At 43.5% G+C, this 72089-nt stretch overlaps 1 protein-coding gene and 1 long non-coding RNA gene across 2 annotated transcripts; one reads left to right on the top strand and one right to left on the bottom strand.

Moving 5' to 3' along the window:
• The first annotated feature begins 2159 nt into the window (after positions 1-2159).
• Positions 2160-3510, top strand: LOC143785741 (uncharacterized). The gene is made up of 2 exons (XM_077274833.1): positions 2160-2393; positions 2469-3510. Exons 1-2 carry the CDS (start codon positions 2212-2214, stop codon positions 3451-3453), a joined length of 1167 nt encoding a protein of 388 aa, XP_077130948.1. The 5' UTR covers positions 2160-2211; the 3' UTR covers positions 3454-3510.
• Positions 3511-11387: 7877 nt separating this feature from the next.
• On the bottom strand, positions 11388-46360 carry LOC143785740 (uncharacterized). Its single transcript, XR_013218070.1, has 3 exons — positions 46222-46360; positions 44811-44961; positions 11388-11926 (listed from the first exon to the last, which is right to left on the bottom strand). It is a non-coding gene; the product is annotated as an uncharacterized LOC143785740 (long non-coding RNA).
• Positions 46361-72089: the final 25729 nt, after the last annotated feature.

The following is a 72089-nucleotide window of genomic DNA, read 5'->3' as shown; positions in this document are numbered from 1 at the left end:
GCTCTGATGCAGTGTTGTGACGCTGGAGACCAATCATTGTTGCCGTCACTGTCTCCGCCTTCAGACAAACTGAACATGAAGAGGAAGTCAAGGCTGCAGTTCATCCCGGACTTCATCTTCACTTTCAGTTTATCTGAAAGTGGAGACAGTGATATCAACGCTGATTGGGCACTGGGCATCACATGTCATTCCACCGCATCACAGCCCCAGGACCGGGAGTGCCGACACTGCTGGAACGGAGCTGGCACAGGAGGTGAGTATAGGCTTTATTATTCTATCGGGCCGAACATATAGATTAAGAAGGGGTTGTTCTATTAGTGGACACCCCCTTTATCTTCCAGTGGAGGGAAATGTTAAACATTAAATAACGCCCCACCTGGACTATAATCATTTAATCATTAACCCATTTCAGAAAATTTTCAATTTTTGCACTGTTTTATTTTCCTACTCTTCTTCCAAGAGCCATTTTTACAAGATGAGTTGTAGTTTTGAAGGGCAAAATCAATTTTATCATGTGCATGATGTACTGAAAAGTTTAAAAAAATTCCAAGTGTGTCGAAAATTCAAAAAAAGTGCAATTACGCAGTTGTTTTCTTGGTTTTGATGTTACACCATTCATTATATGGTAAAACTTACAATATGATTCTCCACATCAGTACGAGTACGCAGATATCAAACATGCAGAGTTTTTTCTTTAAGTAGTGAAAAAAATCTCGGTGCCATGAGTTGATATTTTTATTCATACCATTTTCTTTGTAGTAGATTTGATGTTTTGATCTCTTCTTGTTGCATTTTTTTCCAGTGTTTGGGTGGCTGAAAAAACGTAATTTTGGTATATTTTTTACTTATTATGTCATTGACAGATTGGGTCAATTAATTTTATATTTTGATAAATCCGACTTTTATAAACAGCGATACCACACGTATATTTTTTTGTTATCTTAATTTTTTTTTTTTTTTAACCCCTTCCGGACAAGAAAGCGTTATTGCTCTTCCAATATGTATGGGAAGCTTAAAGTGGTTTTCTGTTTTCAGAAAAACTGTGTTGAAATTTGTTAAAAAAAAAAAAAAAAAGTTCATCCTCCCCAGATCCAATGACAAGTCTCTGCTGAGCCAGTTTCTGTAAAGGTAATCATGCCATCAACACGGGCAGGGCTGCTGAGCTCACTGTTTAGGTGCTTATGATATCGATGTGATGATTGAGCTGCGACAACAGCAGCCACCAGAGTATGGGTGAAGACTCAGGCTGGGGTCACACATGCGTGTTTTACGTACGTAAGAGCGCAAAAACTACGTACGTAAAACTCGCATTACATACGGCACAATGCTTCTCAATGGGTCTAGTCCTATACGGCGTATATTACGGATCCGTAATTTACGGAGTTGTACGGGCGCAGAAAATCGCAGCATGCTGCGTTTGTCAGCGTATCGCGCAAAAAATACGCCAATGCAAGTCTATGGGAGAGCGTATAATACGGAATGCTTACGGACCATGCGTGTGCCTTGCGCGAAATACGGATTTACTGGCAGATGTCCTGAAAGGTCCAAAGGCCTCAATCAGGCAGGTGAGACATGCTAATTAGCTGAAAAAGCCAGACAGTGAACCCGGAAGTCTGCTGCACGCCTCCACGGAGTGATATTCAGCATGGCAAACATTGTCAACGCGGACATGCTGATCATTTTGGTCCAAGAGAGGCCTGTCCTCTGGGACCAAAGAGACCCTAATTATGCAAACAGGGCACAAAAAGAGGCAGCATGGAGGAGTGTGTGTGTGGCCCTCTTCCCACATTATGACCAGCAGCCACGTCAGGCACAGCGACAGATAAGTAAGTACACCCATGTTTTAAATGTAATGTTCTTGAGAATTATCAGGCCCTTACTACTTTGAATTTCTCTTCCCGAATTTAGTAAATAGTCATGAAGGAACTAGAAAGCCCACCAGTAGATACATGGTGTTGTACAAGAGAAACGGATTTCATTAATGTTTAGAATACGTGTCCCTTTTACTTACTAAACTAACAGTGTTTCCCATTATTTGGCCTTTCTGTGATAGAGGTTAGTGGACTATGTCCTTGTGGCTTTGCTTGCTAATTTTGTTTTTGGGGTAAATTTAAGATTAAATCTTCTCCACAAAGGCCTATTTGGATGCTACACTTAAATCTCTGTAGTCAGTTCCACCTTTTGTGAGCTCACTGATTAATGGCCTAAAGAATGTGTGTATTTTTTGTTGTTTCAGTGGGTGATGTTACAACAAGGTGGCGGAGTATCCGCGACCAGTACAGGAGGGAGAGGCAGCAGCGGGAGAGAAGTGGAGCCGGGGCACCTCCAAAAAAAAAAAAATACATATATTTTGACCGACTCAACTTTCTGAATCCCAGCATGGACCTCAGGCCGTAAGTAACATTGTTTTCTGTGTATTTTTGGGTTTTTGTCTTATTTGTGGCCCTAAAACATTTTTTCTTTTTCAGAACTCAGTCTAACCTCACTGACAGGGAGACAGGGTCTGACTCGGAACTTGTCATTGACCCAGTTGGTGAAGTTGAAGAGGTGGCTGGTCCATCTGATGCTCCCTCTGGCTCCATCCCTCCTGGATCCTCATCTGGTCAGGCTGCTCCATCTGCCTCCGTCCCACACCCTGAGGACCCACATTTTGCCTCTTCTGCAGCACCACCACCTAGCCAGGATGACCCTGGAAATAGCAGCAGCCCAACTGTTGCCCTGGCTCCATCCCCACAGGCTGCAGGCAGACCACAGCGTGCACGCCGCAGAAGAGAATTGCTCCAAAGGCGCCAAAACGTGGATGCTGGGGTCCTGAGCTACTTGGCCCGTGTTCGAGACGATGATGGGGAGGAGGGATTTACCAGGAGCATGGCCCATTACTTAAGGTCCCTAGAGCGTGAGTTAAGGCTTCGTGTGAGAGGGTGTTTTCAGATCCTTGTTGACGCATGCACCCCCCCAAATAACCCATACAATCTCATGCATATGATTGAACAGTGGCAGATGTCACCAGAAAATCTTCTGCGGCCTCAGAGATTACAAGGCCTGCCAGCTCAACAAGGATCTGAAGCACCCCCTCCACGACAGCCAACACCTCAGCCCCAACCCCCATCAAACACACAATGGCCACCTCAGCAACATATGGCGGGATATCTTCAACCATCCCAATATGGCCACTTGTCCACACCCAGTGCTGGAGGCTGGTCCCAACCTGGGTTTGGACAATATGGTCATTTTGGGTTGGGTTATGATTCCCGGCAATATGGTTATCACCAGCAGGGGTATCTACCAAATCCTCGCCCCACTCTTCCAAGTTCCCAGCATCATAGCTTGGCAAATGTCCCTCAGGCCACTACAACATCTGCACAGGGTGCTGGACAGTTGGCCGTACAAATGCCACCTGATGCAGATAATGAGCAAGCTACTTCTCCTGCCCCAACCTACCAGGACTTATAATTTGGTTTTTTTGTGTTTTAATGTTATTTTAACCTTTTTTTTTTGTTTTTTAAATATGATTTGGATACAATATTTAGGCTTGGATTGTCACTACAGAGCATGTTTTACTGTGGTTGTTTACGCTATTTTTGTTAAAAAAGAAAAATAGGCCTTTAGAAGGCCAAAAAAAGGTTTGGAAAAAAAACAAACAAAGAAAGTAAAAAAAGTTATTGAGTAAAACGTTTTCTTACTACCAGTCACCGTCTGTATGCGCTGGATTCATTCTTCCATCACACACACATGATATGCTGATAACCATATGTGAAATAAGAAAATAAAACACACACAGCTGGAAACTTGATTAACACATACTTTATAGAGCTAATTAATTACACATGCAAAAATGCATAGTCTTGCCAGGGAGTAGCACCTTGAGGAGACATAAAATAATTTGTAAAGATATCACGAACTCTCAGTCCAGAAAGTGGCCGACGCGGAGGAGGGACATATGGGGTAGGCCTAGGAACATTGGTCATGAGGTTATCTTCAAAATTTGTAGAGGAACAATCATGTATTCTTGTGAAATTATGGAGAATGACACAGGCTTTGATCACCTCATTGATTGTAGCCTCACTCAGCTGGATGGCAGACTGAAGAACACGCCATTTGGCCACAAGAATCCCAAAGGCGCACTCAACCAGTCTCCGTGCCCTGGCAAGTCTCAAATTAAACACCCTCCGCCGGTGGTCAAGGTTGCGCCTGGGGTAAGGCCTCATGACGTGGCTCGACAGTTGGAAGGCCTCATCTCCCACAAAAACAAAAGGCACTGCTTCCGCATTGGAGCCTGGGAGTTGTTGTGGTGGTGGGAGGTTCAACTGGTTGTCACGTAGCCGCCGACCCATTATGGACGAATTGAAGACCCTAGAGTCTCCAGTTCGCCCATAGGCCCCAATGTCTACAATTACAAACCTGTAGTTACTGTCAGCAACTGCTAACAGAACTACAGAGAAAAACTGCTTGTAATTGTAGAATTGGGAACCAGAGTTCGGCGGCTTACGCACCCTGATATGTTTCCCATCCACAGCTCCAATGCAATTAGGGAAGTCACAATTATTTCTGAAACCTGTGGCGATTTTAAGCCAATCGTCCTGTTTTGGCTCCGGCAACACAGCTTCATGTAGTTTCTGCCAGATTTGGGAACAGGTTGTCCTAACAATGCCTGAAATGGTCGACCGCCCAATCAGAAACTCCATGTGTAGACCCGCATAGGACAATCCTGTCGCCAGGAAGCTGCAATACAACAAAAAGGGAAAAAAAAACAAACATGAGGACGATGAACAAAGGAATAAGCCAAAGTGTATATTTCATTTACTATTAAATTATTTACAGTATACAAATTTACAATTGACAAAATAAGTAGACTAGAAAATTGGCAAAAATCTTTGATATGTGCTTGTGGCTTCATGTCAAAGTGAAGTTAATTAAACCTAGTAGGACAACACACATTTGGAAAGAACCCCCCAAAAAAACCAGTATTGGAAAATGTGGAATACATACCGTAAGGTTAGGAGCAGACGCTCCTCAGCAGAGATGGCTTTTCTCATCCAGGTGTCCTGAAAGGTGAGCCCAGGACGTAAGATCTCCAACAACATGTCAAAAGTCCGGATGGACATTCGAGTATACTGGTAAAACTTCTCTGGATGTGCCCTCAAAGCTGAATATAGTCTCTGGAAATGGCCTTTACTCTGGCGTTGGGTCAATAGAGGATGTACCCACAATCTTCGTCTCCTCCTTCGCGGATCCACATTGACCGGATATGGCTGGCCAAAGCGCCGAGACAACACCCAGTGAAGCAACACCCGCTGAGTTGTGCTTAAATACACAGGGCCAGACATGTTTGTAATCTCAAAGCAACACAGCCAAAATATGCTAGAGAACATATAGGGCAGATGGGAGGGCTCCACCTGTTGTAGAGGTCTTAAATAGTGTTGTTAATGATGGTTTAAATGATTTGCAGGCCTGAAAACCGTTAAATGTCCATTTTGTGATGGTGCGTGCTAAATACGCCATACGGATCACATACGGATTACACACGCACAAGCACATGCGCAAAATACGCGACCACACCTAAGCAACGCAGGAACTACGGAAGTCGCTTACGGAGACATTTTGGCGTATTGAACGCGTAGTACGGACGTATAATACGTGGCGTATTGTCTTACGCCATGTGTGACCCCAGCCTCAGCATTAGACCTGAGGAGATTGAAAAAGGCCTCATTCAGATGATTGGTTTTTCTGATGTTTGACAAAAACATACCGAGTTTCTTCAGTGATCTTCATCAGAATACCATCAAAGTTTAGGCAGAGTTTCTTCTGTTTTTTATACTCTAAAAAACCTTTTTCCACCTTCTTCTATCTGTTAGTCAACGGATGGCATCTGAGTGCAGTCCGTTTTTTGTTTTTATTTATTTTATTTTTTCAATTATTTTCACGGACCCATAGATTTTCACTGTTGAATTCGTTCCGACACTCTGATCAATATCTGATATGTCTCCCTGATTTTGCATGGATCACTCTGTCCACAAAAAATCACTAACGTGAACAGCCCTGTAGACTGTCATGTCACTGTAGACTGTGAGTGCTATTCATGAAAAATACAGCACTTTTACGTGAAAAAACTGATGTGTGAATGAGCCCTAAAGCACATTTGCTTGATTGTCTGCTATTGGATACATTTAGAATTCCTGATGAGGAGCAGGTGAACATATTTTTGAGTTATTACGTCATCAGGATTTAAACTAACCCCCTCTTTTTTTTTTCACCACGGCATTACTTGTCTGATGAATCAGATTAGTTATTAATTTATTGCACCCCACATCTATTTAGGGATTTATCAGGGTGCATCTAGGGTTCAGCCGTCGGTGAGCGGGGGCGCCATTTTGCGTACAAGCTAGGGTGCCAACCTCCGCTGTTAGGAAGGGTGTAAGAGGGTGTAGCTAGGGTTTTATAGGGGTTAGAGCATTAGGGCTTTTTTCAATGGCAACAAATCCATGCTTTTTGCAGGCCTAAAGCCTTTGTGTTGTTTTTTGTCTAAATATATAATAAAAAAATTTTTAGGTATTAGTTTATGTTAGTCTCGCCGTTTTCTTATCAGTTGTGACATTCTTTTCTCTTATAAGCAACAAAAAATATATACGTTTCTAAGCTTATCCAACCCATTAGTCAATTCAAATCCATACTGCAGTAGGATGACGCATGGATGGTTTCCATGTGCTATTCACTTTTGACTGACCTATTAATTTGAATGGGCAAGTTTGCACCACAAATCTAATGGAAAAATGGACATGTCAATGAACAGCCCCAAAGAGTACGATGGGTAAGTGCTCTATCTGTGTAAAGACGAGTGAATTGGGCCTAATAAAGGGGGTCTAAAATTATTTCACATTCATGGTTTGTAGATTGTTGGGTGGTACCAATGGGTCACTGCACAGCAATACACTTCAGTTGAATGTGCGTCCTCGGACGTACATTCAGATCAAGTATGCACTGGCAGTGGCAGGCCCCGCACACACACGGGCCCAGTCACGACCTCTGCGACCGCGATCGTTATAACATTGCCAGATTGCCAGTATATTAATGGCGTTTCCTTATTCTTTGGGTAGGTCACCAATATGAGACTATTTTTGGGTCTGTCACTCTGCATGCTCAGCTGTGCTGGGTCTTGGGGCACCCAACAGTGCCACAGACCTTGTACAGATCACAAACAAACATGGCTGCTCATGTGTTCAACTTCTCACTAAACAAAGTGGGGGCACCAAAGGGCAAATTTGCACAGGGAACCATAAGGCCGCCCCTGTATGTACACACACATAACACAGTGGTGGCAGATTCAAGCACACACAAGAGTTTATATGATCACACAGCAGGTTTGAAGGCATAGCACATTGGTTTTTTTGTTTCTTTTTTAAATATATAGAGAATATGCACTCCTTTTCAGGTAACAGATTTATTCCTTGAATAGTAAGGATTTTACCTGTGATGCCTTCTTTTATCTGAATACATGCACCCCACTGTGTTTGTTATGCAAATTTTGGCCTTCTTCATGTGAAGATTTCCATGCCAGTAGTCTAAAGGTACCTTCACACTAAAGGCCCCGGCACACATAGCGATTTACCAACGATCACGACCAGCGATACGACCTGGCCGTGATCGTTGGTAAGTCGCTGTGTGGTCGCTGGGGAGCTGTCACACAGACCGCTCTCCAGCGACCAACGATCAGGGGAACGACTTCGGCATTGTTGAAACTGTCTTCAACGATGCCGAAGTCCCCCTGCAGCACCCGGGTAACCAGGGTAAACATCGGGTTACTAAGCGCAGGGCCGCACTTAGTAACCCGATGTTTACCCTGGTTACCAAAAAAAACAAACAGTACATACTCACCATCTGATGTCCGTCAGGTCCCTTGCCGTCTGCTTCCTGCTCTGACTGAGTGCCGCCTTACAGTGAGAGCAGAGCGCAGCGGTGATGTCACCACTGTGCTGTACTTTCACTTTCACTTTGCGGCGCTCAGTCAGTGTGGGAAGCAGACAGCAAGGGACCTGACGGACATCAGATGGTGAGTATGTAGTGTTTTTTTTTTTTTGGTAACCAGGGTAAACATCAGGTTACTAAGCGCGGCCCTGCGCTTAGTAACCCGATGTTTACCCTGGTTACCAGTGAAGACATCGCTGAATCCGTGTCACACACACCGATTCAGCGATGTCAGCGGGACCTCAACGACCAAAAAAAGGTCCAGGCCATTCCGACACGACCAGCGATCTCACAGCAGGGGCCTGATCGCTGGTACGTGTCACACATAGCGAGATCGCTACTGAGGTCGCTGTTGCGTCACAAAACTTGTGACTCAGCAGCGATCTCGCTAGCGATCTCGCTATGTGAGACGGGGCCTTAAGCGACTTTACAATGATAACGATAGCGATCCGTGACATTGCAGCGTCTTGGATAGCGATATCATTGTGTTTGACACGCAGCAGCGATCAGGATCCCGCTGTGAGATCGCTGGTCGTTGCTGAAAGTCCAGAACTTTATTTCGTCGCTGGATCTCCCGCTGACATCGCTGAATCGGTGTGTGTGACACCGATCCAGTGATGTCTTCACTGGTAACCAGGGTAAACATTGGGTTACTAAGCGCAGGGCCGTGCTTAGTAACTCGATGTTTACCCTGGTTACCATTGTAAAAGTAAAAAAAAAAACACATACTCACATTCCGGTGCCCGGCGTCCGCTTCCCTGCACTCCTCCTGCATCCTGTGTAAGTGCCGGCCGTAAAGCAGAGCGGTGACGTCACCGCTCTGCTCTGTGGGAGATGCCGGAGATGTTCGGCGCTGACACAGGATGCAGTAGGAGTGCAGGGAAGCGGACGCCGGGCACCGGAATGTGAGTATGTTTTTTTTTTTTTACTTCTACAATGGTAACCAGGGTAAACATCGGGTTACTAAGCGCGGCCCTGCGCTTAGTAACCCGATGTTTACCCTGGTTACCCGGGGACTTCGGCATCGTTGGTCGCTGGAGAGCTGTCTGTGTGACAGCTCTCCAGCGACCACACAACGACTAAACAGCGACGCTGCAGCGATCGGCATCGTTGTCTGTATCGCTGCAGCATCGCTTAGTGTGAAGGTACCTTAAGTTTACACAGAGAAGATTACATAACCCAACTGCTTTTGAAATGCAGATCACAGCACCTCATTAGCAAAGGTACCTGGCCTGTTGGCCACTGCTCTACTGCTGAACAGGGAATAAGGTGTTATCTGAGCATGCTCCTGTGCTAACTGAGTGTCTTTGGCGTGCTCGAAAAATATGTTCATGTCCCCACGCCTGCATCTCTCGTAGCTGTTAGTAAATTAGTAAAGCATAGCACAATTAGTACATATACAAAAAAACATATATCAATAAAAAATATGCAGCGGTACACAAAGAAAGGAATCTCAATCGACAACCTGAGAATGGAAAACTGGGTATGAAATAGATCCACAAAAGTGGCTATGTAGATGGAAAAAAAGGCTCTTGGGGGGAAAAAAGGGAAGGAAAAAATGAAAATGCAAAATCGAAAACTGTCCGCAGCAGGAAGGCGGCTAAATGAAAGGTGGCACCATTCTACATATGTAAATGAAGCCAGTAACTTAAGCGCATTTTTTTGTAACAGTGTTTAAATGACAAACCTTTTGTGATGTCATTAACAATTGTTTTCTAATATGAAATACGGTACCTCTTTAAAGGGAACCTGTCACCCCCAAAATGGAAGGTGAGCTAAGCCCACCAGCATCAGCATTCTGGAATGCTGTAGATAAGCCCCCGGTGTATCCTAAAAGATGAGAAAAAGAGGTTAGATTATACTCAACCAGGGGCGGTCCCGGTACGATGGGCGTCGCGGTCTGGTCCGGGGCCTCCCATCTTCTTACGATGACGTCCTCTTCTTGTCTTGATGCTGCGGCTCCGGCGCAGGCGTACTTTGTCTGTCCTGTTGAGGGCAGAGTAAAGTACTGCAATGCGCAGGCGCCGGGAAAGGTCAGAGAGGCCCAGCGCCTGCGCACTGCAGTACATAGCTCTGCCCTCAACAGGGCAGACAAAGTACGCCTGCCCCGGAGCCACAGCGTGAAGACAAGCAGAGGACGTCATCTGATGAAGATGGGAGGCGCCGGACCCGGACTGCAGCGGGACCGCCCCTGGGTGAGTATAATATAACCTCTTTTTCTCATCTTTTAGGATACATCGGGGGCTTATCTACAGCATTCCAGAATGCTGTAGATAAGCTCCTGATGCCAGTGGGCTTAGCTCACCTTCCATTTTGGGGGTGACAGGTTGCCTTTAACACCTTCACGACACTTGACGAACAGTTACATCATATGCCTTGTCTGTGACATTGATACAGGCTCACAAGCCGAGCCCACATCTTTCCAGGCTGATGATGGCTGAATTATTCAGCCATCAATTCCCTCTAACAGCTGCAAGTGGAGCAGAGCTCAGAGCTACAAATCACCCTTCAATACCGTTTGGCCCTTTAACAATAAATCAATTAAAAAATAAAAAATACATATATTTGGTATCCTTGCTTTCGTAAAAGTCCAATCTATTAAAATATAAAGTAAATTAATTTGATCGTTAAACTATGTAATGAGATAAATAGTAACACTGGATTTACGTTTTTTTGGCTGCCGCAACATTGCAATAGAAAGCATTGAGAATCAATCAAAACATTGTATCTACTCCAAAATGGTATCAGTAAAAAGGTTAGCGCAGGGTGGGGTGGGGGAATAAACCCTCACAACTCCAGACGCTGAAAATTGTAAGGGCTTGTTCACACGATCCTTTTTTTGCTGCGGTTTTTTTCAGGTCCTGATTTGGAAAACCCGCAGTGCAAAACTGCACTGCTGATTTTCCTGCTTTTTCTTCTGCGGATTCCTCTGCGAGTTTTCAACAGCACTTTCCTATTGGTGCATGTTGAAAACAGGAGCGGAATCCGCAGAAAGAATAGACATGGTACTTCTTTTTTTCTGCAGGCAAATCCGCGCGGATTTGCCTGTGAAAAAAAGGATAGTGGGCACAGCGGATTTTGTTTTCCATAGGGTAACATTGTACTGTACCCTGCATGGAAAACGGCTGCGGATCCGCAGCCTCAAAACCGCTGCGGATCCGCAGCAAAAAAAGGATCGTGTGAACATAGCCTGAATGTTACGGGATCTCGTAAAATGGCAACAAAAGCAAGAATTCTTTTTTTCTCTTCTACAAATCTATTCAAAATTACAACTCACATCACAAAAAAACAAGGCCTCATACGGTTATGTGGATGGAAATTCATAAACTTATAGCCCTTGGAAGAAGAGGAGGAAAAAAATAATGGAAAACTGCTTGGTCATGACTGGGTTAAGGAATAAGAATGCTGGGCCATTCAGGAAAATGTAAATTTACAACACAATATTTTTCCCACTTTTTTTAATGTGTTTATCACCAATAATCACAGCATTATGTAGCTGCAGATTGTACAACAAAACGAACGATATTTGACATTTGTTCAGCCACTCCTGGGTATAGGGCAGGCACTAACACATCAGTATCTGATACAATGACAGTAAATGATGGCGGTACATATAATCCTGTATTTGTTCCATCAATAAACAGAGGCCCAATGAAATATAAAACCGGGCCGAATGGTGTTTTCACTTTCCAGAATGAGCGAGAAGTGTCCCAGACCACAGAATATTTTTCATTAAACGAGTTTAAAGCCCATATTTGGAATCCATAGTCCCCTTTTTGAAATCCAAGGGACTGTGGGGAAGAATCTGAGGTATATGCATGATTAATTCTCTCCCATATCAACATTATTGGCCAACATGCCTCTTCAAAAGACGCCATCTCCATATTGATAAATGACATCTTCTTTCTGGAATGTCTTGAGAAGTACAGAATCAAAATGCTAAACTGGTATAGATAAAATGTTTCTGGAATAGAAAACAAAATTCATAATTAATGAATAGATTACACAATTAGCAGTAATTTAATACTTAATAGGAACCTGTCATCAGGATTGTGCTGAGTAACCTACAGACAGTATCATTTTATACTGATTAAAATGATACCTGGGGTGATGAAATCCATCTCGTGGTTGTTGTGTAATTTTTATTTTCAGATTTCAGTTAATGATATGCTCGTGTTCCAGGGCGGCATGTGGGGGTCTTCATGTGGTGCTCTGTTTAGGTATTTATGCTGATGGCTTATGATAGGTCAATGATCCCATAGTCACCTGCCCCCTATTTTACATACTGAATATTATATATATATATTGGAAAAAAAAACCTCACCTTCAGCAGGCAGGCGCCAGCGGAAGCACCTGCAATGCAGCATTATCGCATGTATAATATGCATTTAATTATTTTATTTGCTGGTATGAATTTATTCAGAAAAAAAAAATTGTGTTTCAAAATGGTGCCAGTTGCGCCTGCCCAGTAGCATCTATTGGCGATCGGCTAGATGCTACTGCGCAAGCGCCGGCAGCGCCATATTTTTTTTTCTTCTAGCAAATTGGCATCGCCTGTGTAGTATCATATATCGGATCGCCAATAGATGCTACTGCGCAGGTGCGACGGCACCATTGTGAGACATTTATTTTTTTTTACTGAATAAATTTGTACCATCAAATAAAATCATTAAATGCATATTATACATGCGATAATGCTGCACCTGCCTGCTGAAAGTGAGGTGTTTTTTTTCAATACCTATAATATTCAGTATGTAAAATAGGGACAGGTCAGGGAGGGATCAGTAGTATATAGCAAAAACTCGGCACTCAACTTAACGTACGACAGGTGATTTAATGGTGTCCACAAAATAACAGAAACGTTTCGGTCCTACATCCGGACCTTCATCAGTCACTGTTGATAAATGTGAGGGAACGAGTGGACCCACAGAATTGCTGATTGTGGAATGAAATCACACTTGTGTGTGAGCGCTGCCTGTATGTGGGCAGTATAGCCCCAAATTAAGCGATATACCTTAAAATATCAGGACATAAGTGCCGTGCCTGTGTGGGACGCGGAATCCACCGCTAGTCCATGTGGGTTTTCATAGTGAGGGATCAGTGACCTATCATCAGTATAAATACCTAAGCAGAGCACCACATGTAGACCCCCCACAGGCCGCCCTGAAGCACGAGAATCTCATTAACTCAAAACTGAAAATAAAGATTACACAACAACCACAAAACGGGTTTCATCACCAGGTATCATTTTAACCGGTATAACGGCACCGACCTGATGCTGTCTGTAGGTTTCTGTGCACAATCCTGCTGACAGGTTTAAAGGGGTTGTCCGGTCACCTATCTGCAGATTGGTGATAGCTTGTTGATCAGTGTGTGTCTTATCATTGGCATCCACATCAATTAAGAAACTTATATCCCCGTTACAAGATGTCAGAGACACCCATCCACCCTCCATTCGTTTCCTACAGGATTGCCAGAAAAAGCCAAGGTCAGTGATCAGCAGACCCATAGGGAATAAATGGATCCCAGATTGCACTGTCGATCCATTCTTAAAGGCATAAAGTTCCTCCTTCTGCTGGATAATGCGGATCCCAGCAGTTGGACCCCACCAATCAACAAGTTATCACCTATATTGTGAATAGTCTATATCTTATTTTTACTGGACAGCTCCATTTAACTCAACACATCGTAAACATCTTTATGTTGTAGCATGTACTTAAAATAAATTTACCACTAGGTCCAATATGTCACTAAGAAGCAGCATTCCACAAGGTCAAATGATGTGTATTTTTTATATTGAAAGGATTTATTTTGCATGTTTTTAAAAATACAAGAAAAAAACCAAAAAATACAGCCATCAAACTTCTTTGTGAAATAAAAGAAAACATAGATACACGTATGAACAGAAAAAAAAATAATTTAACCTCAAAGTCTTGTTATAGTGTTGCTATGGATCTGGAATGGTTTAACAGCATACCAAGATTGTAATAATTTGGATGGACAAAAATAAGTTATCTGGATATATAACAAAGGCCGGTTTCACACTTGCATGTGGCTGGTCTGCGAATGGCTATGTAGTTCCTCCCTTAAGCTCTGCCTACGCTCCACCTACATCTGCATGCGTCCTGCGTCATCCTGCGTACCTATCTTTAACATTGGGTACGCAGGGACATGCGTTGTATGCGGATGCATCCGCATGCGGAGTTTTGATATGCCCGCCGACCGCACGGGAACGAAAAAAGCGAAATGCGCATTGGGCACGGCAAAAAGTGCGGGTAAGCTGCATACAGCAATGGAATCTTATTCCTGCCATTTTTCTTAGCACATGTCACTTTACCTCCGATATACTATGCATCTCTTGCCATTTTATAACTCTAACCATTAATTCAGGGCAACTAGTGTCCTTTTCCTTTCTGTTCACACTTGTGCATTGTGTATTCCCACTCTGTAACTCTGACATTTAAGTGGATTTTTTTCTCATGGTGCTAGTGGGTATGTCACCGAGGTCACAGCAGTTCAGCCAGGCTGGGAACGGAGCCTCAGTGACCGGAGGTAACCTTGATGTGACTGCCAGTCACTGAGGCTGCGCTAGCAGTTCAGTCACTAGTGGATCTCAGCCTAGACGGTCGCATCTTGGCACCGTCCCAGGTTGAAAACTGTTTTTCCTCGTGCCATGGATTACAGCGTGGGACAGAACAACGGAAAGGTGAGGGATACTGTTGTTTTTTTATTTTAGTTTTATTACAGGAGAACGAGGGCTTCAGTGGAATAGGCATTTGGTGAGTATAACTGTGTTTGTTATTTTTAAATAAAAAGGAAAAGTGTGTTTTGTTTTATTTCTAATAAAGGACTTTATTCTGGCTGTGTCTTTAGTAGTAGAGAATTCCTATTACTCGTCAAACTCAATTTGACAGGTGCTCCACCCCCTATCAAAGTGTGTAACCACGCCCCTCCCTATCAGTGGATCTGTTGTATCTTGTTCATCATTTTATATGAATTTTATATGAGTTTGATGTTGTTATCAGAGAATTTACTTTCATTTTAGAGTGTGATTCTCATTTTATGAGTTTTATACACAGTGTATTTACTCTTATTTGATATCATGATTCTCATTTTATATGAGTTTTATATTCCCAGCAGAGTATTTACTCTTATTCGATAGCATGGATCGTGAGTCTCATTGAATAGGCATATTATTTATATGGCCATGTTACAACTCCATCAAGTATAAAGCGGCTGTTTTATACGCTTATAAAACAGCAAAGACATGATATTGTAAAAGTTTTTAAAGATTTTATTGTTCTAAGAATAAATACAGCTCAAAACATTCCAATAATAAAACATTTTTTTTTTAAATAATATAAAAAGTATCATTAAATACATCTCAAAGACATTTCATGACATAAAAATTCTTACAGAATAATATAACAAGTATCACAAGTAAAATTAATATACATCAGGAGCTAAATTAATTTTATATGAGTTTGATGTTATCAGAGTGTTTATTTTTATTTGATAGTGTGATTCTCATTTTATGAGTTTGAAGTTGTTATCAGATTATTTCATCGTATATGATAGCACGATTATCACATAGGACAAAATGTGTTTCACAGTTCCTCTCTTCCCACAGGCTGGATATCTTTTGTATCTTGTTCAGATTATTATATGAAAGACAAAATGTGTTTCACAGATCCTCTCTCCACACAGCTAATACATGTGAGATGTCCAAATTTGAGTTCATTAGCTAATTCCAGACTTAATCACTAACACATGTTAAATGGCCCAAGCACAAATTATTGTTATTATTTATTATTATAGTGCCATTTATTCTTTGGCACTTTACATGTGAGGAGGGGTATACATAATAAAAACAAGTACAGTACAATACAGCCTTGTTTATAAAGACAAATGTTGCTAGAGTCCTGGGCTAGATGATAGGGCCTTGTGTAAAGGTACCTTCACACGAAGCGACGCTGCAGCGATAGCGACAACGATGCCGATCGCTGCAGCGTCGCTGTTTGATCGCTGGGGAGCTGTCACACAGTCAGCTCTCCAGCGACCAACGATGCCGAGGTCCCCGGGTAACCAGGGTAAACATCGGGTTGCTAAGTGCAGGGCCGCGCTTAGTAACCCGATGTTTACCCTGGTTACCAGCGTAAAAGTAAAAAAAAACAAACAGTACATACTCACCTGCGCGTCCCCCAGCGTCTGCTTCCTGACACTGACTGAGCTCCGGCCCTAACAGCAGAGCGGTGACGTCACCGCTGTGCTTTCACTTTCACTTTAGGGCCGGCGCTCAGTAAGTGTCAGGAAGCAGACGCTGGGGGACGCGCAGGTGAGTATGTACTGTTTGTTTTTTTTACTTTTACGCTGGTAACCAGGGTAAACATCGGGTTACTATGCGCGGCCCTGCGCTTGGTAACCCGATGTTTAGCCTGGTTACCAGTGTAAAACATCGCTGGTATCGTTGCTTTTGCTTTCAAACACAACGATACACGGCGATCGGACGACCAAATAAAGTTCTGGACTTTATTCAGCGACATCACAGCAGGATCCTGATCGCTGCTGCGTGTCAAACTAAACGATATCGCTATCCAGGACGCTGCAACGTCACGGATCGCTAGCGATATCGTTACAAAGTCGTTTCGTGTGAAGGTACCTTAAAAGTTTAAGAGATTTTATTGTTTGTCAAGTCCACCTTGCCAGGCTGGGATAAATCAGATGAGCAGACACATGAATCAACAGAGAGGCGTGAAACAAATCATTAGCCATTTACCACTGAACGCAGCTTATTTTTCCCTATATTTCAGTTTGATATCTCGCACTGTGTTTTGTACACGTTTGTGTTTGTAAAAAAGGAAAGAGACAATATTGTAAAAGTTTTAAAAGACTTTATTGTTCATAAATACACCCCAGATACACCCTCAATGTATTTGCATTAGTAAGCATGTGTAAGAATAGATTTAAAGGTTAGCCAGAAATCTAAAAAAATCTAGTGGCTTTTTTTATCATCATTAGAATTCATATTAATATTTACTTTTAACTATCTTATAGAGTGTCTAGTACTTTTATATTCTTTGTACTTTGGCTGATTTATTTTTGCACAAAACTTCAAAACTATTTTGGGATTTATAATATATTACATATGAAGTTACTTCTTAAGATCTGTTCAGACTATTTTCATATATTTAGCTTATACTGTATAAGGCAAACAGCTACTTTCCAATCTGGACATACACCATTGATTTTAATTGGGACTAATGGTGTTCTAGCAAGGTTTCCTGCATAATGGTTATGGAAAAATAGTAGTACATAATTGGTTGTTCCAGTTGGAAAACAAAAATGCTGAAAATTATCTTGATGCTAATGTGAAAAAACGTATGCAATGGTTTTATGGTTCTCTACAATAATCACTGTATGTATAAATTTGGTTCCAGAACTTGTTGGATTAGTTAACATAATAACATTTGGTTTATCCTATAACATACAGCTAATAATTTTTGTTTGAAACTTGTATGTAACTGATTAATGTTAATGATAGTGTGTTAGTGATTAAGTGTGGAATTAGCTAATGAACTCAAAATTGGAGAGCTCACATGTGTTAGCTGTTGTGAATTCTGCTTTTGGGCTCCCTCCGGTGGTTGTAGGTGGTAATGCAGTTGCCCTTGAGTTGCAGTCCTGGTCAGGTGTATCTGCTGATTGCAGTTCTGACTGGGGTATTTAGGCGTGCAGGATTCATTAGTCCTTGCCAGTTGTCAATTGTTGTTGGGAGGTGTTGGACCTCTACTTGGTTCCTCCTGCCTTTCTGCCAAATCAGCAAAGATAAGTGTCTGGTTTTTTTTTCCTGTGGCACACATGCTATGTGCTTCACAATTCAGTGCTATTCTTTGTGTTTTCTTGTCCAGCTTAGATTGTGTCAGTATTTTCTCAGACTTGTTGGATTCTCTGGAGTGGCAGATATACATTCCATGTCTTTAGTTAGATTGTGGAACTTTTTGTATTATCTGCTGTGGATATTTTTGGAAGGGTTTTAATACTGACCGCCTAGTAATCTGTCCTATCCTTTCCTATTTAGCTAGAGTGGCCTCTTTTGCTAAATCCTGTTTTCTACCTGCGTGTGTCTATTCTTCTCCTACTCACAGTCATTATTCGTGGGGGGCTGCCTATCCTTTGGGGGTCTGCTCTGAGGCAAGGTAGCATTCCTATTTCCATCTATAGGGGTATTTAGTCCTCCAGCTGTGTCGAGGTGTCTAGGGTCCGTTAGGCACACCCCACGGCTACTTCTAGTTGCGGTGTTAGTTCAGGATTTGCGGTCAGTACAGGTTCCACCGACTCCAGAGAAAGTTTCATGCGGCTCCAAGGTCACCAGATCATAACAGTACAACTGGCCATTAATGAGTTAAATGCATCTCAGAAGAAGGGAAGAAAGGTGTTGAGCCATTTTTTTTTCTGTAGTCTGTTTTGTCTTTTCTTCCCTCTTTATTTATGGGTGGCTGAGGAGTCTTGTGCCAGCATGGATGTTCAGGAATAAGCTTCTCGTGTAGACCAGCTTGCTGCTAGGGTACAGGGTATTTCTGATTATATTGTTCAGACTCCTGCTTTAAGGTACCTTCACACGAAACGACTTTGTAACGATATCGCTAGCGATCCGTGACGTTGCAGCGTCCTCGCTAGCGATATCGTTTCGTTTGACACGCAGCAGCGATCAGGATCCTGCTGTGATGTCGCTGGTCGCTGAATAAAGTCCAGAACTTTATTTGGTCGTCCGATCGCCGTGTATCGTTGTGTTTGAAAGCAAAAGCAACGATACCAGCGATATTTTACACTGGTAACCAGGGTAAACATCGGGTTACCAAGCGCAGGGCCGCGCTTAGTAACCCGATGTTTACCCTGGTTACCAGCGTAAAAGTAAAAAAAACAAACAGTACATGCTCACCTGCGCGTCCCCCAGCGTCTGCTTCCTGACACTGACTGAGCCCGGCCCTAAAGTGAAAGTCAAAGCACAGCGGTGACGTCACCGCTGTGCTGTTAGGGCCGGAGCTCAGTCAGTGTCAGGAAGCAGACGCTGGGGGACGCGCAGGCGAGCATGTACTGTTTGTTTTTTTTACTTTTACGCTGGTAACCAGGGTAAACATCGGGTTACTAAGCGCGGCCCTGCGCTTAGCAACCCGATGTTTACCCTGGTTACCCGGGGACCTCGGCATCGTTGGTCGCTGGAGAGCGGTCTGTGTGACAGCTCCCCAGCGATCAAACAGCGACGCTGCAGCGATCGGCATCGTTGTCGCTATCGCTGCAGCGTCGCTTCGTGTGAAGGTACCTTTAGAGCCGAAGATTCCTACTCCTGATTTGTTTTTTGGTGATAGGTCCAAATTTTTGGGTTTTAAAAACAATTGTAAACTGTTTTTTGCTCTGAGACCGCGATCCTCCGGTGATTCCATTCAGCAGGTTAAAATTGTCATCTCCCTGCTGCGTGGCGATCCACAGGATTGGGCATTTTCCCTGGAATCTGGGAATCCGGCCTTGCTTAATGTAGATTCCTTTTTTCAGGCTTTAGGATTATTATATGATGAACCGAATTCTGTGGATCAAGCGGAGAAAACCTTGTTGGCCCTGTCTCAGGGTCAAGAGGCGGCAGAATTGTATTGTCAGAAATTTAGAAAATGGTCTGTGTTGACCAAATGGAATGATGATGCTTTGGCGGCAATTTTCAGAAAGGGTCTTTCTGAATCCGTTAAAGATGTTATGGTGGGGTTTCCCAAGCCTTCCGGTCTGAGTGATTCTATGTCTCTGGCCATTCAGATTGATCGGCGCTTGCGGGAGCGTCAAACTGTGCGCGCTGTGGAGTCGTCCTTAGAGCAAAGTCATTGTGGCAACGCTTCTCATGTCATTTCAGTCTGCCCTAAGCGGACAAAAAGGATTGCTAGTTCATTTACTATCAGTACTGTACAACCTAAATTTCTGTTATCGGTGTCCTTGATTTGCTCATTGTCATCATTTTCTGTCATGGTGTTTGTGGATTCAGGCGCCGCCTTGAACTTAATGGATTTTGAGTTTGCCAGGCGTTGTGGTTTTCCCTTGCAGCCTTTGCAGAACCCTATTCCTTTAAGGGGGATTGATGCTACACCTTTGGCTAAAAATAAGCCCCAGTTTTGGACACAGGTGACCATGCACATGGCGCCAGCCCATCAGGAAGATTGTCGATTTCTGGTGTTGCATAATTTGCATGATGTTATCGTGCTGGGTTTCCCGTAGTTGCAGGTACATAATCCTGTGTTGGATTGGAAATCTATGTCTGTGACTAGTTGGGGTTGTCAGGGGGTTCATAATGATGTTCCTTTGATGTCAATCTCCTCTTCTTCCTCTTCTGAAATTCCAGAGTTTTTGTCTGATTTTCAGGATATATTCGATGAGCCCAAGTCCAGTTCCCTTCCACCGCACAGGGACTGTGATTGTGCGATTGACTTGATTCCAGGCAGTAAGTTTCCTAAGGGCCGACTTTTCAACCTGTCTGTGCCTGAACATACCGCCATGCGGAGTTATGTTAAGGAGTCTTTGGAGAAAGGGCATATTCGGCCATCTTCTTCACCGTTGGGAGCAGGTTTTTTTTTTGTTGCTAAGAAGGATGGCTCCTTGAGACCTTGTATTGATTATCGCCTCTTGAATAAGATCACGGTCAAGTTTCAATACCCTTTACCTTTGCTTTCCGATTTGTTTGCTAGGATTAAGGGGGCTAGTTGGTTTACGAAGATTGACCTTCGGGGGGCATATAATCTTGTTCGTATTAAGCAGGGTGATGAATGGAAAACTGCGTTTAATACGCCCGAAGGCCATTTTGAATACCTTGTGATGCCATTCGGGCTCACTAACGCTCCATCTGTTTTTCAATCCTTCATGCATGATATCTTCTGGACTTATATTGATAAATTCTTGATTGTATATTTGGACGATATTTTGATTTTTTCGGATGATTGGAAGTCTCATGTGGAACAGGTCAGGATGGTATTTCAGATCCTTCGTGACAATGCTTTGTTTGTGAAGGGGTCTAAGTGTCTCTTTGGGGTGCAGAAGGTTTCTTTTTTGGGCTTTATTTTTTCTCCCTCATCTATGGAGATGGATCAGGTTAAGGTTCAGGCCATCCATGATTGGATTCAACCCACATCCGTGAAGAGCCTTCAGAAATTTTTGGGTTTTGCAAATTTTTATCGCCGTTTCATTGCTAACTTCTCCAGCGTAGTTAAACCCTTGACTGATTTGACGAAAAAAGGCGCTGATGTGGCGAATTGGTCCTCTGCGGCTGTCTTAAACGCCGATTTACTTCTGCTCCGGTGTTGCGCCAACCAGATGTTTCTCTTCCGTTTCAGGTTGAGATTGATGCTTCTGAGATTGGGGCAGGGGCCGTTTTGTCTCAGAGGGATTCTGTTGGTTCTTTGATGAAACCGTGTGCCTTCTTCTCCCGCAAGTTTTCGCCTGCTAAACGCAATTATGATGTCGGCAATCGGGAGTTGTTGGCTATGAAGTGGGCGTTTGAGGAGTGGCGACATTGGCTTGAGGGAGCTAAGCACCGTATTGTGGTCCTGACCGATCATAAGAATTTGATTTACCTCGAGTCTGCCAAACGGCTGAGTCCTAGACAGGCTCGATGGTCCTTGTTTTTTTCCCGTTTTGATTTCGTGGTTTCGCATCTTCCGGGTTCTAAGAATATTAAGGCTGATGCCCTTTCTAGGAGTTTTTTACCTGATTCTCCTGAGATCCTTGAACCGGTCGGCATTCTGAAAGAAGGGGTGGTCCTTTCTGCCTTTTCCCCTGATTTACGGAGGGTTCTTCAGGAATTTCAGGCTGATAGACCTGACCGCTGTCCTGTGGGGAAATTGTTTGTTCCTGACAGATGGACTAGTAGAGTGATTTCTGAGGTTCACTGTTCTGTGTTGGCTGGTCATCCTGGTATTTTTGGTACCAGATTTGGTTGGTAGGTCCTTTTGGTGGCCTTCGTTGTCACGTGATGTGCGTTCTTTTGTGCAGTCCTGTGGGACTTGTGCGCGGGCCAAGCCTTGTTGTTCCCGTGCTAGTGGGTTACTTTTGCCATTGCCGGTCCCTGAGAGGCCCTGGACGCATATTTCTATGGATTTTATTTCTGATCTTCCGGTTTCCCAGAGGATGTCGGTTATCTGGGTTGTTTGTGACCGGTTTTCTAAGATGGTTCATTTGGTGCCTTTGCCTAAATTGCCTTCCTCTTCAGAGTTGGTTCCGTTTGTTTTTTCAGCATGTGGTTCGTTTGCATGGTATTCCGGAGAATATTGTGTCCGACAGAGGTTCCCAGTTTGTTTCTAGATTTTGGCGGGCCTTTTGTGCTAGGCTGGGCATTGATTTGTCTTTTTCTTCTGCATTTGATCCTCAGACAAATGGCCAGACCAAGCGAACTAATCAGACTTTGGAGACTTATTTGAGATGCTTTGTGTCTGCCAATCAGGATGATTGGGTGGCCTTTTTGCCATTGGCCAAGTTTGTCCTTATTAATCGGGCTAGTTCGGCTACTTTGGTTTCGCCTTTTTTTTGTAATTTTGGTTTTCATCCTCGTTTTTCTTCTGGGCAGGTTGAGCCTTCTGACTGTCCTGGTGTGGATTCTGTGGTTGACAGGTTGCAGCAGATTTGGGCTCATGTGGTGGACAATTTGGTGTTGTCTCAGGAGGAGGCTCAATGTTTTGCTAACCGTCGTCGGTGTGTTGGTTCCCGGCTTCGGGTTGGGGATTTGGTTTGGTTGTCTTCCCGTCATGTTCCTATGAAGGTCTCTTCCCCTAAGTTTAAGCCTCAGTTTATTGGTCCTTATAGGATTTCTCAGATTATTAATCCGGTGTCTTTTCGATTGGCGCTTCCGGCCTCTTTTGCTATCCATAATGTCTTCCATAGATCTTTATTGCGGAAATATGTGGTGCCCGTTGTTCCCTCTGTTGATCCTCCGGCCCCTGTTTTGGTTGATGGGGAGTTGGAGTATGTGGTTGAGAAGATTTTGGATTCTCGTTTTTTGAGGCGGAGGCTTCAGTACCTTGTCAAATGGAAGGGTTATGGCCAGGAGGATAATTCTTGGGTTTTTGCTTCTGATGTCCATGCTGCTGATTTGGTTCATGCTTTTCATCTGGCTCGTCCTGATCGGCCTGGGGGCCCTGGTGAGGGTTCGGTGACCCCTCCTCAAGGGGGGGTACCTTTGTGAATTCTGCTTTTGGGCTCCCTCCGGTGGTTGTAGGTGGTAATGCAGTTGCCCCTGAGTTGCAGTCCTGGTCAGGTGTATCTGCTGATTGCAGTTCTGACTGGGGTATTTAGGCGTGCAGGATTCATTAGTCCTTGCCAGTTGTCAATTGTTGATGGGAGGTGTTGGACCTCTGCTTGGTTCCTCCTGCCTTTCTGCCAAATCAGCAATGATAAGTGTCTGGGTTTTTTTTCCTGTGGCACACATGCTATGTGCTTCACAATTCAGTGCTATTCTTTGTATTTTCTTGTCCAGCTTAGATTGTGTCAGTATTTTCTCAGTCTTGTTGGATTCTCTGGAGTGGCAGATATACATTCCATGTCTTTAGTTAGATTGTGGAACTTTTTGTATTATCTGCTGTGGATATTTTTGGAAGGGTTTTAATACTGACCGCCTAGTAATCTGTCCTATCCTTTCCTATTTAGCTAGAGTGGCCTCTTTTGCTAAATCCTGTTTTCTACCTGCGTTTGTCTATTCTTCTCCTACTCACAGCCATTATTCGTGGGGGCTGCCTATCCTTTGGGGGTCTGCTCTGAGGCAAGGTAGCATTCCTATTTCCATCTATAGGGGTATTTAATCCTCCGGCTGTGTCGAGGTGTCTAGGGTCCATTAGGCACACCCCACGGCTACTTCCAGTTGCGGTGTTAGTTCAGGATTTGCGGTCAGTACAGGTTCCACCGACTCCAGAGAAAGTTTCATGCGGCTCCAAGGTCACCAGATCATAACAGTTAGCTATGTGTTGAGAGGATCTGTGAAACACACCTCTTCCGACAAGCCTACAACCTGCACTGCTCGACCATGCCACTGCACGACCAGCTCTACCCTCACCTATTCTATCCTCACCCAACCCTTGCAGATTGTGAGCCCTCGTGGGCAGGATTCTCTCTCCTTCTGTACCAGTGTGACTTGTATTGTACTGTACTTGTTTTTATTATGTATACCCCTCCTCACATGTAAAGTGCCTAAGAATAAATGGCGCTATAATAATAATAATAATTTGTGCTTGGGCCATCTTACATGTGTTAGTGATTAAGTCTGGAATTAGCTAATGAACTCAAATTTGGACATCTCACATGTGTTAGCTGTGTGGAGAGAGGATCTGTGAAAAACATTTTGTCTTTCATATAGAATAATGAACAAGATACAACAGATATCCAGCCTATGTGAGGAGAGGAAGTGTGAAACACATTTTGTCATATGTGATAATCGTGCTATGAAATAAGAGAAAATAATCTGATAACAACTTCAAACTCATATAAAATAAGAATCACACTATCAAATAAAAATAAACACTCTGATAACAACATCAAACTCATATAAAATTAACTTTGCTCCCGATGTATATTAATTGTACTTGTGATACTTTTTATATTATTCTGTAATAATTTTTATATTATTGAAATGACTTTGAGATGTATTTAATGATAATTTTTATATTATGTGAGAATTTTTATATTATTGAAATGTTTTGAGCTGTATTTATTTTTAGAACTAGAAAATCTTTTGAAACATTTACAATATTGTGTCTTTGCGTTTTTTACAAGCATATAAAACAGCCGCTTTATACCTGATGGAGTTGTAACATGGTAACAATGAGAATCACGATCCAAGCTATCGAATAAGAGTAAATACTCTGCTGTGAATATAAAACTCATATAAAATGAGAATCACACTATCAAATAAAAGTAAATACTCTGCTGGGAATATAAAACTCATATAAAATGAGAATAACACTATCAAATAAAAGTAAATACACTGCTGGGAATATAAAACTCACATAAAATGAGAATCATGCTATCAAATAGGATTAAATACATTGTGTATAAAACTCATAAAGTTAGAATCACACTATCAAATAAAAGTAAATACTCTGATAACATCAAACTCATAAAATTCATATAAAATGATGAACAAGATACAACAGAGCCACTGATGGGGAGGGGCATGGCTACACACTTTGATAGAGGGTGGAGTACCTGTCAAATTGAGTTTGACAAGTAATAGGAGCTCTCCACTACTGTCTTTATTTACCATACAACTGCAGGATTAGTAATGGATAGGTGTCTTACAGATGCCTCTCTGCTAGGTATGTCACCTGACAATACAAAGGTGACAACCAACCCCACAAATATTAACTCCACTTGCCACAGCTACAGGGCAAGTGGGAAGAGCGCAGTAAAGCACCAGAATTGGAGCATCTAATAGATGTGCCTTTTCTGGGCAGCTGCGCGCTGCTTTTTTAGGCTGGGAGGGCAATTTCCATGGCACCTTACCAGCCTGAGAATACCAGCCCACAGCTGTGTGCTTTAGCAAGGCTGGTTGTCAAAAACGGGGGGACGCCACACTGTTTTTTAAAATAATTAATTTAAATAATTTAAAAATATGGTGTGGGGACCCTTCTATTCTTAACCCCTTAAGCCCCGAGGGTGGTTTGCACGTTAATGACCGGGCCAATTTTTACAATTCTGACCACTGTCCCTTTATGAAGCTATAACTCTGGAACGCTTCAACGGATCTTGGCGATTCTGACAATGTTTTCTCAAGAGATATTGTACTTCATGTTAGTGGTAAAATTTATTCGATATAACTTGCGTTTATTTGTGAAAAAAAAGGAAATTTGGTGAACATTTTGAAAATTTCACAATTCTCCAACTTTGAATTTTTATGCCCTTAAATCACAGAGATATGTCATGCAAAATACTTAATAAGTAACATTTCCCACATGTCTACTTTACATCAGCACAATTTTGGAAACAAATTTTGTTTTTGTTAGGGAGTTATAAGGGTTAAAAGTTGACCAGAAATGTCTCATTTTTACAACACCATTTATTTTTTAGGGACCACATCTCATTTGAAGTCATTTTGAGGGGTCTATATGATAGAAAATACCCAAGTGTGACACCATTCTAAAAACTGCACCCCTCAAGGTGCTCAAAACCACTTTCAAGAAGTTTATTAACCCTTCAGGTGTTTCACAGGAATTTTTGGAATGTTTAAATAAAAATGAACATTTAACTTTTTTTCACACAAAATTTATTTCAGCTCCAATTTGTTTTATTTTACCAAGGGTAACAGGAGAAAATGGACCCCAAAAGTTGTTGTACAATTTATCCTGAGTACGCCGATACCCCATATGTGGGGGTAAACCACTGTTTGGGCGCATGGCAGCGCTCGGAAGGAAAGGAGCGCCATTTGACTTTTCAATGCAAAATTGACTGGAATTTATATGGGACACCATGTTGCGTTTGGAGAGCCCCTGATGTGCCTAAACATTGAAACCCCCACAAGTGACACCATTTTGGAAAGTAGACCCCCTAAGGAACTTATCTAGATGTGTGGTGAGCACTTTGACCCACCAAGTGCTTCACAGAAGTTTATAATGCAGAGCCGTAAAAATAAAAAATCATATTTTTTCACAAAAATGATCTTTTCGCCCCCAATTTTTTATTTTCCCAAGGGTAAGAGAAGAAATTGGACACCAAAAATTGTTGTGCAATTTGTCCTGAGTACAACGATATCCCATATGTGGGTGTAAACCATTGTTTGGGTGCATGGCAGAGCTCGGAAGGGAAGGAGCGCCATTTGACTTTTCAATGCAAAATTGACTGGAATTGAGATGGGACGCCATGTTGCGTTTGGAGAGCCCCTGATGTGCCTAAACATTGAAACACCCCACAAGTGATACCATTTTGGAAAGTAGACCCCTTAAGGAACTTATCTAGATGTGTGGTGAGCACTTTGACCCAACAAGTGCTTCACAGAAGTTTATAATGCAGAGCCGTAAAAATACAAAATCATATTTTTTCACAAAAATGATCTTTTCGCCCCCGATTTTTTATTTTCCCAAGGGTAAGAGAAGAAATTAGACCACAAACGTTGTTGTGCAATTTGTCCTGAGTACAACGATATCCCATATGTGGGGGTAAACCACTGTTTGGGCGCATAGCAGAGCTCGGAAGGGAAGGAGCGCCATTTTACTTTTCAATGCAAAATTGACTGGAATTTATATGGGACACCATGTTGCGTTTGGAGAGCCCTTGATGTGCCTAAACATTGAAACCCCCCACAAGTGACACCATTTTGGAAAGTAGACCCCCTAAGGAACTTATCTAGATGTGTGGGGAGCACTTTGACCCACCAAGTGCTTCACAGAAGTTTATAATGCAGAGCCGTAAAAATAAAAAATCATATTTTTTCACAAAAATGATCTTTTCGCCCCCAATTTTTTATTTTCCCAAGGGTAAGAGAAGAAATTGGACACCAAAAATTGTTGTGCAATTTGTCCTGAGTACAACGATATCCCATATGTGGGTGTAAACCATTGTTTGGGTGCATGGCAGAGCTCGGAAGGGAAGGAGCGCCATTTGACTTTTCAATGCAAAATTGACTGGAATTGAGATGGGACGCCATGTTGCGTTTGGAGAGCCCCTGATGTGCCTAAACATTGAAACACCCCACAAGTGACACCATTTTGGAAAGTAGACCCCTTAAGGAACTTATCTAGATGTGTGGTGAGCACTTTGCATTATAAACTTCTGTGAAGCACTTTTCAATGCAAAATTGACTGGAATTGAGATGGGACACCATGTCGCGTTTAGAGAGCCCCTGATGTGCCTAAACATTAAAACCCCCACAAGTGACACCATTTTGGAAAGTAGACCCCCTAAGGAACTTATGTAGATGTGTTTTGAGAGCTTTGAACCCCCAAGTGTTTCACTACAGTTTATAACGCAGAGCCGTGAAAATAAGAATTCTTTTTCTTTCCACAAAAATAATTTTTTAGCCCCCATTTTTTTATTTTTCCAAGGGTAACAGGATAAATTGGACACCAAAAGTTGTTGTACAATTTGTCCTGAGTACGCTGATACCCCATATGTGGGGGGGAACCACTGTTTGGGCGCATGGCAGAGCTCGGAAGGGAAGGAGCGCCATTTGGAATGCAGACTTAGATGGATTGGTCTGCAGGCGTCACGTTGCATTTGCAGAGCCCCTGATGTACCCAAACAGTACAACCCCCCCACAAGTGACCCCATATTGGAAACTAGACGACCCCCAAGGAACTTATCTAGATGTGTTGTGAGAACTTTAACCCCCAAGTGTTTCACTACAGTTTATAACGCAGAGCCGTGAAAATAAAAAAAAAAATTTTTTCACAAAAATGATTTTTAGCCCCCCAAATTTTTATTTTCCCAAGGATAACAAGAGAACTTGGACCCCAAAAGTTGTTGTCCAATTTGTCCCGAGTACGCTGATGCCCCATATGTTGGGGTAAACCCCTGTTTGGGTGCACGGGAGAGCTCGGAAGGGAAGGAGCACTGTTTTACTTTTTCAACGCAGAATTGTCTGGAATTGAGATCGGACGCCATGTCGCGTTTGGAGAGCCCCTGATGTGCCTGAACAGTGGAAACTCCCCAATTCTACCTGAAACTCTAATCCAAACACACCCCTAATGCTAATCCCAACTGTAACCCTAACCACACCCCTAACCCTGACACACCCCTTATTCTAATCCCAACCCTAATCCCAACCGTAAATGTAATCCAAACCCTAACCCTAACTTTAGCCCCAACCCTAACCCTAACTTTAGCCCCAACCCTAACCCTAACTTTAGCCCCAACCCTATCCCTGACTTTAGCCCCAACCCTAACTTTAGCTCCTGCCCTAGCCCCAACCCTAGCCCTAACCCTACCCCTAACCCTAACCCTAACATTAGCCCTAATGGGAAAATGGAAATAAATACATTTTTTTTTAGTTTTATTATTTTTCCCTAAGGGGGTGATGAAGGGGGGTTTCATTTACTTTTATAGCATTTTTTATATCGGATTTTTATGATTGGCAGCTGTCACACACTAAAAGACGCTTTTTATAGCAAAAAAGTTTTTGCATCTCCACATTTTGAGACCTATAATTTTTCCGTATTTTGGTCCACAGAGTCATGTGAGGTCTTGTTTTTTGCGGGACAAGTTGACGTTTTTATTGGTAACATTTTTGGACATGTGACAGTTTTTGATCACTTTTTATTCTGATTTTTGTAAGGCAGAATGACTAAAAACCAGCTATTCATGAATTTCTTTTGGGGGAGGCGTTTATACCGTTCCACGTTTGGTAAAATTGATAAAGCAGTTTTATTAGTCGGGTCAGTACGATTACAGCGATATCTCATTTATATCATTTTTTTATGTTTTGGCGCTTTTATATGATAAAAGCTATTTTATAGAAAAAAATAATTATTTTGGCATCGCTTTATTCTGAGGACTATAACTTTTTTACTTTTTTGCTTATGATGCTATATGGTGGCTCGTTTTTTGCGGGACAAGATGATGTTTGCAGCGGTACCATGGTTATTTATATCCGTATTTTTGTTCGCGTGTTATTCCACTTTTTGTTTGGCAGTATGATAATAAAGCGTTGTTTTTTGGCTCGTTTTTTTTTTTTTTCTTACGGTGTTCACTGAAGGGGTTAACTAGTGGGACAGTTTTATAGGTTGGGTCGTTACGGACGCGGCGATACTAAATATGTGTACTTTTATTGGTTTTTTTTTTTTAGATAAAGAAATGTATTTATGGGAATAATATTTTTTTTTTCTTCTTTATTTAGGAATTTTTATTTTTTTTTATTTTTTTTTACACATGTGGACATTTTTTTTTTTTACTTTTTTACTTTGTCCCGGGGGGGGGGACATCACAGATCGCCGATCTGACAGTTTGCATAGCACTCTATCAGATCGGCAATCTCACTCACATCGCTGCAGGCTTACCAGCGCCTGCACAGCACCCGGAAGTACTCCCTGCAGGAACCGGATGCAGCCCCGCGGCCATTTTGGATCCGGGGACTGCAGGGAGGAGATGCTCGGTACAAGGTGAGTACATCGCCTTGTACCGATCATCTCAGGGAAGCACGCAGGGAGCCCCCTCCCTGCGCGATGCTTCCCTGTACCACCGGTACACTGCGATCATGTTTGATCGCGGTGTGCCGGGGGTTAATGTGCCGGGGGCGGTCCGTGACATAGTGCCAGATGTCAGCTGCGATAGTCAGCTGACACCCGGCCGCGATCCCCCCGTGAGCGCGGCCGATCGCTATGACGTACTATCCCGTCGGTGGGAATTAAGGCCCACCCCACCTCGACGGGATAGTACGTTATATGGGATTAAGGGGTTAATAACTAGCCTTGCTGAAGCTGACAGCTGAGTGTTGCAGCCCCCAGCTGTGAGTTTTGCCTGGATGGTTATCAAAAATACAGGGGAACCCACAAAGGTTTTTTTTTATTATTTATTTACAGCACAGGAGCGGCTGATGAATATTACCATCAGCCGCTCCTGCTCTCGCTGTTATTAGCTGCAGCAGATGTCGGATGATGGGAGCAGTTGTCCCATCAGCTAACAAAAGTGAGTGGAGGTAAACTTTATACCTCCGATCATAGCTGAGCGCTCACGCTGTCTTTTGACAGTGTGGGAACCGCAGCTCTCTGACCGGCGGGGATGATTTCACGCTGTCATGCACATGATAGCATGGCAAATACTGGTTGTTCGGGCCTCTCATTCAAGTGAATGGGGTCAGTGTTTGGGTTCGGGTCCGGGTACTGTTCTGATACTCAAACTTTTTGTAACTGTTCGTCCGAACCCGCCGGATCCGAACATCCAGGTGTCCACCTATCTCTAGTTGAGAGGTGTTGGAAGTTTGTTAATGGTTATAGGAAGCGATTGATTGCAGTTATTTATTCCAAAAGATGTGCAGCCTAATTTTAAGTCGTGGCTGCCAATAATTTTTTCCCTGACTATTTTTGGGGTTTGTGTGAAATTATGTCCAATTAGCTTTTTTTTCTCTCACTTGGGGGCTTACACCCTTGCTATTAGGCAAAAATGATAAGTGTTAAAGAGTCATTTAGAATTGTTGGCTAGTGAGGTGATGAGGGTGTTGAAGTAGGTTTGTTTGGAGAGGTGAAAGGCAGAGTTGTAAGTTTTTAGCATAAACTTATAACGGATTAAATCTTCGACTAGATTGGATTTTCTCCACAGACATTCGGTGGACGTGGAGAACAGCTGGAGAAAATGTGTTTACAATGTGTGCCAGAGTTGTCACGGTCTGTACTGAGTTGTTCTACATTTAGGAGGTGCAGCTTCATCTGGGGCACTTTACAATGTTTCGTTATAATTTTCAGTGCAAAGTTAGGACATGAGAGGGAGGAGATGGGGGCCAATGATGACTCAGTTCTTCAGAAGTTTCTTGCTATTAATAGCACATATGTTTCTATAAGTGTGGTAAGTGGTGGTGTCCTGAGTTCTTGATAGAGAATGAATGAAGGTTGTGGTCAGAGATCGGGAGAGGAAGGTTTGTCAAATCATACACTGGGCAGAGAAAGGAGAAGATCAGATCTAACGTATTCCCGTCTTCATGAATAGGAGAGTTAGTAAGTAGTGATCGAGCGAGTATACTCGTTACTCGAGATTTCTCGAGCATGCTCGGGTGGTCTCTGAGTATTTGGGCATGCTGGGAGATTTAGTTTATGTCGACACACAGCTGCATGATTTGCAGCTGCTAGACAGCTTGAATACATGTGGGGATTGTCTGTTTGTTAGGCTGTTGTGAAAGGCTGAGAGGCAAAGTTAGAGATTGAGAGGCAGATGGAGAGAGGTGATCATCAGAGCGATAGACAACAGCCGCTCACAGGGAGAATAGCCGTAAAAGTCTGACAGCGCGGACCTCAAAAAAAGAGAAGAGAAATGATGATACTGGGGAAATAACTTGAAAAGTACATTTTGTTCAAAGGAGCAGACCAACACCTTCACTTGGGCTGTTCTAAGGTCTGGGTTTATGTGCAGAAGAGGAGAGTGAAGCAGCCACTGATTGTCTGCAGGGTTCATATGACATAACAACATCATGCGAGCCCCGGGTGAGCCAGTGTCGTCAACAGTGGAATGACGTCTGCATCGGTATTATTTTACTTGGGGGAAAAATAATGATTGAGAAGAGGTTTTTCCAAGTAGTAGATAATCATTTTAAACAAAGTAGCGCAATTTAATTATTCTGTGCGCTACCTGGACAGCGCACTGTCATATCTACGCACACTAACAATCCTCTACAAATGTAAAACTCAACCAGAAATCGGTTTTGGTAGATAATGTGACGCCCCTAGGGGTATTTGCCACAAAAATAGTTATTGACACCAAATACAAATCTTAAAATAGCAAGACTGCACTACCAACTCCGGCCAGAAGGGGGAGCTCCAGAGACTCCCCTTGATCTATTCTGGTCTGAGAAAAGGACTGGCAGTTGGGTTGAGGAGCTGAAAGTGAGAGGTCGTATAACTGAACTCCTAACAGCCCTATGACGGATTATAGGCCTGTAATACCCATAGTAGGAAAAGAGGAATAGAGAAAAAGGACATTGTGAGAACCAGGTAGCAATAATTTCTACCCAAAATAGGCGCAGAGACGGATACCGGATCCGTGGCTATATTCGTTATATATAATACAGCAACCGGAAGAAAGTGAGGTGATATCAGCTTCACCAGGGTAAGACGCAGCAACAGACACAGAGTTCAGCGGTACTCCCAAAGGGGGTAAGCCGACAAAAAGGACTCGGGTTGTCCGTTGAACCAGAGCACAGAAGAGACAGATTGCGTCGGCAGCCAGTTCACATACAGCAGCAGGGCCATACAGAAACTGCGCATAATAAGAGGTGGAAATCCTGACAGGGTCAAAGTAATTCAGAGTTCTTATACAGACTCCGGTGACAGTATTGGTTGCAAATCCCTTTTTGTTGAAGTAAACTGGTTAAACGTTTCAGCCCCTCAGTCTTTCATTTGGACAATAGCCATCGATCCAGGATCGGGGTCATCACAGCTGAGAGGACCTGCTGCTGACCAAGTAAGTGTCTGTTCCTTCATGATATCCCTTACACTGTGCATCGCCTGAGGCCACAGCACCGGGTCAAGCCACTAGTGACATCCCCCTCAAGAGACGGACCTCTTTGATCTGGTGCTGGGTACCTCGGTCTCTCGGGCGTCACAATAACATGCAGCAGTCCACATCAAAGGTGAGTGTATTCTTATACTGTTACGCATACATCACCGCTGCTCTACCTGCTAATAAGACAGACACCACTGTAAAAAGGTTTAACATAATTTTTGGATTCCATATTTATAAAATAATTCATTGGCTCCCACTGGGCATGTCTGAAACCTTTTTTGGGGGGGGATTCCAAGGAAAGTCTTGATATAGATGAGAGATGTGGTCTGAAACTGGCCTTATGCCAAACAAAACTACACGCCTTGTGATATACATGTTTACAGACCACTATGTAAGCAGAATTACCTTGTAGCCTCCTTTCCTTCTCCCAATACAAAAGCAAACATTTTGCTGACAACATACAAACAAATGTGTCTGCTGTACGCAGATAGTAGACTGTAAACTTATAATGGCACTGCTCCTACTGTTGCAAATATGTGATATCTCAATATTATACAATGTAAAATGCTATATAAATAATAGTATCACTAATAATAATAGTCTATTAGTCAGAGGAACATTTGTAGATGAATACACTCTATAAATCCCTTCTTTATCTATTATTTGTTTAGTATAGCGGTGGGCAATTAATTTTCCCAAGGGGCCACATGAGAAACTAGCACTGCTGTGGAGGGCTGAACCAATCAGCTGAACTTAACCACTTCCCGACCTTAGACATACCCATATGTCCGGGTTGGGAATGGGTTCTCGACCTAGGATATAAAGATACGTCCTGGCAATCGTGCAGGCACACGAGCTGTATGTGAGCGATCAACGCCAGGAGCTCAGCTTATATGATAGCCAAGACTCAGCTCTCACAACCATGAGCGGTGCCTATACTGCCCCTGCCTGTTTAACACCCTAAATGCCACTATCAATACCGATCACAACATTTAGCAGACTGGAGAAGGAGGGAGTTCCCTCTCCCATCCAATCGGCGTCACCGTGACGTCATCGCCAGGGCTCAATCGTTGCCATGGAAGCCCGAGGTTGTCTTGACAATTCCCAGGTTATCCAGCTATGGAGAGCCTGTTAAACCAAACTCAGAGCATGGTCTAAGAGGCTTCTGTCAGTGCAGTACTGACAGGTGTAAAGTATTGCACTGCATTATACCAGCAATCAGAGTGATAAAAGTTAAAGTCCCATAGAGGGACTAAGTATGAAAGTAAGAAAAAAGTTAAGAAAAATGTGAAAATATAAATAATAATAATAATAATAATACAATATATATTATAACCATAAATACATATTTTTATCTAAAACAAATAAACTAAATATGTAAACATATTTGGTATCACCGAGCCAAGACCGATCCCACCAATAAAACTGTTATGCTAGTTAAACCCTTCAGTGAACACCATAGAAAAAATAAATAAAAAACAAGGAAAAAACTATGCTTTTCATCATGCCACCGAATAAAAAATGGAATAAAACACAAATTTAAATAAAAATGGTATCTCTGAAAATGCCATCTAGTTTACATGTTTGGCTTTTCTGTAGCAATGAGAGCCCGCCTAATTTACAGGTGCATTGCTCCAGAAGAACAATTTGGGCATAATGTACTGGGCACTACAATGTACTGGGCACTATAAAGTACGGGCACTACAATAGCATATTTGTCATTTTCACTCAGCAACATCGGCTGCTGCTTGTTTTTGGAAAACACCCATGGAGTCAAATCATCACTAGATCTCCAGATAAATTCCCAAAGGGGTGTAATTTCCAAAATGGTGTCTCTTGAGGGAGTATTGTGCTCTTCTAGCACGTATGGGTCTGTATATGCAGTCTACAAACTATTGTAGGAAAATCTGTGCTCTAGGAGGCAAATAGCGCTCTGTTCCTCCTGAGTCTCGCCGTGTGGCTAAGCAGCACTATACAGCTACATATAAGGTATTTCCACATTTAGCAGAAATCGTGTGACAAATTGTGGTGCCATTTTTACCAATTTCCCCTTGTTAAAATGTAAAATCTGGGGCTAAAATAAATTCTTTTTTGTCATTACTTTTTTTTTAAATTGACCAATGGTATAAAATTCTGTTACACACCCATGGTGTCAATATGATCACTGAACCCTTAGATAAACTCGTTGAGAGGTGTAGTTTGTACAATGTGGTCACTTATGGGGAGTTCTGATGTTCTGGCATCACAGAGGCTCTTCCAGTGGGTCATGGCAGCCGCAAACCATAGCAGTAAAATCTGCACTACAATATGGCGCTCCTTCCCTTCTGAGCTTTCCCCTGAAAAGTATTTCCCAATTACATGTAATGCATTGGCACCTCAGGAGAAATTGCACAACCAACTGTGAGGTCAATTTTTTCCTATTTTTCCTTTTAAAAAATAAAAAACTTGGGGCTAAAGCAACATTTTAGTTGTGAAATTGTAATTATTCTTTCTCCACCGCCCAATGGTATAAAATTCTATGAGGCACATGTGGTATCAACATGCTCACTGAAAATCTAGATAAATTCATTGGGGTGTGTTTAGTTTGTAAAATGAGGCCCATTATGGGGGGTTCTGATGTTTTGGCACCTCATGTGCTCTGCCAATGTAACATGGCACCCTCAAACGAGTCCAGTAAAATCTGAACTCCAATATGGCACTTTTTCCCTTCTGAGCTTTGCACTGTGCCTCAAAAGTAGTTTTCGACCACTTATGAGGCATTGGAATACTCAGGAGTAATCAAGTAACAAATTGTAAAGTTCAATTTCTCCTATTATCCCTTTTCATAATTAGAAACGTGGGGCCAAAGCTATATTTTAGTGGAAAAAGTGTTAATTTTCCATTTACTCAGCCTAATGTTATACAATTATGTGAATCGCCTACAGGTTGAAAATGTTCACTACACCACTAGATTAATTCTTCAAGAGGTGTCGTTCACAAAATGAAGTCATTTGTTGGGGTTACTGCTGTTTGCGCATGTCGCGGGCTCATCAAATATGACATTACATCCTCAATCCAATCCAAGCCAAAATTGAGCTCCAGAATTCCTTCCCTTCCGAGCCGTGCCGTGTGCCCAAACAGTAGTTTTCCACCATATATGGGGTATCGGTGTACTCAGGAGAAAGTGCACAACAAATTGTATGGTCCATTTCCTCCTGTTACCCTTGTGAAAATGAAAAATTTGGGGCTAAATCAACATCTTTGAGGGAAAAGGTAAAATTTTCATTTTTTCCTTCCACGTTGTTTTAATTCCTGTGAAGCACCAAAAGGGTTCATAATTACTTATGTGGTTTTGATAACTTTGAGGGGTGATCTTTTTAAAATGAGGCCACTTTTGGGTAGTTTCTGTCATGTAGGCCCCTCAAAGTCACTTCAAATATTATGTGGTCCATACAAAAATTGTTTTGTAAATTTTGTTGGAAAATTGAGAAATTGCTGATCAAGTCTGAACCCTTCTAACTTCCTAACAATATAATATTATGTTTAAACAATAATGCTGATGTAAAGTAGACATGTGGTAAATGTTCTTTATTAACTATTTTGTATGATATAACTATCTGACTTAAGGGCATAAAAATAAAAAATTGAGAAATTGAGAAATTTTCTCCAAAATGTCAATATTTTCACAAATAAACACACAAAATATCAACTAAAATTTACCAAAAACCGCTAAAGTACAATATGTTCCGAAAAAAAATCCTTACAATCACTGAGATATGTTGAAGCGCTACAGAGATATTACCTCATTAAGTGACACTCGTCAGAATTTTATTATAAAATTTAGCCGGCTAATCCATGCTCTACTTATAATGCAGTGATTGTAAATTCTGATGAGCTTACTGTGCTATATTCCTTAGAATGCACAGTGACAGTGCGCTCCATTGCCTGCTCTAAAGAGAAGTGACGAGCCACAATGAAAGTACATTGTCAGTGAAAATTGTAAGAAGACAATGCTGCGACCAGGGATTAGTCCAGTTTCTTAAACAGGGGTCACTGATGACGATTCAGTTAAAGGTGGGGAAAGCAGCTCTGGCAGTGACCTCAGCCTCTGACTCCTGATGATGTCCTGTGTGAATATCCCATTCCATCCTATGTTAGAAATGAAAATGTACCTGTAAAAATTGAATGCTATATGGATGATTCATATGGGATCCAATGTTTTTTGCACACTCGTAGACTTCACTATGCGAGTATTATCCGAAATACAGAAGACAGGTGCGTGCTGTAATCTTTTTCACCCGGATATTTGGTCTGTATTAGGCCATGTGCACACGTTCAGTATTTTTCGTGTTTTTTTCGCGTTTTTTCGCTATAAAAACGTGATAAAAACGCGAAAAAAACGCTTACATATGCCTCCTATTATTTACAGTGAATTCCGCATTTCTTGTGCAAATGTTGCATTTTTTTCCGTGAAAAAATTGCATCGTGGAAGAAAAAGCAACATGTTAATTAAAAATGCGGAATTGCGGGGATTCCGCACAACTAGAAATGCATTGATTTGCTTACTTTCCGCATGTGGCTGTGCACACCATGCGGGAAGTAAGCAGATCATGTGCGGTTGGTACCCAGGATGGAGGAGAGGAGACTCTCCTCCACGGACTGGGCACCATATAATTGGTAAAAAAAAGAATTAAAATAAAAAATAGTCATATACTCACCCTCTGATGGCCCCGGAGTCTTCCCGCCTCTCATCGGTGCATGCTGCCGCTTCCGTTCCTATAGATGGTGTGTGTGAAGGACCTGCGATGACGTCGCGGTCTTGTGATTGGTCGCGTGACCGCTCATGTGACCGCTCACGTGACCGCGACGTCATCGTAGGTCCTGCACACACACACCATCTATAGGAACGGACGCCGCTGAGGAGATCAGCTGTCTGCAGGTGAGTATAACCATTTTTTTTATTTTTTTTATTATTTTTAAACATTCTATCTTTTACTATAGATGCTGCATAGGCTGCATCTATAGTAAAAAGTTGGTCACACTTGTCAAACACTATGTTTGACAAGTGTGACCAACCTGTCAGTCAGTTTTCCAAGCGATGATACAGATCGCTTGGAAAACTTTAGCATTCTGCAAGCTAATTACGCTTGCAAAATGCTAAAAAAAAAATGCGAAAAAAACGGGAAAAAAACGCAAAAAAAGATTTCTTGCAGAAAATTTCCGGTTTTCTTCAGGAAATTTCTGCAAGAAATCCTGACGTGTGCACATACCCTTAGTCTGTAATCTGAATAGCTCAATTGCTTAACATTGCTCCTAGTGCTGTCTGTATGAGGTCAGGTTTATTTTCCAGCACTGGGACCTGTATATATAGTTGTGTAAACGTAGCCTGATAATAATAGTTGCAATAAAGTTTATTGTAACTTGTATTAGCAGCTGATCAATCAATAAAGACATTGGGAGATTGGAAAAAAGTTGTTTGCCCACCCCTGCTCCACATGGGGGGATGGGGTGGTGAAAAATCTTTATTGCAACCTACAAAAGTGGATGTGATAAGCTACAGATCACAGAAGGGAGCTCTGTGGGGGGCTTAACTCATACCTCATCTGCACAGCAGAATTAAACACAAGCTCAGTCCAAAGGGGGAGGGAAGGGTTAACCTTCACAGAAAGGTGAGGTGACAGCAGAGTACATGATGACCGTAGAAGAGCACTTTGAGAAGCACATAAAATGTCCCATCTATAGGCTGCCTGTAGTGGAGGTGAGGGGGCACTGGAGCCAGGATTCACTAGGAATACAAGTGTATTATATCCTAGCAGCCTGAGCTGCCAGGAAAAGACTCAGTGAGGTGTGGCTGCTGATAATTACCTGCTCTCCCTCAACATAAACTGCAGTCTGAGCAGTTATCTGACATTTAGGGGGTTATAGGTGAAAGGAGGCAGTGCTGGTGCAGGACCTAATCAGCACAGCACACACACAATGCCGCCTCCTAGGGGTTATCTCATACTCTATGGGGCTCCACTTAGAAGCTACTTTCCCATTATCAGTGCAATTTTTCCTCCTCCTGAACAGCCCCTGCGGAAGATTGAGCAGCTCTGCAAACAAGGAGCACAGCAGCCCTGCATCCACCAATGAGAAGATGGCGCTCATGGTGGGCGGAGCTGTTAGTCCCTTTCCTGACCTCTGGCTATCCCTGTCAGCGGGTCGGACCGAATCAGTCAGTGGGACGGATGTGGTCCGTGGGACACAGTTTGCCCAGGCATGATTTAGTACTTTTTTTTAGTAAGTCGAGTGGTGTGATTTTGCATCTATAAGGCATGTTTCAATAATTTCCGTGGTTCTCGCATACAGTATTGTTTATGTGGTCGTTCGTTTCTCACCCCAAAAGAGCTTTCATTTCAAATGACGAGAGAAAAAAATGCTAACAACGACTCTGATTCATGAAAGCTTTCCCACCAAAATTCTGTCATGAAAGCTTTGAAAAGCTGCCAAGCCTCAATTGTGCCGCGTTTTGACATCTTCATGCCATTTTGTCCTAGCTCCACAAAAATGGGCAGACCTGGGGCAGAACAGGGGCGTGGCGGGTGCAGGACACCAAATCTTGTCTAATTCATGACAAGGTATGTTTTTTCCTACCGCAGAAATCTTACTCCAGTGCCTGACTGTAATTAAATTTCTGACGTAGCACACAGAGGCGCACCCCAGTCGGCAAACACTCCAGCACGCCCTAGCATCACGATGGTGTTAACAATGCCAGTCTTGATGTATCTCAATCAATATTTCTACATTAGTATGCAATAAATACTCAATAAGAAAAGAGCAAGTTTTCTTTCATCATTCAGTCTCTGGGCATGTCAGGGCAAGGCTAGATAGCGTAGCTGTGACGTAGTCATGATGCATTTGATGTGGTAAAAAAAACGCTTGTAGTTGACTACATGCAGCTTTTGAAGAAAGAAGCAGACATGCTTAGATAATAGAATAAATTGGAGTCCGGCTCAACAGGACTGGATTTCCTTTTGTTTTATTTTTCAAAAGAAAATATAGTGCATTCAAAAGAAAAATTTACATGGTCGACATGACTCAGACATGAATAATGAGTAAGACTGCTTAATGCAATTTTTTCTATTATTTTTGATGTGATGCCAGGTTGAGGCCGGTGTCTGAGCCCCAGGTGGATGAGCATAGTGCAACTGGGTGAGCTGGAATCAAGTTTCTATATGCTTAAATAATATTAAATCATAAACGTATGATCCAACAGTGTTACTATCACAGTAGCAAATCAAAATTGTTACTTTTACCCTGATACACACACAGGCTTTATTATCTTGCTAGCCTTCATGGGTATTTTCTGTTAGTAACATAGTAACATAGTTAGCAAGGCCAAAAAAAGACATTTGTCCATCCAGTTCAGCCTATATTCCGTCAGAATAAATCCCTAGATCTACGTCCTTCTAAAGTACCTAATATCTGTAAGATACAATATTGTTACGCTCCAGGAAGACATCAAGGCCTCTCTTGAACTCCTTGACTGAGTTTGCCATCGCCATCTCCTCAGGCAAGGAATTCCAGATTCTCAGTGCCCTAACAGTAAAGAATCCTCTACTATGTTGGTGGAAAAACCTTCTCTCCTCCAGACTCAGAGAATGTCCCCTTGTAACTGTCACCTTCCTTGGAGAGATATTTGTATTGTCCCCTTATATACTTATACATGGTTATTAGATTGCTCCTCAGTCATCTTTTTTCTAGACTAAATAATCTTAATTTTGCTAATCTCTCTGGGTATTGTAGTTCCCCCATTCCCTTTATTAATTTTGTTGCCCTCCTTTGTACTCACTCTAGTGCCATTATATCCTTCCTGAGCAGCGGTGCCCAAAACTGGACACAGTACTCCATGTGCAGTCTAACCAGGGATTTGTACAGAGGCAGTATAATGTTCTCATAATGTGTATCCTGACCTCTTTTAATGCATCCTGTTTGCCTTGGCAGCCGCTGCCTGGCACTGGCTGCTCCAGGTAAGTTTATCATTAACTAGGATCCCCAAGTCCTTCTCCCTGTCAGATTTATCCAGTGGTCTCCCGTTCAGTGTGTAATGGTGATATTGATTCCTTCTTCCCATGTGTATAACCTTACATTTATCATTGTTAAACCGCATCTGCCACCTTTCAGCCCAAGTTTCCAACTTATCCAGATCCATCTGTAGCAGAATACTATCTTCTCTTGTATTGACTGCTTTACATAGTTTTGTATCATCTGCAAATATCGACATTTTACTGTGTAAACCTTCTGCCAGATCGTTAATAAATATGCTGAAGAGAATAGGTCCCAACACCGACCCCTGTGGTACCCCACTGGTCACAATGACCCAGTTAGAGAATATACCATTTATAAGCACCCTCTGCTTTCTATCACTAAGCCAGTTACTTACCCATTTACACACATTTTCCCCCAGACCAAGCATTCTCATTTTGTGTGCCAACCTCTTGTGTTGCACAGTATCAAACGCTTTGGAAAAATCAAGATATACCACATTCAATGACTCACCTTGGCCCAGCCTATAGCTTACCCCTTCATAAAAACTGATTAGTTTAGTTTGAGAGGAGCGATTCCTCATAAACCCATGCTCATATGGCGTTAAACAGTTATTCTCATTGAGATAATCCAGAATCACATCCCTCAGAAACCCTTCACATATTTTACCAACAATGGAGGTTAGATTTACTGGCTTATAATTTCCGGGTTCACTTTTAGACCCCTTTTTGAAAATTGGTACCATATTTGCTATGCGCCAGTCTTGTGGAACAGACCCCGTCGCTATAGAGTCCCTAAATATAAGAAATAATGGTTTGTCTAATACATTACTTAGTTCTCTTAGTACTCGTGGGTATACTTAGGCTTTCCCCTACATTGTGAGGCAGCGTTGCTTTTGCTTTTAATCTTTTTGTTATCATTTATATTCCCTTAATAGTTTTATGCTCTAAGTGTTTATCTTGCTTGCCTCCCTTCACAAGTGTGAATAGGTATGGTTGGCTACTTTTGATTTGCTACATGCTTAGATAATGTGAACCTTTACTCCATGACCCAAGTTTAATAAGGTCAATTTAATCAAAATTGAGCACGTGTGTGTGTGTGTGTTTGTGTGTATGTGTGTTTTTGTGTAGGGCTGCACCAGGAATTACAGGGCCCAATACTGTCAAACTTTTCGGGGTCCCTTTGAGACTCCACCTCCCCCGCTCATACCTTCCATAGTCCCACTGTCCACTCTTCGAAAAACTTAACTTCTGCACCACTTCTTCACTAACCACACCTTAACAGTTCTCATCGAACACCAGATTAAATACACAGCCATAATACATGGGAGAAATACCGCCAAACCATGACCAGACCACATATTACCACCACATAGTGACCAATATTACAATACTGATCATTAATTAAAAAAACACAATATTAATATTTCCATAGATGTCATTATACACAGGAGCTCTGTACATAGCATACAGTGTAAAGTGTCAGTGTACAGGTAATACAGTGATCACCAGTGACATTATACACAAGAGCTCTGTGTATAGTGTACAGGTAATGCAGGGATCACTAGTGACATTATACACAGGAGTTCTGTATATAGTGTATAGTGTACAGGTAATACAGTGATCACCAGTGACATTGTACACAGGAGCTCTGTATATAGTGTCAGTGTATAGGTAATACAGTGATCACCGGTGACATTATACATGGGAGCTCTGTACGTATTTTCAGGATACAGGTAATACAGTGATCACCGGTGACAATATACACAGGACCTCTGTATATAGTATACAATATATAGTGTCAGTGTACAGGTAACACATTGACAAACCAGTGACATCTCTAGTTGGCAACCTAACCATATAAATATGTCTAAAAAAGATATGGTTTCTGTATATATATATATATATATATATATATATATATATATATATATACATATAATACCAAAGAATGTACTTCAACTACCACTGGCAGGACCAAGAATCAAATTTTTCCTTAATTGTGGCAGAACCTTCATCATATGTGTAATAACATGAGAAACATGTAGGTTGCAATATGTGGGATGCATTACACGTCCACTTAGAAGGTGAATAGCCAAAAATATTTATGATGCACAGAATAAGAAAACACGCAGTCTCTCAGGTTCATCACAACATTTCCTAAACACCCACAAAAGTAATGTCGATTCTTTAAGGCTTAATGCTTTCGAAAAAATATCCCCACCTAAAAGGAGGAGATCGATTGCGAACCCTTCACAATTGTGAAGCATTTTGTTTATTTATATTGGACACAGGAACTCCAACTGCTATGAATATTAAATCAGATCTAATACATATCTGTTAATTCTCTTTGCTACTTTTCAAGGCTTTTTTTTGTTTGTTTTTATGTTTAACACTTGATAAAATTACCACATTAATGTGACGTGCCTGTTCGGCATTATAAAATGTAGTCTAAACAATACGGGATCATGCTATCAGAAGAACATGTTTGTTCAAAATGTGAAGTCTAGATCCCAGGAAAATTTCCATTTTAACTTTAATATGATTTAATAAATAGCTGTTTTTATCTTTTTGGATGTGTTGCTGGAATTTTTCTACTACATGGATCTTACAATAATAGAAACTGAAACCACGGAGTAAATGTCCAGAAAAAATAATGTATAAAAAATGGTTTCAGTTTATATCATTATATATTGGAGTTGATATTATTAGGTGTTATGTTTTCTGCTCTGATTACATGTTTCCTATATGGATTTTACACCAGTATTTGTAAGCCAATATCAGGAGTGGGTGAAAAATACAGAAGTGGTGACATGTTTCTATTAGGCTACGTTCACATTTGCGGTCAGCGCCGCAGCGTCGGGCGCCGCAGCGGCGCCGCATGCGTCATGCGCCCCTATATTTAACATGGGGGCGCATGGACATGCGTTGTGCGCCGCATGGCCGCAAGCGTTGGACGCAAGAAACGCTTCAAGTTGCATTTTTTTTGCGTCCAACTTTCGGCCAAAAAGGACGCATGCGGCGCAAAACGCAGCGTTTTAGCGTGCGTTTTGCCGCGTTTTTGTTTGCGTTGTGCGCTGCGGCGCCGACGCTGCGGCGCACAACGTAAATGTGAACGTAGCCTTATTCTTTTCCTCTGACTGTTCCACTCCAGGTTTCTGTTCACAAATACTGATGTAAAATACTGACCAAATACTGAACATTTGACCATGGCAGTATTCTGTATATGGGATGGTGGATAACTTTCTGATCACTGGAACCCCACCAATTCCGAGAACCAGGGCTCTGGAGAGTCAATGTGAATGGAGATATAGCTGATCATGTGCCCATCCACTCCATTCACATGGGCTCTTCAGAGCCCCAGTCCTCAGGATTGATGGTGGTCCCAATGGCCCCAGTGATCAGAAACTTATCCTCCATCCCAGTCCTAACCTAAAGCTCACAAATTGCAACTATTATTCATGTTAAAAATTGCTTGCTGGATAAAGTTTTTTTGTTCCATGCCTTTTACATGACAGTCTTGATCTATATAGAATATGCAACTTTTTTGTGGCATTTCCATAGAAATTGTACAACACAAAAATGTTGCACATAGCAATAATGCAGATTTGAGATTTTTTTCTATATTTACATAAAAATAAGTTATGGTTAAATAAAAGAAAAAAGTAATAACATAAAGTAAATCCAAACACTAACATAATGTTGTCATTTATCTGGAGGAATCAGACTTCTGAGCTTTCCGTTGCTAATAAGACTACTTGCTGCTTGTGGACGTCGCCTTCTTCAGACTCGCACTGTGGAGTTGCTCTAGAGAACGGAGGTTCTAATAGTCATATTCATACTCCCACTGCCGGAAAGCGGAAAGGAAAATACAATTATAAGCATTACCAAAAAAGTACATTTTCCAGCAAAGTACAGAATGCCTCATTAGAGTACGGAGGTCCATGTAACAGAAGATGAAAAGGGAGTTTATCATCACACAATGATTTATTGTTTAAATAAAGATTTTATGTCGAATGTACACTACGTGAAAAAAAAGTATTAGATCACATGTCTTAATCTATGAATTTCAGTTTTTCTTTCAGTCCCACTGATACTTATGTATAAAAAACACCCCCTTGCCATGCAGTCAGCCTTAATTTATACTTGTGCAACAATGTATCGTTCTACAGAACTAATGGATATCAGCATGATCCTGTGCGAAGATGCCGCCATTGTACCAAGTCAGTTCCTTAAATTTATTTTCTACTAATTATACCTTAATCAACTGTAATAAAATTGATAAATGAGAGCTCTTAGGAGCTGTAAGCAACTCAGACCACGTAAAGTTACAGAACAGGTTCAGTTAGTACTGAGTTACACAATGCAGAAAGGTTCTTGAGAACCCAACAGCTGCAGGGGCTAAACTTTCTCTCGCATTAATATCAGCACAAAACCTGTGCGCTTGGAGGGTTGCAAAATGGATTTCTAGACTGAGGAAACAGATATATAAAAACTTCCCGTTTCCTTCCTCAGGCAGGCGAGATACTTTCATCTTTGAGTTTGGTCCTGGACTGAACAAGAGAGAGCCCTTCATTCCGAACAGAAAAGTTAAATCCCTGGGGTAAGTGAGCCTTTAACGCGCCATTACTTTCTCTCCACGAAAGAAGGCTTTTTTTGGTCAGTGTTGGGAAACTAATTTCTCCAAACCAAGGCAGAACACGGATCGAAGACTTAAAATGCAAGACCTGATATAATTAGAACAATAAGAGTGGTCAATAACAGATACAGCTAAAATTTAAAAAATGTCAGGTTTGCCCAAAAGAGAATGTATTGATGCTGAGAGATGGAAAGGGTTTAACCGTGATCACAGCAGATAGATAGAGAAACATGACTATGGTGCACAGATTGCAGCATGGACAAGAACCTCTGAGAAACATGATCCCCTTATTAAAAGCAGTGACTAAGATGATGGAGTAAAACTCAGAGGAAGAAGAAATAGAGAAAGACAACCAGTGGCATGTGATCGGAGATCTCTCCACAGTCAGGCAGCTTCAACAAGTAACAAGTCCTAACATTTCCAATGCTGCACAGAATTTAAATGCTACACATGGTGCCCCCACAATACCGTATACATTTGACTCCTCTGATCACTTGACTCCTGTATGGACTTCACAAGTCACGCTGTGGCCTCCAGAGCAGGCATTCTCATATGCACCAACTAGTCCGCTTGACACCCCACTGGATTATACAGTAACAAATTACAATCCTGGATTACCATCCAGAGGATCTGACTGTTTCTCTACCAAAGGAAGAAGGAGGGAAGGAGGAGGGAGTGCAGCCAAAAGTTCACACACACACAGAGTTTAACTCCTAATGATCTTCCTGTACTCAGACTAAAAACATCCTCAACTCCTTAACGGCACACAGATCCTCATAGGCTTTCTGCAATTAATTTTAAGAAACAATGGAATGTGTGGGAAATAAAGTCTTCAGGAATGAAGCATGTAGTGATAGTTTGTATATAGAGAGACCCGGGAGTGATGTACTGCAGAATTGGGTTGTTTATTGAGGGTCTGAGAGGAGTGATTTATTGCAGTATGGAGCTTTATGCAGAGGGCCTGATGGCAGTGATGTACTGCAGGAGGAGATTGATGATAGAGGGGCTGAGAGGAGTGATGGCCTGCAGGACGGGACTGTATATATTGGGGCTGAGAGGAGTGATCTATTTCACGATGAAGCCATATATTGATGAGCTGAGAAAAGTGTTGTACTGCAGGAATGGACTGTATGTAGTGAAGCCGAGAAGAGTGATGTTCTTATTTGTGGATTAAGGTACCTTCACACGAAACGACTTTGTAACGATATCGCTAGCGATCCGTGACGTTGCAGCGTCCTGGCTAGCGATATCGTTTAGTTTGACACGCAGCAGCGATCAGGATCCTGCTGTGATGTCGCTGAATAAAGTTCAGAACTTTATTTGGTCGTCCGATCGCCGTGTATCGTTGTGTTTGACAGCAAAAGCAACAATACCAGCGATATTTTACACTGGTAACCAGGGTAAACATCGGGTTACTAAGCGCAGGGCCGCGCTTAGTAACCCGATGTTTACCCTGGTTACCAGTGTAAAATGTAAAAAAAACAAACAGTACATACTTACATTCGCATCCCCCGCTGTCTGCTTCCCACACTGACTGAGCGCCGCAAAGTGAAAGTGAAAGCACAGCACAGCGGTGACGTCACCGCTGTGCCCTGCTACTGCCGGCGCTCAGTCAGTGCAGGAAGCGGACGCCGGGGGACGCAAATGTAAGTATGTACTGTTTGTTTTTTTTACATTTTACACTGGTAACCAGGGTAAACATCGGGTTACTAAGCGCGGCCCTGCGCTTAGCAACCCGATGTTTACCCTGGTTACCCAGGGACCTCGGCATCGTTGGTCGCTGGAGAGCGGTCTGTGTGACAGCTCTCCAGCGATCAAACAGCGACGCTGCAGCGATCGGCATCGTTGTCGCTATCGCTGCAGCGTCGTTTCGTGTGAAGGTACCTTTAAGCGACGCTGCAGCGACAGCGACAATGATGCCGATCGCTGCAGCGTCGCTGTTTAGTCGCTGTGTGGTCCCTGGAGAGCTGTCACACAGACCGCTCTCCAGTGACCAACGATGCAGAAGTCCCCGGGTAACCAGGGTAAACATCGGGTTGCTAAGCGCAGGGCCGCGCTTAGTAACCCGATGTTTACCCTGGTTACCAGCGTAAGATGTAAAAAAAACAAACAGTACATACTTACATTCGCGTCCCCCGGCATCCGCTTCCTGCCACTGACTGAGCGCCGGCCCTAACAGCAGAGCGGTGACGTCACCGTGTGCTGTGCTTTCACTTTCACTTTACGGCGCTCAGTCAGTGTGGGAAGTGGACGCCGGGGGACGCGAAGGTGAGTATGTACTGTTTGTTTTTTTTACATTTTACACTGGTAACCAGGGTAAACATCGGGTTACTAAGCGCGGCCCTGCGCTTAGTAACCCGATGTTTACCCTGGTTACCAGTGTAAAACATCGCTGGTATCGTTGCTTTTGGTGTCAAACACGACGATACACGCCGGTCTGACGACCAAATAAAGTTCTGAACTTTGTTCAACGACCAGCGATATCACAGCAGGATCCTGATCGCTGCTGCCTGTCACACTCAACGATATCGCTAGCCAGGACGCTGCAACATCACGGATCGCTAGCGATATCGTTTAGTGTAAAGGTACCTTAAAGGCCCCGTCTCACATAGCGATTTACCAACGATCACGACCAGCGATACGACCTGGCCGTGATCGTTGGTAAGTCGTTGTGTGGTCGCTGGGGAGCTGTCACACAGACAGCTCTCTCCAGCGACCAACGATCAGGGGAACGACTTCGGCATCGTTGAAACTGTCTTCAACGATGCCGAAGTCCCCCTGCAGCACCCGGGTAACCAGGGTAAACATCGGGTTACTAAGCGCAGGGCCGCGCTTAGTAACCCGATGTTTACCCTGGTTACCAAAAAAAACAAACAGTACATACTCACCATCTGATGTCCGTCAGGTCCCTTGCCGTCTGCTTCCTGCTCTGACTGAGCTGCTGTACAGTGAGAGCAGAGCGCAGCGGTGACGTCACTGCTGTGCTGTGCTCTCACTGTACGGCGGCACTCAGTCAGAGCAGGAAGCAGACGGCAAGGGACCTGACGGACATCAGATGGTGAGTATGTACTGTTTGGTTTTTTTTACATTTACGCTGGTAACCAGGGTAAACATCGGGTTACTAAGCGCGGCCCTGCGCTTAGTAACCCGATGTTTACCCTGGTTACCAGTGAAGACATCGCTGAATCCGTGTCACACACACCGATTCAGCGATGTCAGCGGGACCTCAACGACCAAAAAAAGGTCCAGGCCATTCCGACACGACCAGCGATCTCGCAGCAGGGGCCTGGTCGCTGGTACGTGTCACACATAGCGAGATCGCTACTGAGGTCGCTGTTGCGTCACAAAACTTGTGACTCAGCAGCGATCTCGCTAGCGATCTCGCTATGTGAGACGGGGCCTTTACATGTAATTGAGTGAGCACAACACATAAACAATCAGCAAAAAAAGATCAAACACTGAGTGTAACATATCTACTAAAGATAACTGACCCTGTCTAGGGGAAACTTAAAGGGCTGATCCAGCACATGAAGAAATGTATATTCTAACTATCTATCCTTACACCCTAGGGTACCGTCACACAGTGCCATTTTCATCGCTACGACGGCACGATTCGTGACGTTGCAGCGTCGTATAATTATCGCTCCAGCGTCGTAGACTGCGGTCACACGTTGCAATACACGGCGCTGGAGCGATAATTTCATGACGTATTTGCGATGTAGAAGCCGTTGGTTACTGTGCGCACATTGTATACAACCTGTGTCACACGATGCAATCATGCCGCCACAGCGGGACACTAGACGACGAAAGAAAGTTTCAAACGATCTGCTACGACGTACGATTCTCAGCGGGGATCCGGATCGCAGTAGCGTGTCAGACACAGCGATATCGTAAATGCATCGCTGGAACGTCACGAATCGTGCCGTTGTAGCGATCAAAATTGCACTGTGTGACAGTACCCTAACTAGGTACTTTTGTAATTAGCTTTATTACACAATGCCCAACATTTCTCCCTATCTAGTTAATCCCTAAGTGTGTTTTTACTGGGACATTTTGTTTCAGAGGACTTTCATCAAACGGGATATCACAGGAGGCTGGGGCTGCACTCACTTCTAGTATCATCCATTGCCCCTTTTGGTACAGGACATCACAGTGGGCAGCGTTGCAGTTACTCACTAATTTTTTGCATTGCAGCCCCCTCTGAAAACATCCTGGATCCTGGGTGAATAACACTGGGAGAGTTGAATGCTGCCCCCTCACTCTGCTTCCATCTGCACCGCAACCATAGCTTCTGTGAAAGATGTTGTCAGTGGGCGGAGATAGAAGCAGTAAATGACACCAGCGCCGCCCTCTGATGATGCTTCTTTGAGTGCGGCGCTGGTGTCACTCAGTGTTGCATTCTATAGAAGTAATAGTCTGTATGCAAAGGATATAGCAAAAAAATATAGTATTGGAGATTACTGTATAAACATACGAAAAAAGTGGATTATAAAATAAATAACTAAGACAATAAAAATGTATTGAATATATCAAATAACAGTCTATTCCTTGAGAAATCAAGAGGCAAAATGTACGTCAGAGTCCTATGGTCGTTACTTCTGTGTTGATATCTCTTAAATATGTTATTTTATATATGCAACACATTTCTATTGTACTTGTTATTTAATTATTCTATAATCCACTTGTCTGGTATGTTTATACAGAAATCTCTAATACTATACATTTTTGCTTTATGTTTTGTATAGACCATTACATTTAGAGAATGCAACACTAACATATTTATATAATACCAAATTCTGATGTTTGTCATCGAACTTTCTTTTGTTCATTGCTCCCCACTATTTTAATGTATACATTTTTCATTATTTTCCATGTATTAATAATATTCTATTTTTAAACATATGTATATTTTCTCTCAAGGTTACTCACGTAGCCTTTGGAAATCTTTGCTGTTGAGTGCCGACTCTGGACAGAAACAGTCTCCTCCCCCTTCTGGCAGCAAACGCTATAGTCCCTTTTACTTCCCTTGCATATGGAGTTTTCTCAGCTATACTGTAATGCTACTGCTGAGGCTCTGCTTTTTCCTTGCGAATCATTGCAGAAAGTCATTGGCTTTTCTACAGTAAAGAGAGGAGAGAGGCCGAGCATGCGTGTCCAGCAGCACTCAATACATTAGATCGACCTGCGCATTGATCAATACTTTGAACAAAAGATTATGCCATTTTATATATTTAAATGAAGTAAATGATTATGTAATTGATGTTTTTAAAGGGAACCTGTCACCCCCAAAATCGAAGATGAGCTAAGCCCACCAGCATCAAGGGCTTATAAAGCATTCTGTAATGCTGTAGATGTATCCTGAAAGATGAGGAAAAGAGGTTAGATTATACTCACCCGGGGGCGGTCCCACTGTGGTCCGCAAAGTACTGCAGTGAGCAGGCACCGGGAAAGGTCAGAGAGGCCCAGCACCTGCGCACTGCAGTACTTTGATCTGCCCTCAACACGGCAGACAAAGTACGCCTGCCCCGGAGCCACAGAGTGAATGCAAGAAGAGGACGTCATCGTAAGAAGATGGGAGGCCCCGGACCGGACCGCGACACCCAACGGATCGGACCGTACCTGGGTGAGTATAATCTAACCTCTTTTTCTCATCTTTCCGGATACATCGAGGGCTTATCTACAGCACTACAGAATGCTGTAGATAAGCCCCTGATGCCGGTGGGCTTAGCTCATCTTCGATTTTGGGGGTGACAGGTTCCCTTTAAAGCCCCCGTCTCACATAGCGAGATCGCTAGCGAGATCGCTGCTGAGTCACAAGTTTTGTGACGCAACAGCGACCTCAGTAGCGATCTCGCTATGTGTGACACGTACCAGCGACCCGGCCCCTGCTGTGAGATCGCTGGTCGTGTCGGAATGGCCTGAACCTTTTTTTGGTCGTTGAGGTCCCGCTGACAGCGCTGAATCGGTGTGTGTGACACGGATTCAGCGATGTCTTCACTGGTAACCAGGGTAAACATCGGGTTACTAAGCGCAGGGCCGCGCTTAGTAATCCGATGTTTACCGTGGTTACCAGCGTAAAAGTAAAAAAAAACAAACAGTACATACTCACATTCCGGTGTCCGTCAGGTCCCTTGCCATCTGCTTCCCGCACTGACTGACTGCCGGCCGGAAAGTGAAAGTACAGCAGAGCGGTGACGTCACCGCTCTGCTGTTAGGGCCGGCGCTCAGTCAGTGCAGGAAGCGGAAGCCGGGGGACGCGAAGGTGAGTATGTGCTGTTTGTTTTTTTTACATTTTACACTGGTAACCAGGGTAAACATCGGGTTACTAAGCACGGCCCTGCGCTTAGTAACCCGATGTTTACCTTGGTTACCCGGGGACCTCGGCATCGTTGGTCGCTGGAGAGCGGTCTGTGTGACAGCTCTCCAGCGACCACACAGCGACTAAACAGCGACGCTGCAGCGATCGGCATCGTTGTCTGTATCGCTGCAGCGTCGCTGTGTGTGACGGGGCCTTAAGAATATGAAACTGTATATACATCCTATTAACTATTTTTTCTAAGGCCTCTTTCACACTAGCGTCGTGCACTGCACATCGCTATGCGTCGTTTTGTAGAAAAAACGCATCCTGCAAAAGTGCTTCTTCATTGACTTGCATTAGCGACGCAGTGCGACGCATTGCCACACGTCGCAACCGTAGTGAAACGGTTGCGTCGTGTTGCGTCGGACCGTCGCCACCAAAAAACGTTGCTTGTAACATTTTTTTCGTGCGTCGTTCACGTCTTTTCTGACAGGAACTCCGCCCCCGCCTCCCCGCACCTCACAATGGGGCAGCGGATGCATTGAAAAACAGCATCCGCTGCCCCCATTGTGCGGCGCATTCACTGCTAGCGTCGGTACGTCACAACGACGCAATTCATCGTGCGTCGTCCGACGCTAGTGTGAAAGTAGCCTTACATGAAATACCTTCATAAGAGATATGAACACCTTGAGGGAAAAATGCTAATTTACAACAAAATATATAAATAAATACATAAAATGTGTTTATCACATAAATCACTGTATTATATAGAGTTCATAACAAAACGGGAAATTTGTAACATTTTTGCATCCACCAGTGCAAATTGGGCAGGCATTAAAACATGTGTATCTGATACAATGACAGTAAGTGATGGCGGTACATGTAATCCTTTACTTGTTCCATCAATAAACAGAGGTCCAGTGAAATGTAAAACAGGGCCAAACGGAGTTTTCACTTTCCAGTATGAGTAAAAAGTGTCCCAGACCACAGAATATTTTTCATTGTTCGAGCTAAAAAACCATATTTGGTATCCATATTCTCCTTTTCGGAACCCCAATGACTTCGGGGGAGAATCCGATGTATATGCATGGTTAATTCTTTCCCATATCATCATCATTGGCCAACATGCCTCATCAAATGATTCCGTCAGTGTGAAATCCATTACTGATGTCTTCCTTCTGCAATGTTTTCAGAATCAAAATGTTAAATTGATATTAATAATAAAAAATCATAATAAAAGAAGCAGTCCAGCTATTATTTTCCATTACTGCATCACTCATCATAATGTTTATCACACTCTGCAATGCTTTTATATAAAATTTACTCAGCTTCCTGCAGTCCAGCCCCATCTTTGCTTCTCTTTAGCCTCAATATTGATCCCTAGATTTCACACATTTTTTTTCTTGTATACTTTGCTATCTGTCCCATGGTGCCTCAGCACAGCATCACATGAGCATCCACAGCCAGGACCACCTCAGCTTCTAGGAAGGACACGGAAATTATCCTCCATTCTATATTCCCTAAATAGGTTAATACCAGTTGGCCCGTGCAAGATTTTCGCACATTGGTTGTCAGGGGCGCAGGCAATTTCAGGAAAATCAAGCTGGTCAATGTAAATGTATTTAATGAGATGAACACAGAGAGGTATGTGCCTCACTGACATATATATATATATGTATATATATATATGTATATATATATATATGTATATATATATATATATATATATATATATATATATATATATATATATAGACTGTATGTATGTTTTTACGAATATTTGAGCCCATGGATCCATCATATGTCCATTTTGCAAGCCAGCGAGAAACTCTCACCATATGGATGTCACACGGATGCTTACATGCAAGAAAATCTCATCCTCAGACTGCACACGGACATATGGATCACTGTTCAGGGAACATTTCTGCAATTTTCGTCTGTGTAAAACAGACCGATTTTTTATGTTTGTAGGTATGTATGTATGATTGTGTGTGACTCCAGCCTAAAGGAGATCCCCCAACATTAAACATAATGGTATTTTACTTACTGATCAGAAGGGGTCTGATTGTCAGGACCTTACAAAAGAACAGGGGCAGCAGCATTTTTTTTCCCTCCACAGCAGCATTACCATCTATCTGCAGTGTAGGGAAGTGCAACACAGCCCTATGTATGTGAACGGAGCAGCTCCCTGTACAGCACTGCCACTTTGACAGTAAAAATGATGGAGAATTGAACCCATAACTGAGCATATTTACACCATTGTATAATAATTGGGAATATCCCTTTAAAAAAATTAATATCTGCAGATTATTTTACCTTTTTTTCCCTATGGTTGGATTTTTTTTTTCAATTTTTGCAAGGTTGTTTCCACCAATCTCTATAGATATATCCATAGTTATATCTATAGTTATATCCATAGATATATCTATAGATATATAGATTTATACATAGATATATCCATAGATATATAATAGCAACGCCGATGTTGATTAATGAACATGTTTAGTTTAAAAAGAAACGGAAACAAAAATGGCATGGGCTCCTGCGCAATTTTCTACGCGGGATCCCACGCCATTTTTTTTTTTTGTAAGGTGACATTAATCCAGGTTAGTAATGGAGAAGCGTCAATGAGACGCCTATCCATTACTAATCCTATAGTAGTGAAAGAGTTAAAAAAAAAAAAGACACAGCCAGAAAAAAGTATTTTAATATTCTTAATTTCACCATACTTACAATACTCGATTGCCTGCAAAAAATTAAAAGTAATAAACCAACGGTATACTCACTTTCCGCCATAGTCCAATTAATAACGAGTTTCCCACGACGATCTCCCCTATAGAACAGTGACATCGGGTGATGACACTGCTCTATAGGTCCTCCAGTGACACACTGACAGCAGACAATGGCTCCTGCAGTACATCACTGAAGAGGTTACCTGAGTTCATGGTCTCACTTTATGGCAAAGCTACGTGGGAATTTTCCCACACAGCAGTGTCACAAGTGAGAATAGGGACTATTTCTCACAGCGGCGGAGGAATACATTGCGGGCGGATACTTTCCGTCATTGTATTGCTGGGGCCCCTGGAGAGCGGTCGCATCAGCTGATGTAGCTGCTTTCCATGAGAGATCGTCGTGGGACACTCATATTAATTGGATATCTGCGGACACAGGGAGTATATTGTTTGTTTATTATTTTCATATTTTTTACAGGTGAGCAATGGCTTCAGGGATCAAGGTGATGGTGGGTATGTACTTTATGTTGTATGTACTGTATGTCTATATGTATGTGTTGTATGTTGTATGTACTGTATGTTCTATGTTCTTTTGTATGTTGTATGTACTGTATGTCATATGTTGTATGTACTGTATGTTACAGCAGTACATACAACATATAACATACAGTACATAAAATAAATCCACCAATCCAAAAATTCTAAATACAAGCAGGGTGTGACTATAACTAAATCTCTATCTGTCCAAATTAGAGATGGAAACACTAAAAGGTCTAGAGAAGGACCCCAAGATCGTAATTAAGCCCTCAGATAAGGGGGGAAACACCGTGATCATGAGTCATGAGGGTTATGTTGACATGTGTGAAAAGATCCTCAAGGACCCAGAAAATTATGAAAAAATCTCCTCAAACCCCACCTCACTTTATAAAAAAACAACTAAAAGTGATTCTGGATAGAGGTCTTAAGGTACCTTCACACGAAACGACGCTGCAGCGATAGCGACAACGATGCCGATCGCTGCAGCGTCGCTGTTTGATCGCTGGAGAGCTGTCACACAGACCGCTCTCCAGCGACCAACGATGCCGAGGTCCCCGGGTAACCAGGGTAAACATCGGGTTGCTAAGCGCAGGGCCGCGCTTAGTAACCCGATGTTTACCCTGGTTACCAGCGTAAAATGTAAAAAAAACAAACAGTACATACTCACCTGCGCGTCCCCCGGCGTCCGCTTCCTGCACTGACTGACTGACTGAGCGCCGGCAGTAGCAGGGCACAGCGGTGACGTCACCGCTGTGCTGTGCTTTCACTTTCACTTTGCGGCGCTCAGTCAGTGTGGAAGCAGACGACGGGGGATGCGAATGTAAGTATGTACTGTTTGTTTTTTTTACATTTTACACTGGTAACCAGGGTAAACATCGGGTTACTAAGCGCGGCCCTGCGCTTAGTAACCCGATGTTTACCCTGGTTACCAGTGTAAAATATCGCTGGTATCGTTGCTTTTGCTGTCAAACACAACGATACACGGCGATCGGACGACCAAATAAAGTTCTGAACTTTATTCAGCGACCAGCGACATCACAGCAGGATCCTGATCGCTGCTGCGTGTCAAACTAAACGATATCGCTAGCCAGGACGCTGCAACATCACGGATCGCTAGCGATATCGTTACAAAGTCGTTTCGTGTGAAGGTACTTTTACTGACTGTCTAATTGACAAAACTGAATTTGATTACCTTTTTCCACAGCACCCAGTAGTGGCAACCTTTTATTGCCTTCCAAAGGTCCACAAAGGCCTGGTCCCCCTTAGGGGGAGACCTATAGTCTCAGGGGTCAATAGCCTTTGTCATCACATCGGAATTTATTTAGATGAAGTTCTGAAAACGTTTGTAACATCGTTGAACTCTTATACAAGAGATTCAATGGATTTACTGTGAAAAATAGATGGCCTAATTTTGGAACCAGGGGCCCTGCTCTGCAGTATTGATGTAGAGGCACTCTATTCATCTATAAGACATAGAGACGGTCTGCGGGCAGTTGAGTACTTCATTAGAAGCAGGGGTCAACAATATGCTGGACATAATAAATTGATTTTGGACCTACTTGAGTTTTGTTTGACTAAGAACTTCTTCCTTTTCAACGGCTCTTTCTTCCACCAGCTCAGGGGCACTGCTATGGGCAATTCCTGTGCGCCTGCGTATGCAAACTTGCTCCTGGGCTGGTGGGAGGAAACCGTAATTTTTGGGGGCTCTTTTTTGGAAGAACAGGTCAATATAGGGTTTTGGTCCCGCTATATTGACGACGTGCTGCTAATTTGGAATGGGGACGCCATATCCTTGACTAATTTTGTATCGAAATTGAATAACAATCAGTTGGGACTGTCCTTCACTTTTGAATATCATGGGGACCAATTACCGTTTTTGGACCTATACATTCAGAAGAGGCCAGATGGACATCTGGACACCAAGACCTATAGGAAACCGACCTCAACGAATGCCCTCCTCAGATGGGATAGCCATCACCCAGTACCCCTGAGGAGAGGCATTCCTAAGGGTCAGTATCTGCGAATGAGGCGCAATTGCTCCTCGGATGAGGAGTAAAAAACACAAGCAGATGACTTGCGGACACGTTTCCTAGCCAGTGGATACCCTGAGGGTATCCTAAGGAAGGCTTATAATGAGGTCAAAGGGATTGATAGGAACATTTACTAGTGCCAGCTCTAAAAAGGGAAGAAGTACCTACTTGCAGATTCATCACTACTTTTAATAATGGGGCTCAGAAAATACGGACAATACTGCAAAAGCATTGGCCTATCTTAAATATGGATGAGGATATTGGAGAGATGGTGGGGGATTCCCCAAGAATCACTTTCAAAAAAGGCAAATCGGTGGGGGATAGACTTGTACACAGTCACTACTCACCACCAGCAAATGATACATGGCTCCCGAATCCGCCGAAGGGTTGCCATAAATGTAGTGGCTGTGTGGCATGCCCGGTCATTGCAGTGGGTTCCAAATTTGTGAGTGGAGTAACAGGGAGAGAATACCAAATTTACCACTTTTGTAGTTCAAAAGGAGTGATTTATAGAGCAGTTTGCTATTGTGGATTGGAATACATAGGCAAAACTATACGCGAGTTTAGAAGACGCGTTGGTGAACATTTGAGAGATATTGCTCTAAAAAGAGATACATCCCTGGCCAGACATATTAACAATGAACATAATGGTGACAGTCGGGGGTTAAAATTTATGGGGATCGACAGGATTGGTGCACCCAAGAGGGGAGGTAATTGGGATCAGATGTTACTACAGTGTGAAACCAAATGGATCTTCCGCCTCAAAACACAAACACCAAGAGGTCTAAATGAAATTCTGACGTATAGTTGCTTCCTGGAAGGTTAGGTTAAGCAATTGAGTACACAACATTTTCCTATTCTTCCTTCCCCCCTTTCTCTCCCCTTCATTAGGGTTTAATAGGGCTGTTAACAGGGTTCAGCCGTCGAGGAATGGGGGCGCCATTCTTGCATTTTTTCTGTCCTAGGGTGCCAACCTCCATAAGCTAGGTAGGTAATAAATTTTAGGAGCACTTTAGGGCAAGAATGGGGGCTCACATATAATACTATCCCTCTATCTGCATTTTTCTATGCACCAATCTCTGTATTTTCCATAAAAAAACCATTATGTCTGTTACCCTTTTTTTTTTTTTCCCCCTCCATCTCTCTGATATGCCCACTTTGGAGTCCTAATTTGGACCATTAAATGAATCAATTTCTTTCCCCCCTCCTTTTTTAGTGGGGAACATTTTTGGAATATTATATGGCTTTGATTTGACCCAGTGTCTTTTTCCTTTTTTTGGGGGGGTATAGCCGGCATATGCCCATTATTACGATCCTCCCTCCTATTCAGGAGGTTTGGTAGGATCTTTTTGGTTTAGTTGAGAAGTGACCCTGTAGAAATAGTTGGTGGACATACCCTAATTAGGGTTTCATTAACGAAATAGGGGTTAACATATCTCTCCTTCTGGTTATGCTGCCTGTGAGGATTGCATGTTTAAGCTCAAGGCAGCGTCTGTACCTGGACTCCAGGAGTCACGTAGCAACCGGCACGCCTCCTTGGAGGATGTGTCTCAGTAGCACGTTGCTATGGAAACAAAACTTACACGCGTCACCGGAAATGACGCTTGCGGTTCAGCTATGCTCTCCAGCTTGGGCGCTTAGCACATGACATCATCAGCCTGCTAGCCTGGGTGAGAACAGGGTGGGCTATTTAAGAACAGCGGATACTGCTCGCTAATGATTGCCTCATACCCCCGCTTTGAGTGCCCACCACGTTTTTGGAGGGACACCTTGTAAATTTCCCCTGATGAGTTTGGATAACGAAACGCGTAGGGAAATGGTTTCTTTATTCTGGGGCTAAGCAAAAATCCTTTTGGCAGCGTGGGTGGATGGATGTGCGGCCGGAATGTGCCCCCCCTCCCGGATGCAGCGCCAATAGTGAGCGGTCTTTCCCATAGCAAAGAAAGAGAACTTTGAGGTGAGATCGTTCCATTTGCATATGTCAATCACCACTACTGTGTTTCCATTCCACAAAAAGGTATTGGGAATATGAGACATGCGATGGTTGATTGCTTTTATATTGTGACTCTCATATTTATGAGAATCCTTTTTTCCCCTATGAGATTGTTAAATTAAAACGGAGGTGTAAAATCTCGGGGATTGTTGTAGTTTTACATTCCAATGAATGTGATTTTCTTGTGAGTCCGTTTTTGTGTGTTTATATTGGTTTACTATACCATTTTTAAACCTATTTATTAATAGTTATAGTCACACCCTGCTTGTATTTAGAACATACAGTACATACAACATACAACAGTACATACAACATATATGTTGTATGTACTGTATGTTATATGTTGTATGTACTGTTGTATGTTGTATATTGTATGTACTGTTGTAGGTTCTGTTGTATGTTGTATGTACTGTATGTCATATGTTGTATGTACTGTTGTATGTTATATGTTGTATGTACTGTATGTTAAATGTTGTATGTACTGTTGTATGTTGAATGTACTGTATGTTATATGTTGTATGTTCTGTTGTATGTTGTATGTTCTGTGTGTCATATGTTGTATGTTGTATGTACTGTATGTTATATGTTGTATGTAGTGTTGTATGTTGTATGTACTGTTGTATGTTCTGTTGAATGTTGTATGTACTGTATGTCATATGTTGTATGTACTGTTGTATGTTGTATGTACTGTATGTCAAATGTTGTATGTACTGTTGTATGTTGTATGCACTGTTGTATGTTGTATGTACTGTATGTTGCATGTACTGTATGTTGTATGATGTATGTACTGTATGTTGTATGTACTGTATGTGTGTATTTTTTTTTACATTCAACACATTAGCCGTATGATGGGACTACTCCTGTCCCATCATTGGCTAATGTTTCAATTGCTGTCACTGTAGCAGGCATAGCCCGATGGGACTACAAGTCCCATCGGACGATGCCTGCACGCACACACACCCCCAAAGACCCCCCCCCACGAGAGCCCCGGCAGACCCCCGGCAGCCCTGCAGACTCCCGACAGCCCCGCACCAACCCCCGGCAGCCCCACGACAGCCCCGCAGACTCCCGACAACCCTGGCTGACTCCCGACAGCCCCGCACAAACCCCCGAGAGCCCCGCACAAACCCCCAACAGCCCCGCACAGACCCCCGACAGCCCGACAGATCCCCGACAGCCCCGCAGACTCCCGACAGCCCCGCACAGACCCCCGGCAGCCCCGTAAAGACCCCCGGCAGCCCCGCCCAGACCCCCGGTAGCCCTACACAGACCCCCGACAGCCCCACACAGACCACTGACAGCCCCGCACAGACCCCCGACAGCCCCGCAGATGCACTGGCAGACCCCCACAGACCCACTGACAGCCCGCAGACCCTGCCCGCACACACAAATACACACACAGTCACCGCCCACACTCCGCCCACACACTTCCCTCCTCCCAATCTTGAGCGTTTCATCCGCAGCTAAACCGCAGATCTTTTTTACATCTGCAGTATTGCTGTGGATGTGCCCAACTGAATGCAAGTCAATGGGTGCAGAAACGCTGCAGATCCGCACAAAGAATTGACATGCTGCGGAAAAAACAACGCTGTGTTTCCGCGCGTTTTTTCCACAGCATGTGCACAGCGGATTGGGTTTTCCATAGGTTTACATGGTACTGTAAACTGCATGGGAAGCTGCTGCAGATCCACAGCGTCAAAAACACTGCGAATCCGAGGTAAAATCCGCAATGTGTTAACATGGCCCAAGGATTATACCGGATAGCTTAATGGACTGCGCTGAAAGAAGAAACAAAGGCTGGGAAGACGTCATCGTTGCTATTGGCAACAGCCTATCCTTGAACTCCGAGAGAGCCGTGGAGCCTACCACTCGTTATTCACTGAGCTGCGTGCAAACCATCAGAAGTTTTTTGACTACACAAGGATGCCTGAATGGAGTTTCTATGACTTGCTGCAACGTGTCTGAGGATCCATTACCAGGCATGACACACAACTCCGTAGAGCAATCCTGCTGAGGAACGTCTGTTGGTGACCCTGAGGTATGTAATTGTGAAAAACAAACACATGTTCATAGTATTATTGTTAGAAAACCCATGTATTAATTTTTTTATTTCCATTTTCTGCTCGGCAGATTCCTGGCTACCAGAGAGACCTTATCATTAGGGTTGAGCGACTTTCATTTTTTTAAGGTCGAGTCGGGTTTTGTGAAACCCGACTTTGTCCAGAGTCGAGTCGAGTGCAGTCGGCCGATTATCGCTAAAAGTCGGGGATCGACCGAAACACGAAACCCAATGCAAGTCAATGGGGAAGCATAGTCGACAGTGAGTGGAGGCCAGGAAAACACCTACAGTGCCCATTTTAATGCCAAAAACATCCATTCTTGTTTCTGAAGCTTGTCAATCTTAATTAACTTTATAATAGTTGTTCAATGGAACTTGGGGGTCATTTGGCAAATTTGTGGGGGGTAGGGCTGGTTCAAGGTTTTAGTGGGCCCAGGAATCGTGGACTACGCCACGGCGGTGGAGCAGGGAGAGGAAAGTATTTCAACGTTGCAAGTGCTGTGATCCTGAGCAAGCAGGGGGGCACACTTGTTCGCATTGGCACTGGCACAGGGCCCCTCAAAGTACAGCGGTGTGTTTGCACGGCGGGGGCGCCTCCCACCAGCAGCGACACTTTTGCGTACTCTGAGGGGCCCTGTGCCAGTGACATCGCCAACGAGTATGCCCCCCCCACCTGATGAAGGAACCTGCACTTTCATCTGCACCTTCCTCTTTGTCCCTGTGTAAGGTGGTATAACATGCGGGAAGGGGAACCTTACTTTCAGCAGGGTCAGATTCTGGCTGTGTAGAGTGCAAGGGGAATGTAGTGGTCTAGGTCAATGTACCAGCAGACTCATCTAGCAGTGGCTGGGCAATGGGCAGAATGAGGAGGAAACAGATATAGGGCCAAAGAATAAAGTAGGCTAAATGCAGTTCAAAATTGGTAACAGGACAGGACTAAACAGGCGGCATTGCTTTGTTCAGTGGAGTAGCAAACCCAGGAGCAGCAGACACTGTTTTAAGGGCCCAACCACATTAGTAGGCCAAATGCAGTTTAATATCTGATCCTATAGGCCCAAAGCCAGAAGGTTGAAGCTCAGCTTTATTCAGTTGAGGGCAAACACCAGGGAGGGGCAGACACCGTTAGTAGGCCCTAAACACCAATTTTTAAAATAACAGCACTTAATGAGAGCCAGAAGGTTGAAGCTCAGCTTTATTCAGTTGAGGAAAAACACCAGGGAGCAGCAAACAGAGGTATTAGGCCCCATCCAGCAATTAAAAAAAAAAAAAAAAGCTTAATCAGAGCCAGAAGGTAGAAGCTCAGCTTTATTCAGTTGAGGACAACACCAGGCAGGGGCAGACACCGTTAGTAGGCCCTAAACACCAATTTTTTTAAAAAAATAGCTTAATCAGAGCCAGAAGGTAGAAGCTCAGCTTTATTCAGTTGAGGACAACACCAGGGAGGGGCAGACACCGTTAGTAGGCCGGAACCACCAATTTTTTAAAAAACAGCACTTAATGAGAGCCAGAAGGTAGAAGCTCAGCTTTATTCAGTTGAGGAAAAACACCAGGCAGGGGCAGACACCGTTAGTAGGCCGTAACCAATGTTGAAGGCCAAATGCAGTTTAATATCTGATACTATAGGCCCAAAGCCAGAAGGTTGAAGCTCAGCTTTATTCAGTTGAGGAAAAACACCAGGGAGGGGCAGACACCGTTAATAGGCCCTAACCACCAATTTTTGAAAAAACAGCACTTAATGAGAGCCAGAAGGATGAACCTCAGCTTTATTCAGTTGAGAGCAAACACCAGGGAGGGGCAGACACCGTTAGTAGGCCCTAACCACCAATTTTTGAAAACACAGCACTTAATGAGAGCCAGAAGGATGAAGCTCAGCTTTATTCAGTTGAGAGCAAACACCAGGGAGGGGCAGACACCGTTAGTAGGCCCTAACCACCAATTTTTGAAAACACAGCACTTAATGAGAGCCAGAAGGATGAAGCTCAGCTTTATTCAGTTGAGGGCAAACACCAGGGAGGGGCAGACACCGTTAGTAGGCCCTAACCACCAATTTTTAAAATAACAGCACTTAATGAGAGCCAGAAGGTTGAAGCTCAGCTTTATTCAGTTGAGGAAAAACACCAGGGAGCAGCAAACAGAGGTATTAGGCCCCATCCAGCAATTAAAAAAAAAAAAAAAAAAGCTTAATCAGAGCCAGAAGGTAGAAGCTCAGCTTTATTCAGTTGAGGACAACACCAGGGAGGGGCAGACACCGTTAGTAGGCCGGAACCACCAATTTTTAAAATAACAGCACTTAATGAGAGCCAGAAGGTAGAAGCTCAGCTTTATTCAGTTGAGGAAAAACACCAGGGAGCAGCAAACAGAGGTATTAGGCCCCATCCGGCAATTAAAAAAAAAAAAAAAAAAAGCTTAATCAGAGCCAGAAGGTAGAAGCTCAGCTTTATTCAGTTGAGGACAACACCAAGCAGGGGCAGACACCGTTAGTAGGCCCATAACCACCTATTTTTAAAAACACAGCACTTAAAGAGAGACAGAAGGTGGAAGCTCAGCTTTGTTCAGTGGAGGACAACACCAGGCAGGGGCAGACACCGTTAGTAGGCCCTAAACACCAATATTTTTTAAAAAATAGCTTAATCAGAGCCAGAAGGTAGAAGCTCAGCTTTATTCAGTTGAGGACAACACCAGGGAGGGGCAGACACCGTTAGTAGGCTGGAACCACCAATTTTTTAAAAAACAGCACTTAATGAGAGCCAGAAGGTAGAAGCTCAGCTTTATTCAGTTGAGGAAAAACACCAGGCAGGGGCAGACACCGTTAGTAGGCCGTAACCAATGTTGAAGGCCAAATGCAGTTTAATATCTGATACTATAGGCCCAAAGCCAGAAGGTTGAAGCTCAGCTTTATTCAGTTGAGGACAACACCAGGGAGGGGCAGACACCGTTAGTAGGCCGGAACCACCAATTTTTCAAAAAACAGCACTTAATGAGAGCCAGAAGGTAGAAGTTCAGCTTTATTCAGTTGAGGAAAAACACCAGGGAGCAGCAAACAGAGGTATTAGGCCCCATCCGGCAATTAAAAAAAAAAAAAAAAAAAAAGCTTAATCAGAGCCAGAAGGTAGAAGCTCAGCTTTATTCAGTTGAGGACAACACCAAGCAGGGGCAGACACCGTTAGTAGGCCCATAACCACCTATTTTTAAAAACACAGCACTTAAAGAGAGACAGAAGGTGGAAGCTCAGCTTTGTTCAGTGGAGGACAACACCAGGCAGGGGCAGACACCGTTAGTAGGCCCTAAACACCAATATTTTTAAAAAAAATAGCTTAATCAGAGCCAGAAGGTAGAAGCTCAGCTTTATTCAGTTGAGGACAACACCAGGGAGGGGCAGACACCGTTAGTAGGCTGGAACCACCAATTTTTTAAAAAACAGCACTTAATGAGAGCCAGAAGGTAGAAGCTCAGCTTTATTCAGTTGAGGAAAAACACCAGGCAGGGGCAGACACCGTTAGTAGGCCGTAACCAATGTTGAAGGCCAAATGCAGTTTAATATCTGATACTATAGGCCCAAAGCCAGAAGGTTGAAGCTCAGCTTTATTCAGTTGAGGAAAAACACCAGGGAGGGGCAGACACCGTTAGTAGGCCGTAACCAATGTTGAAGGCCAAATGCAGTTTAATATCTGATACTATAGGCCCAAAGCCAGAAGGTTGAAGCTCAGCTTTATTCAGTTGAGGAAAAACACCAGGGAGGGGCAGACACCGTTAGTAGGCCCTAACCACCAATTTTTGAAAACACAGCACTTAATGAGAGCCAGAAGGATGAAGCTCAGCTTTATTCAGTTGAGAGCAAACACCAGGGAGGGGCAGACACCGTTAGTAGGCCCTAACCACCAATTTTTGAAAACACAGCACTTAAAGAGAGCCAGAAGGTGGAAGCTCAGCTTTGTTCAGTGGAGGACAACACCAGGCAGGGGCAGACACCGTTAGTAGGCCCTAAACACCAATTTTTTTTAAAAAAATAGCTTAATCAGAGCCAGAAGGTAGAAGCTCAGCTTTATTCAGTTGAGGACAACACCAGGGAGGGGCAGACACCGTTAGTAGGCCGGAACCACCAATTTTTCAAAAAACAGCACTTAATGAGAGCCAGAAGGTAGAAGCTCAGCTTTATTCAGTTGAGGAAAAACACCAGGGAGCAGCAAACAGAGGTATTAGGCCCCATCCAGCAATTAAAAAAAAAAAAAAGCTTAATCAGAGCCAGAAGGTAGAAGCTCGGCTTTATTCAGTTGAGGACAACACCAGGCAGGGGCAGACACCGTTAGTAGGCCCTAACCACCAATTTTTGAAAACACAGCACTTAATGAGAGCCAGAAGGATGAAGCTCAGCTTTATTCAGTTGAGAGCAAACACCAGGGAGGGGCAGACACCGTTAGTAGGCCCTAACCACCAATTTTTGAAAACACAGCACTTAATGAGAGCCAGAAGGATGAAGCTCAGCTTTATTCAGTTGAGAGCAAACACCAGGGAGGGGCAGACACCGTTAGTAGGCCCTAACCACCAATTTTTGAAAACACAGCACTTAATGAGAGCCAGAAGGATGAAGCTCAGCTTTATTCAGTTGAGGGCAAACACCAGGGAGGGGCAGACACCGTTAGTAGGCCCTAACCACCAATTGTTAAAATAACAGCACTTAATGAGAGCCAGAAGGTTGAAGCTCAGCTTTATTCAGTTGAGGAAAAACACCAGGGAGCAGCAAACAGAGGTATTAGGCCCCATCCAGCAATTAAAAAAAAAAAAAGCTTAATCAGAGCCAGAAGGTAGAAGCTCAGCTTTATTCAGTTGAGGACAACACCAGGCAGGGGCAGACACCGTTAGTAGGCCCATAACCACCTATTTTTAAAAACACAGCACTTAAAGAGAGCCAGAAGGTGGAAGCTCAGCTTTGTTCAGTGGAGGACAACACCAGGCAGGGGCAGACACCGTTAGTAGGCCCATAACCACCTATTTTTAAAAGCACAGCACTTAAAGAGAGCAAGAAGGTGGAAGCTCAGCTTTGTTCAGTGGAGGACAACACCAGGCAGGGGCAGACACCGTTAGTAGGCCGGAACCAACAATCTTTTAAAAAACAGCACTTAATGAGAGCCAGAAGGTGGAAGCTCAGATTTATTCATTTGAGGACAACTTGAATTAGGGACTGCAGACAGACTTACCAGGCTGTCCCCTGTGTGGACCATGCATCCAATACATTAACCCATTGCGCCACAAAGGACACGTAACCTTCCGTGGCCATGCCTACAGGTCCATGTGTCTGTTGTCAGGTGTACCTTGGGACTCACAGATTGACAGAATGCAAGGACAATGTGGTCTTTAACATGCTGGTGGAGGGGTGGGATGGCTTTTCTCGCAAAAGAATTGTCAACTGGGTAGCTCATAGCGTGGTACAGCGTAGTCCATCATGGCTTTATTAATATTAAATAAAATAAAAAAATAGGCTCTATGCACTGTAAAATAGGTTCCAGGGGTACACGGGCAGCAGTGGTCTGGTCAGTGGAGGCCTAGTGGAAGGAGGGACCGCAGACAGGCTTCGAAGGCCTAACATAATAAAATGGGCTAGCTGTAGGCACTTTATAATTGGTTCCAGGGGTACACGGGCAGCAGTGGTCTGGTCAGTGGAGGCCTAGTGGAAGGAGGGACCGCAGACAGGCTTCGAAGGCCTCACATAATAAAATGGGCAGGCTCTATGCAATGTAAAATAGGTTCCAGGGGTACACGGGCAGCAGTGGTCTGGTCAGTGGAGGCCTAGTGGAAGGAGGGACCGCAGACAGGCTTCGAAGGCCTAACATAATAAAATGGGCAGGCTCTATGCACTTTATAATTGGTTCCAGGGGTACATGGGCAGCAGTGGTCTGGTCAGTGGAGGCCGATTGTAATGAGTGTCTGCCAGTTAGTAGTCCAAAACAACAAATAAATGTGAATGTCTCGCATTAAAACAAAACAAAAACACTAAAGGATGCAATCATTAGGTTCAGGGGTGGGATCCTCTGCGTTGTTTCAGACCTACTAATTTAGCGCAAAGTATTTACTGTGGTAAATAGAGGACACTGCCCCTGACTATGTTAAGTACCATCATACATGTCAACACAATGGTATTGTCAGTGGCAGGTATGGAAGGATGTCAGCGCATAGACTAAACATTGGTGGAAGTGTGAGAGATAACTGTGGAAGTGGTAGAGCAATGTTTGACCTGGGGGTGGGTGAACTCTCTTGTGGCCGGCGGTACAGGCCCAGGGCCCCTCATGTTAGAACAGTGTGTCTGACGTTGGGTGCGCACCACCACCGCCAGAGACACTTTATTGTACTATGAGGGACCCAGTAGCAATGCCGTCGACCAAAAGCGAGCACACCCACCTCTTCAGACAAACAGCAGTCTCACGGGTGCTTGCGCCAAGTCGCGATACCACGGCCCCGTGTGGGGAGTTTGGCCATTTAGGGAGGTGTAAACATGTCGTATGCTGGACAATCAGCTGCAGCAAATTAGACATTAGAAAAGTAATTCACAGTAGTCCACAGGCAAGAGCTTTTCATAGGAAAGCTAGGTGTCGGCCGGGCAAGGTGGGGCAAAAGATTTCGAAATCCAGTTGTGGTTCATTTTAATGAATGTTAGATCATCAACATTTTGGGTAGCCAGACGAGTCCTTTTTTCGGTTAATATTGAACCTGCAGCACTGAATACTCTTTCTGATAGGACACTAGCTGCCGGGCAAGCAAGCTCCTGCAATGCATATTCTGCCAATTCTGGCCAGGTGTCTAATTTTGATGCCCAGTAATCAAATGGGAATGACGGTTGAGGGAGAACATCGATAAGGGATGAAAAATAGTTAGTAACCATACTGGACAAATGTTGTCTCCTGTCACTTTCAATTGATGCAGCAGTACCTGTCCTGTCTGCGGTCATAGCAAAATCACTCCACAACCTGGTCAGAAAACCCCTCTGTCCAACGCCACTTCTGATGTGTGCACCCCTAACACTCCTAGTCTGCTGGCCCCTGGAGCTCCTGTGAGAACGATCACGTGCGCTGTGTGCTGGGAATGCCTGAAGCAAACGGTCAACAAGAGTTGACTGTTTGGTTGCTAATATTAGTTCCAAGTTCTCATGTGGCATAATATTTTGCAATTTGCCTTTATAGCGTGGATCAAGGAGGCAGGCCAACCAGTAATCGTCATCGTTCATCATTTTCGTAATGCGTGTGTCCCTTTTTAGGATACGTAAGGCATAATCCGCCATGTGGGCCAAAGTTCCAGTTGTCAAATCTCCGGTTGTGATTGGTTGAGGGGCAGTTTCAGGCAAATCTACGTCCCTTGTGTCCCTCAAAAAACCAGAACCCGGCCTTGCCACGCAACCAATTTCCAGTGCCCCCGGGAAAGCTTCCTCATTAAAAATATACTCATCCCCATCATCCTCCTCGCCCTCCACCTCCTCTTCGCCCGCTACCTCGTCCTGTACACTGCCCTGACCAGACAATGGCTGACTGTCATCAAGGCTTTCCTCTTCCTCTGGTGCAGACGCCTGATCCTTTATGTGCGTCAAACTTTGCATCAGCAGACGCATTAGGGGGATGCTCATGCTTATTATGGCGTTGTCTGCACTAACCAGCCGTGTGCATTCCTCAAAACACTGAAGGACTTGACACATGTCTTGTATTTTCGACCACTGCACACCAGACAACTCCATGTCTGCCCTCCTACTGCCTGCCCGTGTATGTGTATCCTCCCACAAAAACATAACAGCCCGCCTCTGTTGGCACAGTCTCTGAAGCATGTGCAGTGTTGAGTTCCACCTTGTTGCAACGTCTATGATTAGGTGATGCTGGGGAAGGTTCAAAGACCGCTGATAGGTCTGCATACGGCTGGAGTGTACAGGCGAACGTCGGATATGTGAGCAAAGTCCACGCACTTTGAGGAGCAGGTCAGAGAACCCAGGATAAGTTTTCAATAAGCACTGCACCACCAGGTTTAAGGTGTGAGCCAGGCAAGGAATGTGTTTCAGTTGGGAAAGGGAGATGGCAGCCATGAAATTCCTTCCGTTATCACTCACTACCTTGCCTGCCTCAAGATCTACTGTGCCAAGCCACGACTACGTTTCTTGTTGCAAGAACTCGGACAGAACTTCCGCGGTGTGTCTGTTGTCGCCCAAACACTTCATAGCCAATACAGCCTGCTGACGCCAGTAGCTCGCCCATAATGGGACTACTGGTGTGCAACAGTGTCATCTGCCGATGGAGTGGTTGGCCGACTGCGGTCTGTGGAAGAGCTGTCGCTTCTGCAGGAGGACGAGGAGGAGGAGGGGGTGCGAACGCCTACAGCCAACTGATAAGTACTTCCTTTTTCTAACCAGAGTCTCATGTAGGGTGAGCTGGACTGGAGAGCTGGAGATCGTGGAACTTTCGGGTGTGCCGGTGGACATGGCAGACTGAGAGACGGTTGGAGACGGTATTGTTTCCGCCGGTGCCCTAGATGCAATATTTCCTCCTACAAAACTGGTGATTCCCTGACCCTGACTGCTTTTGGCTGGCAAAGAAACCTGCACAGATACTGCCGGTGGTGCGGAAAATGGTGGCCTTACAGTGACGGAAGGGATGTTGCGTTGCTGACTAGCTTCATTGGCCGAGGGTGCTACAACCTTAAGGGACGTTTGGTAGTTAGTCCAGGCTTGACAATGCATGGTGGTTAAGTGTCTATGCATGCAACTAGTATTGAGACTTTTCAGATTCTGACCTCTGCTTAAGCTAGTTGAACATTTTTGACAGATGACTTTGCGCTGATCAATTGGATGTTGTTTAAAAAAATGCCAGACTGCACTCTTCCTAGCATCGGATCCCTTTTCAGGGATTGCAGACTGAGCTTTAACCGGATGGCCACGCTGTCCTCCAACAGGTTTTGGCTTTGACACGCGTTTTGGCCCAGATACGGGACCGGCAGATGGAACCTGTTGCGATGTTGATGCCTGCTGCGGCCCCTCCTCCACCTCCGCTTCTGAACTACTGCCGCCTGCACCCTGTTCCCCCAATGGCTGCCAATCGGGGTCAACAACTGGGTCATCTATTACCTCCTCTTCGAGCTCGTGTGCAACTTCATCTGTGTCACCGTGTCGGTCGGTGGTATAGCGTTCGTGGCGGGGCAACATAGTCTCATCAGGGTCTGATTGTGGATCAGTACCCTGAGAGGGCAATGTTGTGGTCTGAGTCAAAGGAGCAGCATAGTACTCTGGCTGTGGCTGTGCATCAGTGCACTCCATGTCAGAATCTACTTGTAATGGGCATGGCCTGTTAAGTGTTTCACTTTCTAAGCCAGGGACGGTATGTGTAAAGAGCTCCATGGAGTAACCCGTTGTGTCGCCTGCTGCATCCTTCTCTCTTGTTGTTTTTGCTGAAGAGGACAAGGAAGCGACTTGTCCCTGACCGTGAACATCCACAAGCGACGCGCTGTTTTTACATTTACCAGTTTCAGAAGAGGAGGCAAAAGAGCTAGAGGCTGAGTCTGCAAGGTAAGCCAAAACTTGCTGTTGCTGCTCCGGCTTTAAAAGCGGTTTTCCTACTCCCAGAAAAGAGAGCATTCGAGGCCTTGTGTAGCCAGACGACGAACCTGGCTCCACAGCTCCAGACTTAGGTGGAATATTTTTATCCCCACGACCACCTGATGCTCCACTACCACTACCATCATTACCAGCTGACAATGAACGCCCACGGCCACGACCTCTTGCACCAGACTTCCTCATTGTTTTAAAAACTTAACCAAAGTAACTTTATTTGTTGCTGTCAAACAACTTACACGGTGAGCTATAACTTCAGTATGATTTCAATATCCCTTAACAGGTTGGTAAGACCACAAGGAAAATCAGGCCCAATGTTACACACTCTGTTTTCTGTGGCACCAAATCACAGAGATGCCACACACGCAGGACTGTCACTCAAGCACAAATGTCAATATTAATCTCCCACCTATTTTTTTTTTTTGTTTTCAGGGAGACTTTAGAAACCAAATAAGATAAAATGATTTTTACAGGGAGACTTTAGAAAGCAAATAAGATAAAATGATTTTTTCAGGGACAATTTAGAACCCAAATCAAGCAAAAAAATAAATAGGCTTTCTATGGCCCACTGAGTGAGAGGTGGCACACACAGGAGTCAGGAGTGGCAAACAAGCCCTGAGGCCAATATTTTTCTCCCACTGATTGATGTAGTGATTTTTTTTCAGGTAGATTTTAGAACCCAAATCAAGCAAAAAAATAAATAGGCTTTCTATGGCCCACTGAGTGAGAGATGGCACACACAGGAGTCAGGAGTGGCACACAAGCCCTGAGGCCAATATTTTTCTCCCACTGATTGATGTAGTGATTTTTTTTCAGGTAGATTTTAGAACCCAAATCAAGCAAAAAAATAAATAGGCTTTCTATGGCCCACTGAGTGAGAGATGGCACACACAGGAGTCAGGAGTGGCACACAAGCCCTGAGGCCAATATTTTTCTCCCACTGATTGATGTAGTGATTTTTTTTCAGGTAGATTTTAGAACCCAAATCAAGCAAAAAAATAAATAGGCTTTCTATGGCCCACTGAGTGAGAGATGGCACACACAGGAGTCAGGAGTGGCACACAAGCCCTGAGGCCAATATTTTTCTCGCACTGATTGATGTAGTGATTTTTT

Source organism: Ranitomeya variabilis, chromosome 7 (genome assembly GCF_051348905.1).
Source record: "Ranitomeya variabilis isolate aRanVar5 chromosome 7, aRanVar5.hap1, whole genome shotgun sequence".
In the NCBI taxonomy this organism is placed as follows: domain Eukaryota; kingdom Metazoa; phylum Chordata; class Amphibia; order Anura; family Dendrobatidae; genus Ranitomeya; species Ranitomeya variabilis.
This window is presented reverse-complemented; position numbering and strand designations above follow the sequence as displayed.

Coding starts and splice junctions, on each gene's coding strand:
- LOC143785741 (XM_077274833.1), top strand. CDS start 2,212: ATGTGTGTATTTTTTGTTGTTTCAGTGGGTGATGTTACAACAAGGTGG. Junction 2,394..2,468: donor CCCAGCATGGACCTCAGGCC/GTAAGTAACATT, acceptor TTTCTTTTTCAG/AACTCAGTCTAACCTCACTG.